General features: G+C 34.0%; 1 protein-coding gene across 1 annotated transcript; it reads right to left on the reverse strand.

Annotated features, from left to right (window-relative positions):
* Window positions 1-13,114: 13,114 nt before the first annotated feature.
* LOC107599137 (peptidyl-prolyl cis-trans isomerase-like 2) lies at window positions 13,115-54,110 on the reverse strand. The gene is made up of 20 exons (XM_016290641.1): window positions 53,929-54,110; window positions 53,527-53,576; window positions 52,623-52,668; window positions 52,101-52,163; window positions 51,564-51,615; window positions 45,826-45,877; window positions 45,591-45,682; window positions 44,757-44,846; window positions 41,624-41,699; window positions 38,739-38,899; window positions 36,549-36,624; window positions 35,567-35,673; window positions 28,783-28,872; window positions 28,546-28,579; window positions 20,609-20,726; window positions 20,086-20,142; window positions 16,390-16,462; window positions 15,998-16,060; window positions 15,754-15,896; window positions 13,115-13,562 (listed from the first exon to the last, which is right to left on the reverse strand). Exons 1-20 carry the CDS (start codon window positions 53,958-53,960, stop codon window positions 13,463-13,465), a joined length of 1,575 nt encoding a protein of 524 aa, XP_016146127.1. The 5' UTR covers window positions 53,961-54,110; the 3' UTR covers window positions 13,115-13,462.
* Window positions 54,111-58,803: the final 4,693 nt, after the last annotated feature.

A 58,803-nucleotide genomic window follows, 5' to 3' on the forward strand; every position in this document is an offset into this window, starting at 1 on the left:
TGGTTGTGCCTCTTTTTCTTCCACACTTTTTCCTTCCACTCAACTTTGTTAACATGCTTGGATACAGCACTCTGTGAACAGCCAGCTTCTTTGAATGTTTGTGGCTTACCCTCCTTGTGAAGGGTGTCAATGATTGTCTTCTGGACAACTGTCAGATCAGCAGTCTTCCCCATGATTGTGTAGCCTAGTGAACCAAACTGAGAGACCATTTTGAAGGCTCAGGAAACCTTTGCAGGTGTTTTGAGTTGATTAGCTGATTGGCATGTCACCATATTCTAATTTGTTGAGATAGTGAATTGGTGGGTTTTTGTTAAATGTGAGCCAAAATCATCACAATTAAAAGAACCAAAGACTTAAACTACTTCAGTCTGTGTGCATTGAATTTATTTAATATATACGAGTTTCACAATTTGAGTTGAATTACTGAAATAAATGAACTTTTCCACGACATTCTAATTTATTGAGATGCACCTGTAAATAATAATAATAATAAAAACACAAGAATTTACATTTTGTGTTCCAAAGAAGAAAGAAAGTCCTACAGGTTTAAATTATCATGAGGGTGAGTAAATGACTAAATTTGTGGTTGAACTGATTCTGTAGTTTTACTTACATTTCTTTATTCAGTCTCTCACTCTTCATATTTTGAACTAATCAGTCTCATCAGAGTCTTGTTAATCTTCTGTATCTGCCCTTTTTATCCCCCTCAGTCTGTTGTTTTGCTGTTTCTGATTTAAAGCTATTTGCTTTTGAAAAATGTTTGAAGGCTTTTTGCCATTTTATTGATAGCAAAGCTGGAGAGATAACCGGAAATGATGAGGAACCGAAATTGGGACACAAGTGGTCAGGCGCGTGCACACTTCAAAGGGTGCTTGAGCACCTTCCCTTTTTCTTCCTGGAGAGAAAAATCTTTTTTGTGGGGAGTTTTTAAAAAAAATTTTTTTTTAATGAATATATGTATATATGCGTGCCTGTGTGTTTCTGTTTACGCACAGCTCTCCCCGTCAAACAAATAAAAAATCCAAATATCAGGTCGGGTCGGGAAATGTTGAGACTCTGTCAAGTTCCGATGCCTTTCTCCCCTCCGCGCAGCACAGCAGTGTAGCACACATTGATCGGCACATGCGCATCACAAACACACAGAGAGCCGCAGAAGTGAAGCCCTCCCTCCTTTTCCAGTTGTGTTTGTCTTGGTGTGGAGGTGAGTGGTGATGAACAAAAGATTAAGCTACCTGTGCCTCGAATTTACAGCTAATTATCCTAAAGGCAAAAGGCAAATATAGTTAATTTCTCTTGCTAACATTCATGACTCATAAGAGCTACCATGTAAGTTAGCTAAAGTTTAGCTAAGGCAATAGGAAGTCTAACGTTAGTAGGTTAGACCAGTGCGCGTTCTTTCACTGCATGATTCAGTTTATTAAAATGCATTTAGAATGATCACAAAATTCATGGTATGGGGGCAGAAATGTATATATTTATATAATTTCATATAGTTAATCAGTATCACGCGAAGACTGACGTTTCTTCCACCAAAAAGCAGCGTGATTACAAATGTGATATTGATTTTATACAGCAGTTCAATAAACAAGAATTTAATATTAAGACACTTACGTTTTAGACACAATATTGATTGTTTTTGCTCTATTTCGCCAACATTTATAATTCCAATTTGTGTCTCAACATGACCGTGTTTTGTAAACAGTGTATAAATGCATCTAAATGCCTCTTCAGATGCAGCTTCTGTGTTTCCTCTGCATTGCAAAGATGAATTTTGTCAATACTGATTTCATTTGCTTGGTAACAGCCCAAATGACTTATTATTCTAATTGACTGATTAAATTTAATAATTTGACTGAAAAGATGATGCACACTATTAGAAAAAAGGGCTCTATAAAGGTAAAAATGCCCATAAAAGGTAAAAAAATCCATTTAAACTTATTGGAAAAGATTCATTTCTATCACTGCTATGAACTGATTACCACACAGAATATGCAGAATATCAAAAACTTTAGGAGTCAGCTGTCCACGGTAGTCCTTAAGATATCAGCACAATAACACACTCAGCAAAATATCTAATTATCGTTACCAATAAAATCTCATATTTTTTGTCAGTATCGCACGCCCCTAATATATTTAACGTTTTGTTTAAAAAAATACTTAAATAAATATGAGAAGTGCCCTTTTTTTCCCACTTGAGCCCCTGCCCCTCAAAATGTCTGTGCACGTCATTGCAAGAGATAGAGATTTGAAACCTGCATCCCTCAAATGAGCACCACGACTCAATATGTCTACAATCACAAAACCACTAAGTCATGGCTCAAACTTAATGCTTGTTTTAAACATTGCAACTGAGTCATTCTCTTTTATTGTTTTCAAAAAAGGTACCCAAAATGTACAGTGTACTATGTGTTTTTGGACTTGCTGCCATTGTATTACCATAGTTTTTTGGAGAGTAGGCTACATGTTAAGTAATTGTAGTTATATTTCAAACTATAATTGCATGTATTTTTGATCAAATAAATGTGGCCTTGGTGGGACTTCTTTCAAAGACATTAAAATAATCTTGCCAACTCGAAATTTAGGAATGGTGGTGTTTATCAAATTACTATGATAATATCATTTGATATCATTACTGTACTATGGTACCAGCACATTACTTGTTTTCCCTCAGCTATGTTCTATATGCTCATCACCCCCTCAGATTCAGAAAGAAAACACTCGTACGCTCACACACACTCCACCCCCGTTTGCTTCAGTGTCAGAACAGAGGCCCATGATCCAGTCAAGCCAAGCTACTGGCGTCAGTCCAACACACACACACACACACACACACACACACCGCCTGAGCCCTCACTGCATTAGCTGAGAGAGCAAGAGGGAGAGAGAGAGAAAAAATGAAAGGGAGGAATAAAAACACGAGTAGCTAAACACCAACTCCCTCCGCAGATCTGCATCATATGAAGTCAGGCTGGTGTCTCAATGCTGCATTAGTGATCCATTAGAAGTCGCTGCCTCTGGGGTCAGCTCTAATGCTAAATTTAGCCGAGTGTTTATTTCAGGAGCGGCATGTGGTCTGCACACATAAAGAGTCTTACTGTCGGGAGACTGGTCTCCACTGTAGCAGTAAAGAAAACATATCGTTTGGCTGTCCGACTGAGACCCTTCCACTGATTGTGTAGATATACTGTCATACAGAGGAAACACAGTCCCAGAGGGCCTCAGGGGGAATCTCAAATCCAGCTGCAGGTCTTTTGGGCCCTCAATCATGTCCACACTGTTTGTTTGGAGAAGATATTTAAAAAAAAGAAACAAAAATAAGAATAAATTAGTAAAACTGTATAATAAGGATTCATTTGTGAGCTACATCAACGTGAACTAACGATAAAAAATCAATCTTAAAGGGTTAGTTCACCCAAAAATTAAAACTCTGTCATTAATTACTCACCCTCATGTCGTTCCAAACCCGTAAGACCCCCGTTCATCTTCGGAACACAAATTAAGATATTTTTGATGAAATCTGAGAGCTCTCTGACCCTCCCATAGACAGCAACATAACTGAAATGTTCCCAGAACGTCCAGAAACATAGTATAAAGACATCGGTAAAACAGTCCATGATGTGACATCAGTTGCTCAACTTCAATTTTGTGAAGCTACGAGAATACTTTTTGTGCGCAAAGAAAACAAAAATAACATAATTTATTCAACAATTCTTCTCCCCAAGTTAACGTCATTTTGGAGAGTAGCACGACACATGTGCAACTAAATCAGTGATAATATTCAACGTAATCAATAATATTATTATGTTATGATTTCTGCACAAGAGACATTTCTTATTATTATAAATGTTAAAAACAGTTGTACTGTCGAATATTTTTGTAGAAACTGATACATTTTTTATTTCCTTTATTACAATTAAAAGTATGAAATTCTTTAAAAAAAAAAAAAAAAAAACGAACTCACCCTAAACCTTATGTATATAATAAAACTGAAACTATCACACAAAAAAAACACTGACTACAATAGTTAATTTAATGACTAAAATTTATATTTTACCCAATATTTGTGCACATTTATTTTAGTAATTTACTTTAATTGAATAGAAATACACTGCTGTTCAAGTTTGGGATTGATTTTTTAAAAACGTCTTTAAAAGAGGTCTTTTATGCTTTTCAGACTGCGTTTACTTAATCAAAAATACAGTAATACTATGAAATATTATTACAAGTTTACATAGATTTTAAAATGTAATTTCTTTTTTGATGGACAAGCTACATTTTCTTCAGTTGTCTTCAGTGTCACATGATACTTCAGAAATCATTCTGGCTGCAATTATTTGATTTAAACAATACAGTAAAAACGGTTATAATATGAAATATTATATAATACCACAACATGGAATATTATATCATATGAAATATTATTACAGTAATAATGTTAAATAATATTATTATGCTGATTTACTGCTCAAGGGACATTTCTCTTTATTATAAATGTTGAAAACAGTTGTGCTACCAAATATTTTTGTGAAAAAAGTGATGCATTTTTAATTTCATTTATTACTATTAAAAGTATTGAATTCTTTAAAAAAATCTTACGGAACTGTACAAAAATAAAAAGTGTTCAAAAAAACATTAAAATAGTTCAGTCAATGACTAAAATGTATATGTTACCCAGTATTTGTGCACATTTTTAATGTTTTTTTTAAGTTAGTATATATCTTCAGTAATTGCTGTAGTGATTAGTCACTAGAAGGCATTCTTACTTCTGGTTGCCTTAGTGATGTTTATGAACATTTGTCATTTCGTGTTAACATCCAAATGTCGCTAAAAAAGAATTCTGGAGGTAAAAAGATCAAGAGGATATGAGGAATCTCTCGCTGCCAGTTTATTACTACAAGGCAACATATTTGCTTCTGTTTTTCTATATTTTCATCTCTAGATAGACTTTTTGAGAAACCTAAAACCAGAGCGATGACGCAGGACAAACCCACCTCTGCTGGTAATACGCAAAACTCAAGTGCATGGAATGCATTGACCCCAGATCCTCTCCTGGGTCTCTGTACAAAGCAAAAGCTGTGTACTGGCAGTGTCTGATTTATATGGAGGGAGAGACACGTAAACGGGCTGGAAAGCAGGCAGACAGATAGTGACAGCACCAGGGGTGACTCATCCCTTCAGAAGGATAATAACAGCTGAAGGAGGGGACACAAGACCAGCGGCCAATACTCTCAGTTCTTTGGAACAGGATGTTCTATGGCTTTCCATTATTCCAAAGTCCAGTATCCGACTCATTTAACCTCATTACAACGTCACACATGCGTGCTGGTGAATATGAGCCTGTGACAGAGCTAAACGCATTGGTGATGGTGACTCTGGATTAACAGATAGGATCATGAGAAGGTGCTAAGAAGTGAGCCACGAGTCACAGAGAGCACTAAAAGAGCACAGCTGTTATCCTGTTACAGACAACATTAAAGAGACAACGTTCCATGTGTATTTGCTTGCTTGGCTTGATTTTATGAGATTTGGTGCACTAGGCCAGATAAAGAAATTTTGATTTGGTGAGCAAAGAAAAACATTTCAAGTCCAACCTAGCGTATATCCTTAATAAACCAATCAACATTGAACTTGACAGGAATTGGTCATGCATTGTCATTGTATGAAGAAGAGCAGACTTTGACTTTGGTTTCGTGTCATGAGTTTGTAGCAATATAAAGGAATAGGTGAATTATGATTTGTTTTAAATTAATGAACTATGACTTAATTAGACTGATCAAATTTTTATACACACTACTTTTCAAAAGTCTGGGGTCAATACGATTTTTTTTCAAGTATGCATTAAATTAATTAAACAGCATCAGTAAAGACATTAATAATGTTACAAAATATTTTTTATTACTAGTAAATGCTTTTATTTTGACCTTTCTATTAATAAAAAAATAAATAAAAAAATAAAAGCATGGTTTTAAATATAAAGCAACACAAATGTTGCTTTATTTATTTTCAATGTTGATAATTATAAGAAATTTTAGCTGCTGAAAATTAATTTTTGAAATCACAAAAATAAATTACATTTTAAAATATATTATACAAAATGTATTTTAAATGTAATCATTTTTCATAATATTACTGTTTTCACTGTATATTTGCTCAAATAAATGCAGCTTTGGTGAGCATAAGAGATATAAATACATAATTTCTGCCAATGTTTATGGTGATTTATGTACACAAATCATGCAACTCAATTTTTAAAGATACAAAGATTTTATTTACAGTATCTCACAGACGCGAGTACGCCCCTCACATTTTTGTAAATATTTTATTATATCTTTTCATGAGATACTGTATTTATAAAAAAAAATTTTTTAAATCCACTTGGCTCAAAATGGGACACAAAGTGGACTAATGCTTAACTATATTTGACCAATTTATATATTTTTAAACTGAATCATACAGAGAAAGAGGGGCATTTTTTTTTAGTTGCTATTAAAAGTTACAATTTCAGTGCTACTTAGAATGCTGACTGTTTTCTCAAACCAAACAGTTTTCCTCAAAACTCAAGCCTCCAAGTTTTGAGATCAACTAACACATGCAGAGTCAGAGTCAGAGTCTGGAGCTGTCACACGGACAGGTGTGATTTATCAGGACACCTATTTCAGTCATGTCTGTTAAGAAAGAAAGATATTTATGCTGAAAGAAAATGCTTACAGCAGCTACTGTATAAGAAATTGAAGTATTAAAGTATTACCACCGTATACAGCATTTTCAGTGTTAGTCTGGAGATGCTATGATTGTTAAATGACAGGATTATATCGGCGAGAGACACAATATATACACATTTTGTGCCTCAGGCATTTTTTACAGCTGACACCAAAAATGCCAGCTGAGGCTCGCCTCACCCCTCTGTATTTAATAAAACTTCTGAATCATATTCACCCGGTCAGACACACTAGCTGTGTCTCAGTGTGTGTTATATTACATTTGGTTAGTCGATGACAGCCCAAGACAGTAGGTTTTATGACATTGAGCTTCATTTTCAGTTTGGTGTTCTTTACTGGCATGACATTTGTATGGCCAAAGCAGTGCAAAAATAAGTAATATGTAGCATAAAATAAAATAACGGTAGTGCAAATTCACAAAAAAAAACATTAACAAATAAAAGTAACTGTATTCATTTTATTTTAAAAAATAAAACAACATGAAATGTACAAATATAAAATACAAAACAAAAAATAAATGAAAAATGAAACATTTCTAAAATAAAGTGAGAAACACTACAATACATTAAAATGCTACTACTACAAAATGAAGTAATTACAAAATGAGAAATAAACATTCATAAAATAAAAAGTAATACATTCTACAATAAATTAAAATACTATTTTAAGTAAATTAATGAAATAAAATAAAACAGAATATTAAAATAATTATAAAAATAAAAATAACCTTTAATCTTTAACAAAAACAATAACTTGAAATACTGTAAAATAAACCAACTAAAATACAAAAATAGAATGAAATAATATAAAAATGAAATAAAATAGCATAAGCAAAAATGGAAAATAAAATGAAAGTACATTAAAATAATCAAATAAAAATTATGAAACAAAAATCTAAATAAAACGAAAAACTTATAAAGTAAAAATGTACAATAAAATAAATACTGCAAAGTAAAAAAAAAAAAAAAGTATTATTCAAATGATTAATTCTTAAAATAAAATGAATTAGATCAATAAAAAATACTAAAATAAATATGTAAATTTAAATTAAATGAAAATAAAAATGAAAATAAAGTGTGTTCACTCTGCACGTCTCTCTCACTGGTGTCATAATGATACCAACTTCCCAAACAAGAAATCTGAGCTCAAATACAAGATGACCTATCAGCTCTCTTTCAGACTTGTGTGCACTTCCAAACACATGTAATCTGGTGCAGTGCTGATGGTCGGGCACTGGTGGGGTGGCACGGGGCCAGACGGGGCTGGAAAGTTCCCAACTGTCAGCAGCTGCTCCCACCATTGTCACCTAGTCTGTCAGCAAAACAGCCTGAGAGAGGTGTATACAAACACACACACACACACACACACACACACACACAACCTCTTTCTCAGACACACATTAGTAACAGCTGATCATTTTTAATTGATCCAAAGAGTGCATATCTGCAATAATGATTCAGACCCACTGATCTAATGAAGTGATGCCATCATCAGCATGCTGACACAGACACTCTCATTGGCTCATCCACACATCATGATGCAGGAGCAGAAAGGCTTAGCCCACCACTAAAATAAAAATGATGTCATCATTTACTCAGCCTTATGTCTTTTAAAAGGAGATTGTGCTGGCTGCTCTTCTTCAAACAATGAAAATGAATGGGGTAGGTGCTGTTGAACTCCAAAATGACCAAAAAGCAATATAAAATGATGTAATGTGCTATATATTGCAGTCGTAAAATTTAAATAATTAAGATTCTGTAAATGTTTTGACAAGTCTCATGCTCACGATGTCTGAATTATTAGACCGGAAATACAGTAAAAACAGTAATATTGTGAAATATTATTACAATTTAAAATAACTATTTTAAAATGTAATATATTGCTGTGATGCAAAGCTGAATTTTCAGCATCATTACTCCAGTCTTCAGTGTCACACGATCCTTCAGAAATCCTTCGAATATGCTGATATGCTGCTGAAGAAACATTTATTATTATTATCAATGTTAGTAACTGTTTTGCTGCTTAATATTTTAGTTAGACTGCTATTCAAAAGTTTAGGGTAAAAAAAAGGAAATTAATACTTTTCTTTAGCAAGGACATGTTGATCGATCAAAAGTGACAGTAAGGCATTTATAATGTTACAAAAGCTTTCTATTTCAAATAAATGCTGTTCTTTTGAACTTTCTATTCATCCTGAAAAAAACAACAACAGCAAGTCAGAATATCAGAATGATTTCTGAAGGATCATGTGACACTGAAGACTGGAGTGATGATGCTGACAATTCAGCTTTGCATTTTAAAATGTACTCAAATAGTTAAGTTATTATTTAATTTAAGTTATATATTTTATTTGATAATACAGTAGTCAACATTTGAAGTGGATCAAAACCTTTCATCAAAGTTCACCAAAATGCGTTCTTGTTTTAGGACAACTTTGATGAACTTTTTTGATCCACTTCAAATGTCGACTATGTATTTCACAACATTTAACTGCATTTTTGATCATATAAATGCAGCTTTGGTGAGCATAAGGGACATTTTAAAAACATTGAAAAATTGTCATTATTTGATTGATTTGGACTAGTAGTGTATATCAAGTCATCTGAAGTCTTTGTAACAGCCCACAACACTTGCCATACAGCAGAATCTGCACTTAAAGCAGCACTATGTAACTTTTGCCGCTCTAGCGGTTAATAAACAGAAATCTGAAAAAGTAACTCGGATATTCTCTTGTAAATTAAAAAGTAATGCATTACTTTACTAGTTACTTGAAAAAAGTAATCTGATTACTCGCGTACCCCCAACACTGATTATAAGTGTACCGTAGTGATTCGGAATAAGAGAAAAACGCGGGTTGGAAGATGAATTCATGATGTACGCGCTCATTATATACATTTGGCAAATTTTGAACACAGAAAAAGTTACATAGTGCTGCTTTAACATGTCAATTCATCTAGACTGTATGCTTCCAAACTTTAAGGAACCCGCTCAGGCCCTAAATAAGAGAAATCTTTTGTCTAAAAGCCAAAGTCAAGTCACACGCTGTCCATCCTCACAGTTTAAACATAATCCAAAGAGACTCTGGCATTCAGACATCAAAGAAATGGCTCAAACGTGAAATTTTCCAGGATTCTCTGTAAGGAACAGATGGCTGCTGCTTTACTGAAAGCTGTTTCAAAGGGTCTTTTAAGAATGTACACACGATAATAGAAATTTGACACTCTTATAAATGCAACGCAATTATATAATGCTGAGATAATGTTATCTTCATCCTTTTTAAGATTAATGTTTTATTACTGCAAAGAATCTCATGTCTGAGAAACTCAAGCTGTGACAGATTCGAAAACTATGGCTTAAAGATGAATTCATGAGTTCCAATTTGAAGTGTTTTGATCTTAAACTAGATTAAGAACCAGTTTCAACCATCACAGGCACTATAATATTATTATAATGCTTTATACAAAAACACCAACAATGAATTATGTGTAAGAATATGTTATCTTGTTGTTACGGAGTATATCTGTCATATATATATATTTGTACTTTATCCACCAAATATTGATCTGTGTCATTCAATCCAAAACCTTATTTTGTTATGCAGAAAAAAAATAATGGACAACACTAAAAATGCAACTAATAACATCTTTCTATAGGCCATAAGATATTTCTACACAAACACATTGGGGTCAATCTTAAAGAAACACTTCTTGATTATTACGCCGGAATGAGAGTATAGTTCCTAGCCATATCGGCCTAGAAAATCGCAACTTTTCATTTTCCGTCAGTCTTAGTACACGCTGTAACTACAGAAGAGTCAAGTTTTAAATAGGAAAAATATCGAAACTCTTTGGTCATTTTTGAGCGAGATGCTAACGGTCTAATCAGATTCAATGATCTATGCTAAGCTACAGCTAAAAGTGCTACAGCCAGACCCGGAGATTGGCTGAATGGATTCGAAAACGGTCAAACTCAACTGTTGAACTCTAGGGGAGTTGGAAAATGAGCCTATTTTCAAAAGTAGTGGAGTGTTCCTTTAAGAAAAGAAACATGCTGAAATCGTTTATTACAATTCTTCTTCATCTGAATTTTATGGCAACATCTGTGCTAAGTTAAACAGCTATTTTTGTTCACTGATCAACTTTAATCAAACATAGTCTTATAGTAAATTGAGAAAATATGAGCCATATGGCAAGTAATGTACCAAAATGTGAGCAAGGCAAATCCTCGAGATTGCACAAATATTATATTTTTTTTATATTATATAATTGTATTTGTTCATAAATAACAAAATTATGGTTTGTTTCTTGTGTTCAGAAGAATAATAAAAAAGATTAAGAATGATATATCTATATATATTTAAATTAAATAGTAAAAACAATTTTATATATAATGTGACCCTGGACCACAAAAACAGTCATAAGGGTCAATTTTTTGAAATTGAGATTTATACAAAATCTGAATAAATAGGCTTTCCATTGATGTATGGTTTGTTAGGATAGGACAATATTTGGCTGAGATACAACTATTTGAAAATCTGGAATCTGAGGGTGCAAAAAAATCGAAATATTGAGAAAATCGCCTTTAAAGTTGTCCAAATGAAGTTCTTAGCGATGCATATTACTAATCAAAAATTAAGTTTTAATATATTTACAGTAGGAAATTTACAAAATATCTTCATGGAACATGATCTTTACTTAATATCCCAATGATTTTTGCCATAAAAGAAAAATCGATAATTTTGACACATACAATGTATTTTTGGCTATTGCTACAAATATCCCCCAGCAACTTAAGACTGCTTTTGTGCTCCAGGGTCACATATATGTATAAATCAAATAGGAAAAATATTTCATTATTACAACAAGCATACCACAGAGGGTTAATGTTAAATATTTACTATTAAATAAATATTTTAAATGACTAATTTCGTACAAACCTACACAGAAATAGTTTGTGGGAAAATGAGAATGCTAATAGCATTTATGAGGAACATGTGGAGGACAGAACAGCGCATTATTTGAACATGAATCTGTTGGAGCATTCGGTAAACAGTAACAGATTTCTGTGTGCTGCACTGGCATCGACTTTCCTCCTGCAGTCTGACACGAAAGAGACGAGCCTGACTGATGGACTGCAGAGACGCTGTAAACCCACCATCTGTGCCATCAGAGACGGACTGAGAAAATGAGTCCCTGATCACTGCTAAACGCACAAGAGCGGGTCACGCGGGTCTTCAGTGCCACATGATCCTTCAGAAATCATTCTAATATGCTGATTTACTGCTCAAGTAACATTCATTGTCACTGCTGAGAACAGTTGTGCTGCTTAGTGTTTTTGTGGAAACTGATACATTTATGCATCGTGTTCTTTGAATAGAGTTTTAAAAAAATATTTTTTTATTACATTATAAAAGTCTGTGTGTCATTGCTACATAAAATAATTTCTTTGTCAGAAAAAAAAACCTTGCTGACCCTAAACATTTGAATCGGTGTATGGGTAATTTTTCATCCAGGATTAATAAAATAGATTATGTTTTCCAAGAAAAAGAAACCTTTTTTTTTTGCATCATATCGTTTTTATGACAAATTAAGCACTTTTTTCCCCACACAAATTCACATGAATTTAATGGATCTGGACATTTACTTATTTATTTTTAGCAGTTATTCTCAAGAGTGTGAGTATCATTATTAATAAAGTCATTTTTATAAAAACATGACTGACATGATATTACAAAACGAAATTTTTTTTTAATTAAAATAGTTTCTATGAGCTTCACCTGACAGGCTTCGTGAGATTTGTCTTCATAATTGGCCCCCGGGGTCATATGAAAGACGCTTGGGTCACAGCAGCAAAAAATAATATATATATATATATTTTTTTATTTTTTTTAAAAACACTACACAGTCCCACTCAAGCAAGCACAGGAAACTCCCCTCCAGAAAAAAAGACCCACAAAACCACAGATACAACTTCCACAAGAGGACAAATGCTGTATTGTGTGAACTACGAAGACTACAGAGACTTTCCATGCACCATTCTGCAAGTTGTGGGATGAACGGGACGTCCCATTGGAGGATGCCTGATACTGTAGCTAAAAGCACAATGCCACGATACCTGCACACAATGACAAAACACTAGATGAAGAAGAGCAAGAGACTCAGTAATGCCACTGCTTCAGAGAGAACATTTTGAGGTCAATGGTAAATTTAGATTGATAGATCATGCAGAATTATGAGATATAAACTCAGATCTTTAAAGTCAGAACTGTGAAATATAAACTTGCAATTACCTTTATTTTTTATTCTGTGGCACAAACAAAAAAAAGTGTCAAACTCAGAATTGTTAGATGTAAATACAGAATTGCCAGAAACAGTCTGAATTACCTTTTTTTTTTTTTTTTTTTAAATCTGTGGCGGAAACGGGCTTTCATATCATACAATTAACACAAATAAAAACACTGCAACATGAACAAGCCGAACTTTTAGCAAAATGCATTTATTAACGCATACATTAAATCATTTAATATTCAAAAAATAACTGATTATTTACAGGGCTCAATGTAAAGAAAGACTTGACTTAACTACATGTGAACTAAACAATCCCTGCCACATTATTATTTAGAAATACAAATCAAAACCGGGTCCATAAAAGGGAAAAACCAAGAGGTCTGCGCCGAGTACGATCAGTCCAATATCTCAATTTAGCCACGATCAGTCTTTGTGAGGAGGGACGGTGCCGTGCTTCTACCAGGAACTGAAGTCTCCTAAACCTGTTCTGCCTTTGGGTTTCTTGGCAGGAGCTTCACTAGTGGAGGGTTTGTCACCATCTGGGTGGGAATGTTTCCTGATGAAGGAGAGTGAATAAGACATTAAAGTTAATTAGGTTTGTGTAATTGATTCAGTAGTGATTATGTGAGTCCAGTCTCAGCAGTTTGTCTGGCACGTTTCAGAGCACAGTGTTTTGTGAATCTGTCACAGCGTAAATGCAAGGCTTTGCAAAAAGGCTGTTACTAAATGAAACCCCAGCAAATCTGGAACTTCAATGTAATGAATGCTGTTACTCATCATTTCACATTCAATTCAGTTTAGCCAATGACAATGGACGTCATTTACATACAGAGCTATTAAAGGTACAGTAGCCTGTTTAAATCTAAGGTTCTTAAAAAGGGTGAAAATAAAATTCGACACTTTCAGTAGTAATTACGGTAACACTTTACTTGAAGGGGTGTGCATAAGACTGACATGGCACCTTCATAATCATGAAATGACACCTACATAATCATGCCATGACACGTCATGAATATGAAGGAGGTTTTATGCATGTTTATGACAACTGTCATTAAGTGTCATTCGCTCAGTTATGTAATTTTTAATGCAAAGATGACATTGTTTGAGATGTCTTTGTTATGGGCTATGGTTAGGGGTAGGGGTAGGGTTAGGTCAAATAATGAATTACTCTTTTGTAGTATCTTTAAAACAGTGTTAAACTACAATAAAATAAATGTCATACAATATTTTTAAAAAGTATATAAAAATACAAATGTAGAAACAATAAAGTATAACTTAACTGAAAGAAGAAATACCTAAAATACAAAAAGTATACAAATATTAAAGGTGGGGTAAGCGATTTCTGGTAGCCAATGTTGACATTTGAAATCACCAAAACAAACACACCCCTACCCCAAAAGGGTCTCGCCCCTATTTTGATAGCTCCGCCCCACACATACGTACGCAACCCAGGCAACGATTAGTTCTGTGAAACAAAGCAAAACCAATGTTACACCGTGTCTACACCGAAACGCAAGTGGCACGGCGCGACAAAATACTATAGAACTCATTATAATCAGTGATGCTGTCTACACCATAGATATATATACACAAATCTATGGTCTACACTGCGTGCGGCGCGGCACGACACGACAAATCCCTGACAGAAAACTGCTGCTACATTCTATTCATGACGTATTGACACAAATTTCAAATGATTTTCATTGCTATTTGGCCCGAATCAGTTTTCTAAAACGTTTTTGAAAAATTGCTTGCCCCACCTTTAAAAACCGAAAAACATGGCAGATTGATCTCATTTCCATGTATTTGCATTTATTAAACATTTTAAAACAAACAAAAAAAATTATCCTTTTATAATTTTCTCATTTTCTAAATTCCTCTTATAGAATCTTAACTGGGTATATGGGTCATTTTTCATTCAAAATTAATAAAATAAATAACATTATATTTAGCAAGAAAAAGAAACCTACTTTTTTTTTGCATCATGTTTTTTTTTAGAAAAATTAAGAAATTTTTTCCACAAAAATTCACATGAATTTAATGAATTTGTTTATTTCAGTTATTTTCAATGGTATCATTATTAATACAGTTATTTTATGTAAACATGATTAATTGACAAGACATTAATTGACGATGTAATTCTTTGAATTTTTTTGAGCTCATTTAATTATCTGAACCCCATGTTTGTGTAAGTAATAAGCAGTAAGTGAAAATGAATAACATTTTTATTATGAAGAGCATATTTTTCATAATACTTGCATGCAGCATGTGAAAAATGGCGCTGTTCTCATCAGGTAGCAGTGCGTGTGTGTGTGTAGCAGGTGTTCACATTACTGTGTGTATGTTTATGTCTGTTTAACAGTCAGTTGTGTGTGTGTGTGAGAAGCAGTGGGGTTGTGAGGGATAATTAGAATGATCTCCTGCCGTTCTCAGTAAACACTGCTGATATCCTGAGTCCTGCTGTGGCGTGGGACGAACCCCTCACTAGTGACGACACCCACAAACACACTCATTTACCATCAGAGCAGCTTTATATAATAAAATAATGATCCTGCCATTATGAGATTTATCTATCTATCTATCTATTACAAAGACAGAATACAAAGTTCCTCATGTTAGAGTCTAAATCAATTCTGGTTGAATCATTTATTTTGCTGTGATGCTGTAGATCTGCAAGATCTGTGATTTTACACTGCTGTCATATTCAACAGCTGTGCATCATCACGGATGTGTGTGTGAGAACTCACGTGGCAGTCATGTTGATGTATTTGCCCACTCCTGGTCTAAAGGTTTTAGGCTTGTCCTCTGTTTTTGCCTTGTTGACTGAAGCAGAGGTTTGTGCTCTCTCTTCCTCCTGTTTCTGTGCTTCCATCTCTCGCTCGGCTGCAATCTACACACACACACACACACACACACAGTGTCACATCAACGGCATGGCATGAAAACACAACTAATACGATGTTGACTATGTACATGCACACAAATGCTGACCTGTGCATCGGCTTCTTCATACGGGTCCACAAATACTGTAGTGCTCAGCAGCTTTATCTCAGACTGACGATGTGAAAGAGAAACAGAGAGTCTGAGAAAACACTCTTTTCAAGTCTTGAAAAGGAACTGAAGTGACGTGTCAAAAACTCTGCAGCCCCAAGCAAAATATTTTACATGAAGGAGATAAAAATGGTTGAAATTCTGCGGTTTTCAATTGGACTATTTTCTTTTTTGGCATTGTGGGATTTGACAGCAGGTGGAAAAATATAAACAAACAGGAGGTACCGTGAGTCAACAAAGCACAGCCCTACACTGCTGCTGACATGTGCTTGTGCAACCGAATTGTACATTTTCTGATGCTACACTTATAGGGAAATAAGTGGCTTCAGCACCTTGGGTTTGTCTGTCTTCGGATCACTTTCAACATTCTCCATCGCTGTGAGGGTCTCTAAACCACCAACCACTCTAAAAGAGAGCAAGTGAGGGACAGAATCCTATTAAAATCCTGCTGCACAGAGTAAATTAAGTATTATTCAGTGCCAAGTGGTGATAATCTCTCTAATGAGACTGGATCAATCTCTCTCACTGTAGCCAACAATCTTCTACTTTTCTTAAAGGAACAACATTTCCAAATATGAACAATTCTGCGATTGATTTATCCTTATCTTGAGCTGTTATGCTACAAGAAGGGCAAAAAGGGACCAAAGAAGTATAATCCATAAAATAAAATACATGTTATATTTTAGGCCTTCTGAAAACAGGTTTTAACAGGGTTGTTATTGTTAACTAAAACGATTAAAAATTATTTTCAGCGAGTAAAAAATTAAATGAAATTATAAAATAAAAAATATTAAAAAAGAAAAATCGTTTGACTAAAAACCTAAAACTTGCATGAAAATAAATGTTGGCTTGGCAATGTAACTTCAATAAATAAGCTTAAGTTGAAGTACTAAAATTAGTCAAACTAAAACTGAAATAATAAAGTAAAGCTAAATAAAAATAAATTAAAAAGACAAGCACATAAAATTACAAAAACTCAAACTAAAATGAAAACTGAAAATCGAATTCAAATTATTAATAAATACTACATACTAAAATAATACATATGAACAATAAAATAAAACTCAAATTAAACCAGGTTACAGTAAATAAATGAATATGGCTTCAGAAGATTTGGAAAATTGTGCATCTATGATCATTTCTTGGTGATTAATTAATTTCTTTATTTTTTGGAGCTTGACAGGCCAATTTTTCAACTTTCTTTAACAACCTAATATGCAGCTGCAAAGTTTAAACAAGTTATTACTCCGTACCAAGATGTGATATCTGTAATGAGAGAAGCTTGAACTCAGTCGTACATTTTTTTTTTAACTTGGGAGGACAGCAAGCAAATCTATAACATGCAAATGACCAATAAAATGATGCCCCATTTGTCTTGTTTGTTGCGTTGGATCTAAATGTACACATGCTGTGTCCTTTCTCTCTTTGTACAGCTGTTCCTACTAAACAGGAGCCTCAGGTTTCTAAGTGCCCCATAGGCTGAGGGCCGAGGTGTGTGTGTGTGTGTGTGTGTGTCCGTTCTCACCGCACGTGCTCAGTAAGTACACACAGACTGAGGGGTGCATGTGAGTGTGCACAGGAGTTTGGTTCATGCTTATGCTGACAAGCCTCTGAATTCCACAGCTAGAGTCCAAGGATTTCAACTCAATGCCAAATGGGCAAGACTTTCCCTCAGAGTGAAATGTGTGCGTGTGTGCTGGAATGTTCTGATTCAACAGAAGACATGCTTTTCCCCAGGAAGGGTTTCACACAGAGAATGCTGACCAAATGAGAAATAGACCACTTAACCTTCACTGGAATCCACCATAATAAACAATCTCTACACAAATACACAAAACATGCATACATTTTAAGATAAACATACACAACTATACAAATGTTTGAGGACTAATGATTTAAATTTTTTTTTAAATGAACATTTTTATTCAGCAAGGGTGCATTAAAATGATCAAAAGTGACAGCAAAGACATTTATATTAAAAAAAGATTTCTATTTCAAATAAATATTATTCTTTTTGAACTTTATAATTATCGAAAAATCTTGAAAATAAAAAATCACAAATATATTAAGCAGCACAACTGATTTCAACAATGATGATAATAATAATAAATTCTTATTTCTTGAGCAAATTAGCATGTAAAAATTAGCATGTTAAAAGTTATTTCTGAAGGATCATGACAGTGAAGACTGGAGTAATAGCTGCTGAAAATTCAGCTTTACCATCAAAGGAATAAATCGCATTTTTAAATATATTCATACAAAAAAACAGTTATTTTAAATTTGAATAATATTTCACAATATTACTGTTTTACTGCATTTTTAATCAGATAAATTCAGCTTTGGTGTGTAGCGTCTGGAACACTCCAACACACAATATATATTTTGTTAGCTAGATTTCACAAATACTTTGTAACACCCCAGGACGCCGAACAAGACCCTGGTTTCATGGTAACCCGACACATTTACAACCTTGTGGAATGCGAGCCGGCTCTCATTCTGCTTTCTCCAGAAACAAGGGGTACAAATGCACACGAGAAATGGACTGTTCTACTAATTAATTCATAGGAAAACCTTCTTTGAATGAACACCCATTTTCTTCAGGCCAGTGTGTATATTATTGCTGTGTTGTATTTAATCTGTTGTATTATAGACTATTTTTATCCGTGCTTACGATAAACCACACATTCATATAAGTAACTATTTCATGTCTAGTATCTATGAATTCGCCTTCTTATGATCGAAACAAGTGTGTATATTATATGCTGATACCTATGCAACATATTGATGTTCTAAGAATCGGTACTAATTTGTGCCTCAACACTCCAGCGAATTACATATGCAAAATACCATGCTTACAGACAAAGACTCATAAAAATCCTCAGTATTTCCAACCTCCCGCTTGGGATTTCAGCCTTCCTCATTGGACGAACCCATCTTGAGAGGCGTGAATCTCTGCAGGCTTTAAAAGGCCACACTCCATGTGACCCGCCCATGTCGGTGGTTCAGGGAGATGCTAAGATGAAGATGTGAGAAACGCTCCAGGATACCAAAGCTCGTGCCAGGCTCCGGCCTAGTCCTTTTCATTCATCAAGTGATTCTGACTCAAACTAGCTCTTTCTCATCAACCAACTTCAGCAAGATCTTGGGGCCTTAAGATTGCATCAGGAATCTTTTTCAGACATACGCAAGTATCAAACTTAGTCGATTTAATTGATGCATTAAGTATCAGTTACACCTTTTTACAAGGTTTGTTTGAACTAAGAATCTGACGTTTTCCCTCAGGTTTTAGATCTGCTGAATATGCAAAATGGTTCCATAAATGTCATTCCTTATGTCTCTTTCTTTAGTGCTAAACTTTAACCCTTTCCTATACCAACTGTATGTGTGTGTGTGTGTATGTTTATGTTAGACCGGCTTAATGTGTTTGTGTAGTATGTTAGACTAGTTTAAGTTTTTATGTAGTTAATAAAACCTTACTTGTATCACACTTGGCGTGTTCATTGTTTACTCATAACCGGAGTCAATAATCATGCAGATTTACGTTACAAACTTATAGAGTTGTACAGTAAGAAAGTTATTTCCTTTAACCAGGAAATTAACGTTCTTAGAATTGACAAGACGGTTGACCCTGAGTGGTCAGCTAAATATCTACAGTGGATCTAAAATATTAATAATTAATCATAATTAGTTATGGTTAATTATTCATATTTCCCCATGAGCTGATTCGCTACAGTGAGTATAAAATATTTTCTAAAGCATTAAAAGATTTTTAATCGGTAGTGTAGAGATTCACAATTGATATCACTGTCAGTTATTTTCCTTTATTTTGTACGAGAAACTGCATGTTAGACTAAAAGGTTGAAAAAAAAAATACAGCTAAGTTTACCAACACTTTGAAGAGTATATGTATTTTTAAAAGAGGGGTCATAAAATGTTTTTTTCTTTTTTTAATTTAGTACTGCCTTGATGAAGCTATTTGACTGTGAATGTCCTGTTACTGAGACAAATCAATCCATAAATAAAATTACCTTCCAAACACAGTGTGTTTCCTGTCCAGGTATGTGCATGAGCGAAATGTTATAAAGCTGAAAGTAAACAGAAAAGAAACATTTTAGTAAGGGCAATTTCATACTTTCATGAGCTCAACATCAGTGCTTACACAGGCAACAAAAAATAGTGTTGAAGTTTCAGTTTAGGCTTTGTTTCCTCTCATTTGTTATCGCTGGTTACAGAGGGTTAAAGAAGTACAAGAAAGACAAGACCAGCCAGAATTCAGTATGCAAAATATCAGAATGACATCACAGGTGCTGGTTAGATTTAAAATGCAGAAATTTCTAGTGATGTCAAAGGTCAATATTTTAAACGGAATCTTACATTTCTGTTAAAGAGGTTTATAAAAACCCAAAGCAGACATCAGGTTAAAGTTTGTTAAGAGGCTCGGACTGAATTAGTTGCAGAAGTTTAATACTTTCAGAGGTTTAAAACAAACTCTAAACAGAGCGTTTGATTGGAATCCAGTCACTGTAATGAGCAGATGAAACATTTACTCACAACTGGGATTTATTTGTGTTGGGTCCTGAGTTAGCCATGCTCAGAATACCACGACCCGTGTGAGACAGATTGGGCCTGAACTCGTCCTTGAACGGCTTCCCCCAGTAAGACTCTCCTCCTAATACACACAACAACAGAGAGAGGAACAGGAGGGGGGAGATATGGATATTAAACACAATGGGGAGCATGTGTATGAGATTAAGAGTAACACATCATGACACTTGGCCAATAACAACCCTGCTGTATGCAGCATCACATCTGCAGTCTGGTATAATTACAGCAGAAGAACAAAAGCAGTGATCCGGCACAAAAACGAAAACATAATTACATTTACTCCAACAGAAACACATCCGTTTAATTATAAAGTGTAATTTTCCCTCAAGTCTCTTACTCAATGTCTTTGGGATTTTTTCTGCTCATTTAATCATAAATCTGATCACTTAAAAAGTAGCACACTTCTTAAAAATGCCACACAGTTTGAGGATAATATCATGTCCATAGCACAAATGATGGTGGGACAATTTACATACTGCAGTTCAATAGGTTTGCTTGTGCAAATCTCAAATACTAAGAGTCAGCAATATGCTTCATTTAAAAACAAACATAGCAATCAATAAACTGTGGCAATCTAAAAATCACACAAACAACATTCGCAAAAATGTTGGTGTCTGTAAGATTTTATTTTATTTTTTTAAAGAAATTATAATTTTATTCAGCAAGGATGCTGAAAAATTGATTAAAAAAAACGACAGTAAATACATAAAAAAATATTACAAAAGATTTCTATTTTTAAATGAATGCTGTTTTTTTTACTTCCTATTCACAAAAGAAAAAAATGTATCACCTTTTCTACAGATATTTTACATTTGTTAATAATAATAAATATTTCATGGGCACCAAATCAGCACATTAGAATGATTTCTGAAGACTAAAGACTTGAGTAATGAGGCTGGAAATTCAGCTTTGCATCATAAATGACATTTTTAAATATAATAAAATAAAAAACAGTTATGTTAAAATATAATATTATTTGACCATATTGCTGTTTTCACTGTATTTTTGATCAAATAAATGCAGCCTTGGTAAGCTAAGAGTCTCCTTTCAAAAACATTTAAAACATTTTTTTACACTGAAATATTAAAGCAGTTCAACTGAACTTGACCCAGATTGTCTTTTTGAATCACTTCAAATCATTTATAGAATTACTAACCCAGTGCCACACGCACAGGCACCATGTGTCGTCTTCTGCCACCATAAACAAACACCTCATGCCAAAGGCCTCCAAATCAGGTACACTAATTAACGCTTCATCACGCTCAATCAAAAGCTCTGCTGGATGCAGCTCTCAGCGAGCGATCACACGTGTGATCTGACGCAGAGACTGACATGAGACTGCGCTCGAATGCAAGATTAGGAACATTTTTCCACAACTCAGATGGTGTTCTGAGACACCTGCACCGACTGAATTCACAGTCATGCGAGTTTGAAAACGATGAGCAGTAGCATATAATTCTAGCTGTAGCGGAGCAGAAAGGAGTTTAACGTCCAGCAGCTGGTGTCATTGTGGAGCGATAGCTTTACAGCACACCAATCTGCCTTTGAAAACTCGCACACCCTCATAAACATTCCCCAGGTGACATTTCTGCATTATTTATGACCTTGCTGACATTTCCTACCCCATGCCACTGACTTGATTAAAAAGGATGAGAACAAAAAGATGAAAATCAACCGGACAGAATACCAAGGCTGCCAAGATTTAAAAAACAATTGTAAGAAAAATTTGTTTGTTTCAAAAAATTTAACAATTTTGAGCACTTAATAGACTACTTAATAGAAATATTAAAATCCAAAGTTAGATGGTTAAATCCAAGCATCTGTGGAGTGCTGTGCATTGGATCCTCTGCAGTGAATGGGTGCCGTCAAAAAAATAATCCCGAAATGGAAGATGTTACGAATTTTCAGATCCATAAAAACATTTTCTCCAGTGAAAAAGTCCATTGTTTAGAACTATTTTGTTTTCACTTGCAAACTGTTCTCTCCTGATTAAGAAAAGGTGAATTTTCACTGGAGAAAGCAATGTTATGGACTTACTTTAGCAGGGAGAAACAATTAAAAGTTAAAACGTCCTAATGAAGGATAGTTTTTTTACAAACATGCAGCTTTTCACTTCACAAAATGATTAACTGATGGTCTGGAGTGGCATGGATTACTTTTGGATTATTGTGATGTTTTTATCAGCTGTTTGGACTCTCATTCTGACGGCACCCATTCACTGCAGAGGATCCATTGGTGAGCAAGTGATGAAATGGTAAATTTCTAATTATTTGGAGACAGAGATGAATAGCAATAATTATGCCACATTTAAATTTTAACATTAAATTTAACATTAGTGTTACTTAAAAAAAAAAAAATGCAATACACAAATCATCAATAAACCATACATAAAAAAAACGCAGCTAGAAATATGCAATTATGTTTAATCTGATTAACCGGCAATTCATGTAAAAACCCAATCATATGATTACCATAACTTTAACAAATCAACAACAATTAAACACTTTGCAAATAGATCAGAGTTGGTGACTACTACAAAACTAACTGGAACTCAGGTTTTCTTTTCCTTTTTTCCTTTATGTATACAGACTATTATATGCTCATTCATGTGTGGGTATATCTAAAAATGTCTGTGCATGTCAGCGTGAGTTGTGATGTTTTCTGCAGCACTGATAGCGAACCGCTGTGTATGAAGCCTTCATTTAATTTTGTAGATGAATCCTGCAGAATCATAATCACTGCACATTCATTCACAGCCTAACAGCGGGCCATTATTACAGAAAGCTGCGTCTCTTCAAAGGAACATTGTGTGATTTGTCACACTCATGACTTCTTGTTGCAGCATCCAAAACACATTTTGATAATTTGGTTAATATTATCTATTTTTCAACTAAATGGAGGAAAACAGGACGGCTGAACACATGATCAAAGCCTTCAAAATAATAATAATAAATAAGCCAAGTTATTATAGTTGGTAGTTCACAGAAAAATGTCTGTCAACGTTTACTCACCCTCAAAGTTTCAAACCTGTTTCTGAACCACAAATTTTAATCAAGTACTGCTTGTTCCTCTGCAATTACAATGTTTTTGGGAAAGTCATATGAACAGACCCAAATTCAAGTTGTTATTCATTGCATTCAGGTGACACTCAGGTTTTGTGAACTGGATCCAGTGTTATTTTAGTACAAATTAAATTACTATTACAGTTTTTTATTATTTTGAATTAGATTTGATTTTTATACTTTTTGTTTTCATTTTAACTAGCAAGTTGTAATGCCTTGTTATTTTTGTATTACAGAGAAAATTCAATAAAAATAATTTAAAAAAACTAGCAAGTTGTAGTAATTTTGTTGTGTGATTTTGTAATTTTTTTTAAAACAATATGTCTATATAAAGTTTTAGTTTAGTTCATTTTAGTTATATTTGTACTTCAACTTAAACTAAATGAAAATGAGAAATGTTGCTCTGGTAACTAGATGAAAAAAGAAATTTAAGTTACTTTTATATTTAATTTCATTTCAGTTAATGTCCATTTTATTTCAAGTAATTTTTTTTAAATAATAACAGATTCATTGAGAAGATCCGACTGAAAAAAAAAAGATTAATTCCCAAATTGCTAGGATGAATTTTAAGTGAATGACTTGAAAATCTGTTTATCACATGATTGCAATCATATTACTTTTTTTTTTATTGTCAGTATGAAGCTTAACAGCCCCAGTCCATATTAACTTCCAATAAATTAAAAAAGTTGCCATATTATTTTAAAAATTCTCCTTCTGTGTTCTATAGATGAAAGTAAGTCAGAAATTACAAGAGTAAATGATGACAAAATAATGATTTTCATTTTTGTGTGAATTATTCCTCTAAATAAAAGGCATGTGCCTTTAATTACACTACTGTACAATTATAATTAAGACAATTGATTTGTATAATTGTTGCCATTCTGACAGATAATCACATGCATATGCAAATGCATCACTGAGGATTGAGGACACTGCAAACTCTTCCCTAACACACGTGAACAGTCATTTACACTGTCCCACTCGAGTGACTAAAAGCACACATTTGATACAAAATCTCACCCTCTTATTTGCATCTATTTTAGGTCAAATGCAATAGCAAACCTCGCTTCAATGTGCATGGTAATATACGCGTGAGAATGACTGGAAGATAGAAGTTGCTTCAGACCTTCAAGTCTAATACTAAACCCTTTAAAATGCACTCTCTGTTCATGACAAATCTTTCAGTCTACTTCCTTCTCCTCTTGCTTTCAGTCCTTCTTTTTACACAAAGGTCTCAGGTGAGGCTGGTGCAGTTATGGGATTGAATTTTAGATACATGGAAATAGAGTGCACTAACTCCTTACCCTTTCTGTTTCTCAGTTAGACCTGCACCTTTTAACACTCATGACCACAGGAAAACATCCCTCGCAAATGTGCGTCAAAAAAGCCATTCAGTCTGATGTTCTGACAAAAGCTGAGGTCATATTGTCTGGACAGCTCAGGAAAGTCTGAGAAAGTAATATCAAGCTCATCTGACCAACTGAATATGAAAAAGAATTTGTTAGAGCATTTGTTTTTAATCAAATGCTAAACGTCCTGTAATTGCTTTCATTCGAAAAACCTTGGTAATTTTAAGGAGAATCACAAAAATGTGCATGAGTCATCCAACTGACTTAGACTTGTAACTAAAACCATGTATTCAATATATTTTGCACCTCGGTGAGGGTAGATGCCATATTTAATTTGATGTGATTGAAAACAAGGCTCTACTTGCACTTTCATGGAAAAAGATCACGTTAAATATCACTATTGCTCACAGTTTTCCAAACAAAATTTGAAGAGAGCAACCAAGGAGGACCATGTTGTAAAGTACCTCACTGCGGTGGTACAACAAAAAGCACATTTTTGTGCATATGATGTGAATATTAGGACACGAGTGAAGTACAAAGCGTTGTTCACAAAATAAATAATTGGTTAGCAGCCAAATGCCACATTGCGACCATGGAAACATTTGGATTCATGCCGAATGAGAGAGGTAAGAGAGCACATACATTTGAATCAAGCCGTACATGGCTTTGTGTTCTGTTGTGTGGTCATCAAACTGTTAAGAGAAAGCATTGTTAGCCTAACTTTTTTTCTTTCAGTAAATGTCAGTCTACACAACAAGTGATTTGTTGACAAATTAGACATTACTGACATTATCTCTTCCATCTACACTTAACACTAACACTCTCTTTTCTATTTCTATATACTTTTTATATACTGTATTTATATACAAAAAAACTTGACCGTCTAACACTAACATTCGCTCTTATTTTTTCTATTCTATCCATTTGTTTTTGGGCTTTTTTATTATAAAAATTAAAAACAAAACTCACACTAGCTCTCTCTATCTCCTTTTTATTCTTTGTATTTAATATATATATATAAATTTGCTACGTGTACGTGTTAGACAAAGTAAAGCATGGGGAAGGGGAAAGATGAAAGATATTGTAGCCACAAATTACAAATTCAATTCCATGACATATTTGTTTACTCGTTTTAGTTCAATCATGGCTAATTTGTACTAATTCATTCCTTAGTTTTAAATTAACAAGGGAACAAATTCATGAAACATGGCCACAAATTATGGGAACATTGGAACAAATGAACAAGTTGAAAAAATTAGGGATGCACCGAATGTTCGGCAACCGAAATTCGGCCCGAAAATAGCAAATAAGCAAAAAGACAGAATAAATTGTACCGAACAATGATATGACGCGATCAAATAGCAACCAGCGTAGAGTGAGAGGTGCGCACTCTTTATAATGCAACAAACATTTAAAACTGTAAGAGAAAAATGCAAAAATCATTACAAGCACCGACAGCGAAAGACTGTTTAGGACTGCATCGCATGTCTTCGATGAGAAGAGGAAGGGGTGATTGTTGCTGGTTTACTGTATGATGATTGAAATCGCGAAATGGCCTTAAACAATTAGTAAATAAACTGCAGAACGTTACGTTTTCTAAAACATGCACGAATTGCATGTATTCTGACAGCTCTGCAAGAACTTGCCGCAGATCTACTTGTTAACCAGGGTTCAAAGTCCAAAGCGCAAGGAGAATCTGCACTGAACCAGTGTTACTCGTCAGTTGCTCAGTCGCATTTTTATGAATTTTTACAATGCATGTGACAATGTGATACTTGTGATGTATTCATAATGAGACTCATTTATAAATCTGCTGTTGTCAACAAAAAGAAGCGCTGAGATCTTCCTGCTCGTTTCCGCCAAAATAAAAGCTGAGAAGCAAGAACTCCATCAACATTTATAAATGTTAGTATTGTAATTTTACTGTTGTTCTGTAAAATAAAAATAAAAATAAGACAATAATAATGATACTAATCATTACAACAGCTCTGTTAATACATTTATTATAACATTCACACATAGTGTTCAAATTAGAATCTGTAATATTTTCTAATGTTTTAAAAGAAGTCTCTTCTCAGCATGGCTGCTTTTAATTTTACAGTAAAAAATACATGCCTGATTCAAGAAGGGGGTCTGATAGCCAAAAAATATTATTTTACCAACTTATTAATTTTAAGTTAAATTGTGCTTTGTTGCTATAATGTCTGCTAAAATGTAAAAAATGTTCAGTGTTAAATAATTTTAAATTGTTGTTTTGAAATAGATTTTTTTTCTTTGAAAAGCAAGACAAAACAGTAAAAAGCACATTTTGGCTATTTAATTTATGCAAAGGTGAAAAAAATTGGCAAAATACATGGGGAAAAAAACTCGGAAAAACCATGTTCGGTATTCGGCCCAGTGTTTCCTTTTGTTCGGTTTCGGCTTCAGCCAAGAATTTTCATTTCGGTGCATCCCTAATTGTAATTTTACTGTTGTTCTGTAAAATAAAAATAAAAATAAGACAATAATAATGATACTAATCATTACAACAGCTCTGTTAATACATTTATTATAACATTCACACATAGTGTTCAAATTAGAATCTGTAATATTTTCTAATGTTTTAAAAGAAGTCTCTTCTCAGCATGGCTGCTTTTAATTTTACAGTAAAAAATACATGCCTGATTCAAGAAGGGGGTCTGATAGCCAAAAAATATTATTTTACCAACTTATTAATTTTAAGTTAAATTGTGCTTTGTTGCTATAATGTCTGCTAAAATGTAAAAAATGTTCAGTGTTAAATAATTTTAAATTGTTGTTTTGAAATAGATTTTTTTTCTTTGAAAAGCAAGACAAAACAGTAAAAAGCACATTTTGGCTATTTAATTTATGCAAAGGTGAAAAAAATTGGCAAAATACATGGGGAAAAAAACTCGGAAAAACCATGTTCGGTATTCGGCCCAGTGTTTCCTTTTGTTCGGTTTCGGCTTCAGCCAAGAATTTTCATTTCGGTGCATCCCTAGAAAAAAAATCTATTTTTCCACGTCATGTGCAGGTCTCTGTAGTACACACTGCATTTTACATGCACCGGTAATTCAGTTCCACTTTCCCCGAGTGTCAATTACTTTGGAATTTTGGGAGAAAACATGAAGATAAGAGACAAGAGATGGGTTCTGTCCTGCTTGTGTCACACAGCCCTCTCAAAGCTCAGAGTGGGATATATGAGAAAACATTCAATTTTGTGGGGAAATATACTTAAACTAGACTTAGATACTAAAGTTCTATTACTTTTCATGTTCAAGGACTTTATATTGTTTTGATTTTAATGCACTTTTAAAGTCTAAATGACCTTAAAAGCATAATTTGTACACTGTAAATATATTGCATATATGTATACATTGTGCAAATAATCATCACCGTCAGTCCAAGTTGTAACCGTTATACATCAGTGATCAAAATGATAAATGATTCAGAACAAATGTAAGAAGATTACCTGTACCAGTCCCTGTAGGGTCTCCTCCTTGAATCTGAAAATAACAAATAACATAAATATGCCACATATTTTCCAAGATAAAAAAGAGAAGGTAATTCTATGGCTTTAAATGGCCAAATCATGGAAAGTGTCAAGCCTGACCAAAAAATGTAAATTAAAATAAAAATCTAATATCTAAACTACTTCACTTACAACAATATAATGAATAAAATGTAATTTTATGAAAAATTAGCTTACCATGAAATTTCTAATAGAGCGGTGGAATATTGTGCCATCATAATATCCTTTCTTACACAGTTTAATAAAGTTTTCTCCAGCCTTGGGGACCTGCAAGGAATAAAACAAATATCAGTCTTAATGTCAAGAAATGTGATTTATAAAAACTGTTTGTCATTATGATGACACTTGCATAGCAGCCAGCTAGGGACAGAACGATTACCGGTTTCACGATAAAATGTGCTGACGGTTAGTATTATCGTTTAAAATGTAATTATCATCAAAACAGTATTTGATTATCGCGCTTTTGAAAACTCGCGGTAAATCCTGTCCAGCCAGCATCAGTCTGACGCAGAAGCAGCATGCAGTGTTGTTGTTGTTTTATTGCATGAGACGAAATGACGGAAGGCAGTGACAGCGCTCGGGAGATTTTTCAGCCATCTAAGAGGACCAAATCGGTGGTCTGGTCGTATTTTAGCTTTTACAAGAGTCCTGAAGGCAATTTAATCAAGCACGGTCACCCTGTCTGCTTATCTTGCAAGAAGAAAGTCGCTGCAAAAGGGGGAAACGCATCAAATTTGCTCCGTCATCTTCGTGACCACCACCCACTGTTATATAGCGAATGCAAGGTAACTTTTACCTCAATACCAAAACTAACTGGGCAAATAATTGGACAAAAATTTTTAGATTCAATATTTCGTTATCTCGCTTGTTTAACGCAAAGCTTCCACGAAGAAAAGTTCGCAGCAAGTGGCTTTGAGCCAAGACGAACGAACGGTCAAACTATAAGGTTGACATTTAAGGGATAATGTATTGTATATTCATAGTTAACTAGTATGAATACTAAATTCCTCTGCTTTCATTTTCAATACAATCAAAAACTGAGACGCAAGACGGTAAGCTGCAGTTGAATGAAACGAGAGAGCACGTTTGCGCCTCTGCGGTGATACAAGAGACATGCGGCGAATTCTAAACAGAAGTGAGCATCCCTATGCCCTACTCCCTTCGAAGGGCAGAGCCCTTGAAGTGTGTTCTTTGAAGGTTGCAGGGCATTACTGTCTCGTAGAAGCGTTTGGAACTCCCTCGGCGAAGGGAATGACTGACCAAATGTTACCTTGACAGCGCTGCGCGTGCGTGCAGCATTCAGTACTCCATCAGTTGTTGCAAATAAATATTTATTATAATTTTTTTGTTCAAATATTGTCTAATTGTGTCTTATTTACTATTAAACTTTTTCAAACTAAACTTGTTTACACTACGTCTTAAATCATATTTCTATCACTGACGAAAAATATGTTGTCTTACATTAAAATAGACAAATTTAATTAGCCTGTTCTATTTATGTTTGTATGTGAACTCGAAATCAACCCCAACTTTGCTTTAAAAAGCATCACAAGATCTCCTAACCGAAGATCACATGATCACTAACGGAAATCACATTGTGTGTGTATATGTATATATATTTATTTTAGTGTGTGTGTGTGTGTGTATATATATATATATATATATATATATATTTATTTATTTTAGTGTGCGTGTATATTTATGTAGTCATAAAACAGTAAAAACAAATAAATTAGAAATGACAAAAAATAAGAGGAAAAAACTATTTAGGATCATTAGGATATTTTATTTTCATTGTGACAAAAAAAAAGTCATTACTACAATGCAAGAAAAATAAAGATAAATTATTATTTTATTATTAAACATATAAAAGTATTTATACATCATGGAAGAATTTACTCCACTAAATGCAGGATGATTATTATAGTACAGACAATGAGCTTAACTATGAAAATAATGTCACAACGCAAAAAATCTTAATGATCCTTTTTTTTGCTTAAGATATTGGAGGTGAAATACATGCTATTTCTTGATGAGATTCAACCAAAGGGAATTTAAGCCCGTCTCCAATTAAAGGACTGCAAAGCATTCACATTAATGAAACTGCAGCTTGCATCTTTTAATCATTCATGAATATTACAGCAACGGTGTCCACTATAACTTCAAATGATTACTTAATTATTTTACTTAACAAATACACAAGCCCTTCTCTCAAAGCCCTTGTGTGCTACCAAAAGGACCGTCTGTGGGCTATAAAGGTCAATAAACAATTAGGTTTGTAATACATCTGGCAGCTTTGAATGTATGAGTCTGCTAGTTCATTCAGGAAGTGAAAGGCTAGTTTATGTAAGATATAATTTTTTTAAAAAACAAAGCAAACAAAGCACTGAAAGTTAAAGCAGTTGCTTCCTCTCCCTCTCTGTAAATGTTTGTGTGTTCGTTTCTATGACGATCAGACATCCCTCTCTTCAAAAAAACCTCTGCGAGCCAATAAACTGATGTTGTGTTTAGGAAAGACTGTGTGCCTTACTGGGAGATGCAGAAGCAAATTCCACATTAAACTTTTATAAGTCACCCCGAGAGGAGGTCAAGCATGTCAGAACTTAAACAAAAAAACATTCAGATTTCAATGTCACACACTCATGCATGAAAAGCACACAAAACACCTACAAAAATAAAGTTGTCAAGTAAGATCTCAATCATCTGCTCCATCTAGACCTGACAGTGTTACATAACTGTCCACAATGACATTCCAATCTAGATGCCATCATGTGCTGCAAACTGTAAATCCTGGACAAGACGAAATTTTTTTAGAAGACTATTTTAGGAGAATTAAATAATTTAGGAGTTTTTGCATTTACCTCATTTTCAAAATAATTAAGCAATTTTCCCCCAAAATTCTCATAACTACAATGCTAAAAAGTCTATTTTCATTATAGTAACGTGAAATAAATATAGAAATTGTTTTTATTTATTAACAATTATACATTTTTATTATTACATTGAATAAATAAATACATAAAAAACATTACCTAGCCTTTATAAGCATTTTACAATTTAAGTACTGTCTGTTTCATTTTAAAGTCATAGTAATTACTGTATTTCTAACTATATTACTGTAAAATGTTTTGCTTAGTTGTTATGAAAAGCAAAACACACTAAATAGGCTTCATTTTATTTTGGCAAAATATAATTCTATTTTGTCCTACAGTGAGATATGAACATGATCTTGACATTTTTCTTGTCCTTTCATAAGATTTACCCTTACAGTAAAAAAAAAAAGCTATTACTATGTAAACACTGCACCACAAAAAGAATCATCACAAATGCAGGCAAACCACAGGAGGGAGGGAGTGGAGGAAAGGAGAGGGGAAAAAAGGCAGAGGGTAATTTTCTTATCAATGTGACCTCTCCTCTTTATCCTGATTTGACAACACACAGCCAATGAAAAGACACAAAAATAGCACCTAGTTACTAGGACTATGAAGAGCATGAAATACTGTTTCTGTGTCCATTAGGCAGTGTTTACCTTCCCAAGTCACACTGACACCCCACCCCCCCACCCCACACACGTACGCGCACACGCGCACACACGCACTACTAGAGGATGCATTTTATAGCCGTCTCTGCAAACGTGAAACAGGACAAAATACTTCGGCTTTCACAATATGTTCCCTAAGCTTTAATTCTAAAATTCAATGAATTTTCTAACCAAATGAAGTCTTTTATCCTGTGGCCTTGTAAAGGGCGTCTGCTGCTTTTGTGCACTGCATCAATTAAAGACTGAGCCAAGTTGTTCATGAAAGTGACAAAATAGTGCTAAAACACAACAAATGATATGGAATCTTATGCATGTGATTAAAAAGTCAGTAAAGACAAAGCTCACCAATTTCCCTGCACTGTGTTAAAGTGAAACACTAAATGATAGATATAAAGGGATTTATGTGCAGCTTTGACCCAGGAGTGAGAGCCTGGCACACGCTCTCACATAAATAAGAACAGGGACCCTGCATCTGCTCAGCTGAGAAGAGAGAACTATGGGTAAGTTTTACTGCCAGCGCAAGGCCAGAACGAACAATTTTTCAGAGGAAGTGTTTTATGGCAGGGATGATTTTACAAGCTCAGTGGGATACAGAGCACATCAAGGAAAAGAAATGAGAAGAGAGAAAACACATTAGAAAAAAAACACAAAGAGAAAGAATCTGACATTAACAGCAAAAACTAACAGGCAACTATAACAGAGCAGAGTAAGAAAAACACGACGACGTAAAAACAAGAAATAAAGAAAATAGAGTGAGTCAATCAATGTAGGTCAGCAGTTGCAGTGTGTCAGTGAGATTGAGCACTCTGAACACAGGAATTATACATTATGCACAGACAAGACACCCTTTTAGGCCACTCCTCTCTCACACACACACACACACACACACACACACACACACAGAGAGAGCAAGGACATTAAACATACACACCTCTACCACGTCTCTGCTCACTCCAGAAATATCTGAGCAGGTCTGTGTTTTTATAAGCTAGTGTGAATTGGAATTGAATTGTATATGTACCGTATGTGAATTCACTGCTTTGACCAACAGAAAGCTGCTTTGTTTGAAAGTGACCTCTGTGTGAGAAGTGCTTTTTGCATAACTACAATATTGACAATGAGCAATGGACATTTTTTGCAGGATTTCTGCTAATTTGATCATACCTTTAAACCACAATTAAAAATGTATTTACAAAATTTAACTACATAAAATATCAAACAAGTACCATTTATTTTAAAGAAATATAGCACAAGCACACTTTTCAAACAAACAAATTTGTTAGATTTTAAAATATGAAATAAACAAATTACCATTCAAACATAAGAGTCGATGTTAATAGTTTTTAATGTTAAAGCGTCTTCTGCTTACCAAGGCTAGATTTATTTGATCAAAATATAGTAAAAACAGTAATAAAAGTCAGTAAAGACAAAGCTCACCAATTTCCCTGCACTGTGTTAAAGTGAAACACTAAATGATAGATATAAAGGGATTTATGTGCAGCTTTGACCCAGGAGTGAGAGCCTGGCACACGCTCTCACATAAATAAGAACAGGGACCCTGTATCTGCTCAGCTGAGAAGAGAGAACTATGGGTAAGTTTTACTGCCAGCGCAAGGCCAGAACGAACACAATTTTTCCGAGGAAGTGTTTTATGGCAGGGATGATTTTACAAGCTCAGTGGGATACAGAGCACATCAAGGAAAAGAAATGAGAAGAGAGAAAACACAGAAAAAAAACACAAAGAGAAAGAATCTGACATTAACAGCAAAAACTAACAGGCAACTATAACAGAGCAGAGTAAGAAAAACACGACGACGTAAAAACAAGAAATAAAGAAAATAGAGTGAGTCAATCAATGTAGGTCAGCAGTTGCAGTGTGTCAGTGAGATTGAGCACTCTGAACACAGGAATTATACATTATGCACAGACAAGACACCCTTTTAGGCCACTCCTCTCTCACACACACACACACACACACAGAGAGAGCAAGGACATTAAACATACACACCTCTACCACGTCTCTGCTCACTCCAGAAATATCTGAGCAGGTCTGTGTTTTTATAAGCTAGTGTGAATTGGAATTGAATTGTATATGTACCGTATGTGAATTCACTGCTTTGACCAACAGAAAGCTGCTTTGTTTGAAAGTGACCTCTGTGTGAGAAGTGCTTTTTGCATAACTACAATATTGACAATGAGCAATGGACATTTTTTGCAGGATTTCTGCTAATTTGATCATACCTTTAAACCACAATTAAAAATGTATTTACAAAATTTAACTACATAAAATATCAAACAAGTACCATTTATTTTAAAGAAATATAGCACAAGCACACTTTTCAAACAAACAAATTTGTTAGATTTTAAAATATGAAATAAACAAATTACCATTCAAACATAAGAGTCGATGTTAATAGTTTTTAATGTTAAAGCGTCTTCTGCTTACCAAGGCTAGATTTATTTGATCAAAATATAGTAAAAACAGTAATATTGTGAAATATTATTTAAATTTAAAATAATGATTTTCTACTTAAATATATTTTAAAATGTAATTTATTCCTGTGATGGCAAATCTGAATTTTTTTTAGCTGTCATTACTCAAATCATACCGATTTGCTGCTACCATTCCTTATTAATAACATTTATGCCACTTAATATTTTTGTGGAAACTGTGATGCATTATTTCAGGATTCTTTGATGAATAGAAAGCTCAAAAGAACAGCATTGACTTAAAATAGAAATCTTTTGTAACATTATAAATGCTTTTACTGTCACTTTTGATCAATTTAATGCATCCTTGGTGAGTATTAATGTCTGTAAAACAATCTTACTAATCCCAAACATAAATAAATGAAAATATCTACCAGTCGTCAAACTTTGTGAAACATGTTTACTGTTGATATATTATTAATCTGCTTGAACACCTATGTAAACTTGATTTCATATATCCAAAAACATGACCTTAAGACCAGCTGGTTAAAAAATTTTGAGTCACTTTTGAGAAAAGCTCTATGTTTTGTATCTAATGCAATGAAAGCATGACTTAAGTGTCCAAATATGGACCACAGTCAGATCTGGCCTTGACAGTGAAACATGTTTACTGTTGATATATTATTAATCTGCTTGAACACCTATGTAAACTTGATTTCATATATCCAAAAACATGACCTTAAGACCAGCTGGTTAAAAAATTGAGTCACTTTTGAGAAAAGCTCTATGTTTTGTATCTAATGCAATTAAAGCATGACTTAAGTGTCCAAATATGGACCACAGTCAGATCTGGCCTTGACACTGTGACAGCAAACAAGGTGTCAAACAGAGCCAGAAAAATCACATTTAGATAATGAGCCCACATGATGACAAGAAATGTTACACAAAACAGAATAGAACAACTGAGGTTTGTGCTAGTGTTCACGTTACCTTATCACAGTGCAACTCCACATTCAGGTCTCCTTTGTTTGTTTGCAGGCGGACATAGCCTTTCTTCTTAACATACTGGTAGCGAACGGCATCGTCGGAAATAGCATCTGAAAACACAAAATAAATATTTTCATTCTTTACATTTATGAATGACTGCTGTGGACAGTATTGACAACATTTTTGTATCATAACAGACTCGTACTAGTCTGAAAGAGAATGAACAGATATGAGAGACCGATTTGACAGCTGCCAGATGGTTTCCTGAGGTATACTGAAGCCAGATTCACTCTAAATGAGAATAAAATATGAACCAGCTCTAATACTTGCCAGGAGTTTCAGGTACTGCAATGATGCAATGTTATGAAATGCATGCAACTTCTTCCCAGCATAAACAAAAAGGGAAATGGTGTAATTTGTTGTGTGCATCAGCAGTCATGGTGACATTTACATATGCACATTTGGCAGATGCATTAACCCAAAGCAACTAAGTGCATTCAAGATATGTAGGCAGTAAAGGAATGGTTTACCCAAAAATGCTAATTTGCTTAAAATGTACTCGCCTTAAAACGTCTTAATGATTGATTTGTTTCTTACAAACAAGCAGCTTTTGACTTCACAAGATGTTAACTGATGGACTGGAGATTACAGTGATGTTTTTATCAGCTGTTCGGACTTTCATTCTGACGGCACCCATTCACTGCAGAGGATGCATTGGTGAGCAAGTGACGTAATGCTAAATTTCTCCAAATCTACATCTTGGATGGCCTAAGCGTGTGTAAATATTCAGCAAATATTCCGTTTTGGGTGAACTCTTCCTTCAATTAAGCCAATCAGAATCGGTAGTGTGCTCAAATATGAGAGTAACTTAGAGAAGTCTGATGCATATTTCACACAAAAGTGGCAAGAGCTGACTAAAACTGTCAGTTGACTGATTTGTTTGGTATGAGTAAGCAGGGAACCATTTCATTTAGAACTCCATTACCTGCTTCATGGGTGGTGGCTGGAGCCATAGCTGTAGATGTGAAGGAGGCAGACACTCTTCCAGTGGAATAGTGAGCCTGGAGGAAGAGAGACAGACACGGTTTACAGATAAGACTCTCCAGATAAGACAAAATAAGCTCGAACACCCACATCTAAAACAACTAAATGATCTTCACATGCATGCCATCACTCAAACACCCCCTAACGTGTCTATCACACTTAATAATAGTGTTTGATCACCCATTCATTGTGAAGACAAACAGATAGGTGGATAGGTTTTATTGATTCCTGTGGGACAATTCAGGTGTGTTTGGATGTGTCTGTGTGCAGATGTTTCTTCTCAACAGATCTGTGTTCCAAGCTGACTTGCTGATCTTAAACAAATAGTGAACGAAACAGGCTTTTATTTACCATTTGAATTAATCTAAAGTAATAAACTAAACAACCATTCAAAGGTTCAGGGCCGGTAAGAATATTTCATGTTTCTTTTTCTCTTATGCTCAACATGTCTCTTATGCTTGTATTTGAATTTGATTATTATTTATTTTGAATACATAAGTCAAATTAAGGTATTTCTTTCTGTAACATAAATAATACACAATGTGCAATGTATTTTTGTCAACTTAAAATTAGAATTTAAATCTATCACTATTAAAAATGGTTATTTAATTATTTATTTTGCTTAAATGTTGGGCTTAAAATGGACATAGTTATCATTGGGATATTATAGTTATCTTAGTATGGTGTAGAAATAGCAAAGCTAATTCAGTAGGAGAGTGGGCCTGGAAGCCAGTCTATTTCAGCGTCAGAATGCCAATCCAGCACAACTAGGGCTGAAATAGACTGGCATTCATGCTAAAAGTCGAGGCAATTCAATGCCTGCACTGTGAATAGGCTGAGCAAGCAAAGCTAATATAGCTGAAAGCACGGGGGCAGACACACTTCATCCTGGGCTAAAAGAAGACTTGAGACACGGCCAGAGATGCACTTAAAACCATTGCAGAGTAGGTACGGAAAAAAAAAACTCTCATGGTTTAGATACCAGGTATCTATCTGGAGTCGTTTCCCAGGAAGTGAGTGATTGGTGTTAATTTTAGATCATTAAAACAAAAATGCTAAAAAATTTACGTGACTTTCAGAAGAAATTGTGATTCTTGCTGTGAGTGTATGTGGTCAATTGAGGACCCTGCGAGGCGTTTTCTTCTGCTCCAGTTGCTGTGTGATGGTGGTAGAGTCGAGAGGCAAATCACCTCATAATGCACAGACACTTCGACATACAGACACAGCAAGATACTTCACTGTGACCCAAACAGCACTGAACAGAACTGCTTTATCTGGCCTCAAACACCTGGCAGGAGACCCCATTAGCACCCATTATTACACTACTGAAGCTCTGAGGTTTGTAAGGCTTTTAATGTTTTTTATGTCTTACACTCACAAAGGATCCATTTCTGTGATCAAAAATAGAGTAAAAATAGGTGTACTTTAAAATATTATTACAATTTAAAATATATCTTTTCTAATTTCATATAGTTTAGAACTGAATTTATTTCTGTGATAGCAAAGCTGAATTTTTAGCATCATTACAGTCTTCTATCATTCTAATATACTGATTTGCAGCTCAAGAAACATTTCTTATGATTGTTAATGTTGAAAACGGTTGTGCTGCTTAATATTTTTGTGGAAACAATGTTTTTTTATGATTCTTAGAAAATACAACGTTCAAAAAGAACAGCATTTTTAAATAGAAATCTTCTGTAACAAATATCTTTACTGTCATTTTTGATCAATTTAATACATCCTTGCTGACTACAAGTATTAATCAAGATTTCCTGAACCAAAAACAGCTATAATTTACATTAAATTCAGTTTTGGTTATGTCCACCTTTTAGAATTAAACGTGTTGTTTTTGCTACTGTTAAGACTTCTATATACAAGTTAGTTTTGATATGAGTGGATAACATTTTCATTTTGTTCTGTATGATAAATCATTTTGATACTGTGGAGTCACCATTTGACATCCAATTTCAAATCTAGATTGTGAAGCACAACCAGTTCAAAAAAGTATTTAAGTCTGTGTTTCTCATGATATATAACCACTTCAAAACGACGACAGACAGAAAAGAGAAATGAATCAATGAAGACTCTGCCACATACCACAGCTAGAAAGGCAATATCTTAAAACACTCACAGCATTGAGCTTGTCTGTTTTTTTGGCTTCTGGCTCTTTCATAGTGGAGGCCAACAGCTCATCTCCTTTATAGTCTCTGTAGAGCTCTGCTAGCGTTTCTCGTGTCTCCAGGTTTGTGCTTTTCAGATGGTATGATGGGTCCTGCTTGGCTTTCTCCTCATCTGTAGGGGAGAAAAATGGAGCTCATAAATGTGACATCTTCACAATATAATACAACAGTCACAAAAACTTGGTTACCTTGCATATGACGTATATGTTAAAATGCTGTTATTTTGAATTTTCTATTCCATTTACATTTAGTCATTTGGCAGACGCTTTTCTCCAAAGCGACAAATGAGGACAATAGAAGCAATCAAAACCAACAAAAGAGCAATAAGTAATTTCTCAAAAATAAAAAAAATCATGGTTTCCACAAACATATTAAGCAGCACAACCACTTTCAACACTGATAATAAGAAAAGTTGAGCAGCAAATCAGCATATTAGAATGATTTATGAAGGACCATGTGACACTTAAAGGGGTGGTTCACCGTTTTTTTTCTAGGCTTGATTGTGTTTATGGAGTGCAGTCTAACACGTGTTAATGCTTCGTTTTTTTTTAAAAACACATTATTTACCTTTATTCCACACCGCTCTGTCCCTTCTCTGAGAAAAGCGCTGATCATTTCCTTCTTTTATGAAGCCCCTCCCTCAGAAATAGGCGATGGGCTCTGATTGGTTAGCTAGCCCAATTTGTTGTGATTGGCTAAACCGCCTCTAGTGCGCGTCTGAGCGTCCCGCCCCTCACCTCAGTGGCATGTGCTCTGGTTGTATTGTAAACAACGGCGTCGTTAATATCACTTATCAGTTTGAGCCCGATTGAGAAGCAGAGGATATTATTGAAGAGGATCATACAGAACTTGTGCAAGCATGGCTTTTAATGGTAGGCCTATGTTTTTTGTTTGTTGTTGTCTCAGTTTTAGATACGCTGTTATTTGCAAATGCTACTGCTTATGTTAGATTTTAATATACGGTTTTATCCAGATTAAAGCTTTAATACAGTACAGCAACTGCACCCTCAGACCTTGCCCACCCATGTTCAGACCTTCTTCCACTGAATTCACAACATTTGGCAAACACACTTCTTTCATTAATTCATTATGCACTGTGAGTCCTCAGCGGACTGTGTAGAGCTCTACTTCGTTAACCAGTTAATTTCCTAAAATCATCACAGATGGGCTAATGCGAGTAATATGGCTACATAATAAAATGTAAGGAATGGAGACCGTAATGTGAAAATAGCACACCTGAGCCTGGAGCTAAATGATCCAACTCACAGGTAAAGTGTAATTGACTGACAGGCAGGGCATGATGGGAAAATAGGAGCCAAAAGCCTTGTAGTCAGAGCTTACATTAGTAAGTAAAGTTTATTTATATAGCACATTTATCTCAGCAAAGCTGGCCAAAGTGCTGAACAGAAACAAACTGTCTTCTAACGATTACATTCAATCCATACTACCAAATAAATTTAATAAACAATTAAATTAAATTGTTCCTAGAAAAATACATTACTACTAAAGTCCAATTGATGAATCACTCTTTTAGAATCTGTCTTCTAACGATTACATTCAATCCATACTACCAAATAAATTTAATAAACAATTAAAAAATTAAATTGTTCCTAGAAAAATACATTACTACTAAAGTCCAATTGATGAATCACTCTTTTAGAACTTTTTTTTAACGATTTTTGCAATCTGTTGCATTGTGCAACACAGTGTGCTCTGTTGTAAACCACACATTAGTGTTAATTTTAGTATTATTTATTTACTAATAAAACTATTACAGTATATAGTATTTTATAATTGTTTTAGAATATTTTAGAATTAGCTTTATTTATTGTAATATATTAATTTAGTTTTTAAGTTGTTAAAACCATTTTAACATTTAATTAATTTAAGTTTAAGTAATTTTGTTATGTACTTTTGTAATTTTTTATTAGTGTTAGTTTTTACATATTTTTATTCGGCTTTCATTTATTTTATTTCAGTTTTAGTGTTAGTCATTTTAGCACTTCAGTGTATTTACTTTCAATTAGATCTCAAGTCAACAGTTCAAATTTTCATTTAGGTTTTTCATTTAATAATTATATTTTATTTCAGATTTATTTAAATTAACACAAATTATTTTTCATAATTGTAGTTAACAATAAGACACTGCTGCACACAAAATGTACACATACTGTAATCACATTTTAAGTAAGAGTAGTATGCTCTTCCCAAAATAGCGAGACCTTTGCTGAAACGAACTGAACTCTTTGTCCTGCACTGAAAACACTGAACTCACCAGGGTCGAGGACTTTCATATTGTTTTTCACATGGAAGAAGTTGGAGACATTGAATTTATCCAGATTTGTGGGATCCTGTGATATAAAAGGACAAAATGAGATGCTATATGACAACCCCAGATTTGCTGACTGTTTTTAAGTTGTTAAAACCATTTTAACATTTAATTAATTTAAGTTTAAGTAATTTTGTTATGTACTTTTGTCATTTTTTATTAGTGTTAGTTTTTACATATTTTTATTCGGCTTTCATTTATTTTATTTCAGTTTTAGTGTTAGTCATTTTAGCACTTCAGTGTATTTACTTTCAATTAGATCTCAAGTCAACAGTTCAAATTTTCATTTAGGTTTTTCATTTAATAATTATATTTTATTTCAGATTTATTTAAATTAACACAAATTATTTTTCATAATTGTAGTTAACAATAAGACACTGCTGCACACAAAATGTACACATACTGTAATCACATTTTAAGTAAGAGTAGTATGCTCTTCCCAAAATAGCGAGACCTTTGCTGAAACGAACTGAACTCTTTGTCCTGCACTGAAAACACTGAACTCACCAGGGTCGAGGACTTTCATATTGTTTTTCACATGGAAGAAGTTGGAGACATTGAATTTATCCAGATTTGTGGGATCCTGTGATATAAAAGGACAAAATGAGATGCTATATGACAACCCCAGATTTGCTGACAAACTCTGTAGGGATCATTATGTAAAAACAAATCAAATATGTGACCCTGGAGCACAAAACCAGTCTTAAGTTGCTGGGGTATATTTGTAGCAATAGCCAAAAATACATTGTATGGGTTAAAATTATTGATTTTTCTTTTATGCCAAAAATCATTAGGATATTAATTAAAGATCATGTTCCATGAAGATATTTTGTAAATTTCCTACTGTAAATATATTAAAACTTAATTTTTGATTATTAATCTGCATTGCTAAGAACTTCATTTGGACAACTTTAAAGGCGATTTTCTCAATATTTAGATTTTTTTTTGCACCCTCAGATTCCAGATTTTCAAATAGTTGTATCTCAGCCAAATATTGTCCTATCATAACAAACCATGCATCAATGGAAAGCCTATTTATTCAGCTTCCCAATTTCGAAAAATTGACCCTTATGACTAGTTTTGTGGTCCAGGGTCTCATATGTACTCATCACAGGACTGTTATAAAACAGCTCATATCATATTTTTCCTAAATAGAAAGACAAGAAAACACTCTCTAATGAATTTGTTTTGGCAGAGTTTTATCAGTTTGAGGGCTCGCCTCCTGCAATACACTCACACGCAAACAAAAGAGTTCAGGACCTTCTCATCTCTCGCTCTCTCTCTCCTCCACACTTTGAGTGACCCACCGTAGTATCCGTTCCAAATAAATCAGACAGTGAAACTGTACCACAGCCCGTTTCAGTCCTGCTATTTCAGCTAAACTCCCACTCAACCAGCTCTCTTTTCAAACATTCCCCCATCAATCCTTTTAAAACTCCCCCAGCTTTCCCACCCAACATGGCACCCAGAATAACCTTGGTGTGAGTCTGGACTCTGGAAACCCTGCCGCCCGTCACCTCCCCGACTTGCCCTTCCTCGAGCTCCAGGGATAGACACTCTGAGCCATACGGCCTAATCTCACCCGAAAATAACTCCAAGTCCATTTCTATTTCTCCAAGCACCCCCCATAACTCCCATCAACTCTCTCCCTGACCCAAAATAAACCATGCCAGGACAGCATGGCTTTGCTTGCTTTCTATGAATAAGGACACTGCAGGTCACATGCACACACACACAGAAAGCACTGATTCAGCTTACAGTGTCTTTCACACATACCCACGTTTCCTTGTCTGAAGGAAGACATACCATAGGCTTCTGTACTTACATAAAGGCTGTCATATTATACATTTAACAACAGATTCTGTATTCCCATATTATTGCATAAAAATGCACAGGAAATGCAAACATACCTCAACACTACCCTTCAAAAGTTTAGGGTCTATAAGATATTTTAAATGTTTTTTTTTTAGGCTCACCAAAGTGCAATTAAATAAAAATACAGGAAAAAGAGCAATAATGTGTAATATTATTGCAATTTCAATATATTTGAAATGCAATTCATTCCTGATGGCAAAACTGGATTTTCATCAGTCAGTCATCACTCTTCAGTGTCACATGATCCTCCAGAAATCATTCAGATATGCTGATTTGATGCTCAAGAAACATTTGTGAATAAAACAGCTGAAAACTTGTGCTGCTTAATATTTTTGTGTCAATTGTGATCATTTTTTTCAGGATTCTTTGATTTGATTTGTTTGAAATTTAAAACATTACACATTTTATAAGATTTTTTTATAAGAACATTTTTTGAACAGTAGTGTACATGACCTACTACACAGATCCAAGTGCCATGCATAGATTTGTATATAGAAATTTGACCCTGGTTACATAAGATCTTTTATTACTCAGATGGATTTACAGCGAGGCTTAACACAACTTTAGACAGTCGCCACATGCTGCTGTACTGTTTAATCCCATCGATTCATAAACACGCTGCTGTGTTTGATTCATAAACTGTGCAGTTCCTCAACGAGTGATTCCCAATGTGAAGGTTTTAAAGGTATCTTCAAGGATGAAGCTCTGTGGTGGATGGCATGCTGTCGATTACCACAGACAACAACTTAGCCTTGATTTTTATTTTCATATAATGACGGACTTGTTTGCAGTTATATACGTTTCAATGCACAGTTGTGCAAGTTTGTATTATTTTTGTTAAAGGGTTTATATTAACTTTACCTTACCAAAACGTTATTTCAGCTTTAAATCCCTCCAAACATCCATTAGTGTTCAGATGCTAGAAGCTACAAGTGAATTTTTCTGTCTAGTTTTTGGTATCCTTGTTACCAGGTTTACAGGCTTTATGGGGACATTAGTCATGAAAAGGGTTTCAAATATTAATTTAAAGATACAAATCATATGTTAACAATGTGGCTCTTTTGAAACAGTGAGCATTTTAACATTTATCCTGATGAAATGACTGTGGGATCAGTGTTGTAATAGTTAACTAAAACAGATACTATTAAAAATTGTTTGTGGTGACTAAAATAAAATAAAATAAAACAAAAAAAAAACACACAAAAAAAAAAACTTTAAGTGCAATTAAAAATGTTGATTTGGCAACTAACTGAAATAAGTATAAGTATTAAATTATTTTTAAAATATGTTTAAAAACTATATAAATATATAAAAAAACAAATGACTAAAGCTCATACAATTTAAATTAAAATGAAAACTGAAAATATAAATTCTAATTCAAAATATGAATAAATGCTATAAAAAGCTGAAAAGATATTTATTATTGTGGCATGCAAATGACTGATCCCCCTCTGACTGTCAGTCAATCATCAGAATCAGCCTGACTGACTGTCTGTCTCTCTCTCTCGACAGCTGTAATCACTGTGAACAGACATTAAACCTGCCATTTCATAACACTCTAATCACACAAAAAGTACAGGTTTTGATACACAACAACCATATACAAACTTCAAACTAACTGGCCAACTGTTGTCTGAAACCTGCTGCTTGATTCTAACTTCTTGTGTACAGAAAACCTGTATGAAATCACAGCCATGCTGACATAACAGCACCCTCACTTAATCATACTCAACAGTCATAAACGCACACTGTCTGTGCCTGTCACCTGTAGTGTGATGAGATCCTGGCGAGTGAATGGTTCATCTGTCAACAGGTCTTTATAACTCTTTGTCTTGATGTTGAGCTGTTCCACCGCCTAAACAACACACACATCCACAGAATATTGACTATTCATGTTCACGTCAGTTTAAAGAAGGTTAACACATCAATAATAAATTATTGACGTCAGCATGATATTAAAGGGGGCATGAACAACCGGATTTTTCTTGCTCTTTAGTGTAGCGTAGACCTACATTTTCCACCATGCATGGAAATTGAACAGCAAAAATGTATAATTCAAAAATCATTATATGTATCCAGAAGGCTTGCAATATAGTGCATGAGTCATATGGACTACTATTATGGTTCAATTTTAGAGTTCAACCTTCAACCGTTTTCTTTGAATAGAAAATAGCAACATAAACTTAAAATATATATATATGCCTTTGTGCTCCATGGAAGAAGACAAAAATCCAACAGGAGGGTGGATAAATTCATTTAAATGTATAAATAAAATAGATATATATATTTTACATTTAATTAATGAATTTATATTTTATTTATGCAACTAAATATACTTTTATAAATATTTTTTTTTATCATATTTTTTTATAAGTACTTTTAATAAATGAACATTTATATTTTTGGGGTACTACTACTTTAGTAACAAATACAGAATGTTTATTTTTAAACATAAAATGGGTATTTAAAAAAAAAAAAAAGTAATGAAAAACTGAATTATCACAAGAAACCTTGAATAACGTTATGTGGCCTTCAGGGAGAAAAAAAATGGTCCCACATAAGAAGGCCCTTGAAACATTTGGGATGTAGTGTGTTTTACCTCATAAGAGAAAACATTTCCTGTGACTTTGTTAGCAACGATGTGGGAGTTGTTTGTGAACACTGTGTAGAGCACAGGACAGTGGTACTTCCCTAAAGTACAGGACAGAAAGACAGAATATGCACTGTAGAGGACTTCAATCCATTTGTCAATCTCTTGTCATTAGCACATATAGTTGTTGACGCAGGCCAGGTAAGAGGATCACGAGCACACACGCACACACAAACATATTTACCTTCATTGTTTTTGCTGATGTTAAGCTTGATGAGGTATTTAGCCTCAAGCTTCTACAGAAAGAGAGAGAAACAGGAAGTTAAGGAGATAGTGACTATACCTGTCAGACTTTGGCTTTCTGACACACCTTCATTTCAAATATAATGTTAATGTCTGATTGTGTTTAATTATTTAGCATGCATTTGCTGATTCATACTGCACATGTTTGGACACTATCTGAATAGCACTCATTTTAAACACCATCATGCAACGCTGTGGCTAGAATGGGTTTAATCATATTAACAAGTAAATTCCTGTCTCTAATGACACTTAGATGAGATGAGCAAAGAAAGATTTATATGATTGCCTAAAGTGCTACTTAGTGCTGGCCGGTTTACTTTTTAACATAGTAAAACTGTGACTCATAAATAACAATTATTATATAATTATATTACATTATTATATAATAATAACAACAACAATAATAATATTTAAAGGTATGTACACTATTGTTCAAAAATGCAGGGACAGTTTGAAATCATGCTTTCATTGAAAACACAATATATTGACCAAAAGTGACAGCTAAAACATTTATAATATTTCAAATAAAAATTGTTCCTTTGAATTTTCTATTCATCAAGGAATCCTAAAAATGTAGCATAGTTTTTTTCACAAAAACATTAAGCAGCACAATTGTTTTCAACATTGATGATAGTTATTTCATAACATTTTTTAAATAAGTTTATATAATAGATTTATAGTAGTAATATTACTACAATAGTACAGTAATATTATATATTATTACTGTATTTTTGATTAAATAATTGCAGCTATAGAAAACATAAGTGACTTCTTTAAAAAATAAAAACTTTTAAACAGTAGTAGTGTAATTTTTTCCAATGCTAACATAGATTATTATTCAGGTCAATTTTGAGTAAAGCATTCATTGTTGAGACATTGTTGGTTTTAAAGGGGTGTTACAAGCTCTTGGTGCATAAAGAAGATCTGTAAAGTTGCAAAGACTAAAGTCTCAAATCCAAAGAGATATTCTTTATAAAAGTTAAGAGTCAACCACACCTACCTAAAACAGCTCGTTCTAACACGCCCCCACATGTCTATGTCACGATGTGGGAAGATTTGCATAACGCCGCCCAAATGTTCACGCAAAAAAAGAAGGGGTAACTTTAATTCTTGCTGTAGTATTGTTGCCGCCACTGCCACGTTGTGAAGACGCTGTGTGTTTCGTTGTGAAAGCTAAACTACTTTGTTGGGTCTTCCAAAAGAGGACACTAGAAATCAGTGGTTAAGTTGTATTTACAGCACAGTGTAGAGTAGGCTTGTTGTTTGTGGTTTCTCCGATCACAAATGCAGACGTGGTTTTATGTTTACGCAGCGCGATATGCAACGCAACGCGTAAAAAGACAGTACAAGTCATTATAATCAGTAATTATGTCTCCACTGGATGCAACAAATGCCTCATTTGTAATGGGTTTCATTGGTTTTGTCTCGTCCTGCTGGGAGACGGCATCACAGTATGTTAAGAGGCGTAACATTTCCGTCACACGCTTGAGGCATTCGGCCAATCACAACGCACTGGATAGCTGGCCAATCAGCGTATACCTCACTTTTTCAGACCGATGAGCTTTGTAAAAATCGACGCGTTTCAGAAAGGCGGGGCATAGAGGAGAAACAATAATGTACATTATATGGAAAATAATGTGTTTTTTTAACCTTAAACTGCATAAACACATTGCATTACACCAAATACACAAAACAAATGTTCTTTTTAGCAACGTCATATGACCCCTTTTTAAAGGATTCCCTGCATAACACATTTAAACTGACCATGCTGTGATTCAGTGACACACTGATTCAGACTGTATTATACAGCTCTTCATCTCCCAGGTGGACATCTGACTGCTAGACTCTGCCTCAGACTACAGACCACCTGATGGGTACTGAACATAAAAATGGCAGGAACTACTCAAAATCACAAGCTGCAGTCTGACAGGCTGAATGGATTTTATCCATTAGAATTTGACTGGTCAAGTGGCTTGATAGTATTGGCTAATATTGTTTTTTGATAAATGATGATGAATATCATGCATTCATGAATTTTGCACAGTAAAAGGTCTTTATTAGGAAAATAAATTAAATTGTGAAGTGACTTCATGTCCTTAAGAATGCTTAGCTATGCATCTACTGAAAGAAAACTGTGCTGCGTTCAACTGATGCACTGCATCCTTATATTTTTTTTTTTTTTTTTTTTTTTTTTTTTATATACAAAATCAATGTTGATGAAGAGCTAATTATCATCTATATAATAAAATTTAAATTTAAATAAAAAAAAGGGCTGCACAATAATATTGATGGCACTTAGTGTGATTATCAAATTAATGGTTGTGATTAAATTAAATAACGGTTAGTCAAATTAAGGCATAAATATCAGTACTGTACGCATAAAATACAAATTATTATAATTAACTTCAAATAATAACAATACATTTGTTAGATAAAAACTTTGATGCTTTTTGACACCACTGCGAATATAATGTGACACTACCACAACTAAAAAGAAGTTCAACTTAATTCCAGCTACAAAGTCAAAATTAAACACTTACTAAAAAGGTTGACATTGTGAATTTACTTGCATGTCACGTGACCATTAACAGACATCAGAGAACTGTGAACATGCGAATATGTCATTAAATTACTGAAATATTAATTTAACATATCTATTAACATATAAGGTGTACTTCAAGAAAATATTTTCTACTGGGCTGACAAAAAAAGTTTGGGAATGCCTGTGATATAAAAGTGAACGTGCCTTGCCTAACAAACACATACTGACACTTCAAAAATGCAATAAATAAGAGTAACACATCATAACACATATCTTTTAACGCAAATTTGTAAAGCAGAACACATTAAAGCATGATGTCTGCACATGAGAACAAGTCGTGGCATGTCGAAAGGATCTCTTAAAAGTCACTCTAAAACACACACACACAAACAAACACACACAGCCTGTGTTTCTCAATAGCCCTAGTCAACTCCAGCACTTACTTTCCTCCTCTCCATCTAGTGAGACAAATCAATCATGAATACTTCAGATAACACAATCACACTGTGTGTACTAACACACACACACACAGTGGCATGTCCAGACATGCGCTCACTCAGACGCACAGCTATGTAGATGCAAAGATGCATTACAGATGACAGCCATGTGCCTTGATAGACACTGAATATGAATTTTAAAGCGAGTAAATACAGGATGCCCTACATCACGCTCTCTGTAAACATTCACACAACTTCTGCTGATGCCAGTGCTAACCGATTATGCATGCAGCGTGCACACAGAGATCCTATAACTCCTATTCCATAAATTAAGAGTTCAGTGACGTGTGTCCAGTGAACTGGTTATGCAGCAATTTACACCCACATCCCCTCCTGGCACAGTGAACGCTATTAGCCACCGTCAGCGGCCCTGTGAAATATCTTCATTATTGTCTCAATAATGATTTCTAGATGAGTACAGTAATAAGAGTATTTACCCTCTAAGCAACGCATTAAGCTTGACTATGCTCCAAAACATAAAATGAAACTCTCAGAGCAAAAAATACCTACTGTTTGGCAGCATGTAATGAAATTAAGATTATGAAAGTCTTTCAGTTATCTTAACATTTTATTGGCACTTTCATCATATTTATTTTCCTCTTTAATTTTTATTGGTTTTTAATGACATTTTGTACTTTTTACTGTTAATTTTATTTCTTACACATCGGTTATGATTATTTTTAAATGATTTTGGGTACAATAGAGCATTTTCCCTCACATTAAGCTGGACTATAAAACACAATTAAACTCTCAAAGCAGAAAATATCTACCGTTTAGCAAATATGTAATGAAATTATGATTATGAAAGGCTTTGGGTTATCTTAACATTTGATTTGCATTTTTTTTTTACCAAAGTATATTGGGCTTTGAATGTTTTTTTAGAGCGTTCCTGTGTGGTTGCTAGGTGTGCTAGGTGCTAGATGGTAATATAATTCTAGCATTAAATATATGATACTGTAGCATTTAAAATGTAATTATATTTTTAATATTAATTTCAGTTAGCTTTTATTTTAGAATGTATATCATATGTGATTTTCATAATTTAAATGTACATGCTTGTTATTTTCATTAGCTTTTGATATTTATATTTAAATTTAATATTTATATTTTATTTTAATTATTAAAAAAAAAAACTGGTTACTGGCCCAGGGTAAAAAACAAACAAACAAAAAAACTCATACCTAATTCAATGTAAGTCTATGGGATTTTTTGGCATTCCATAAATTAAGAGTTCAGTGACGTGCGTCCAGTGAACTGGTTATGCAGCAATTTACACCCACATCCACTCCTGGCACAGTGAACGCTATTAGCCACCGTCAGCGGCCCTGTGAAATATCTTCATTATTGTCTCAATAATGATTTCTAGATGAGTACAGTAATAAGAGTATTTACCCTCTAAGCAACGCATTAAGCTTGACTACTCTCCAAAACATAAAATGAAACTCTCAGAGCAAAAAATACCTACTGTTTGGCAGCATGTAATGAAATTAAGATTATGAAAGTCTTTCAGTTATCTTAACATTTTATTGGCACTTTCATCATATTTATTTTCCTCTTTTATTTTTATTGGTTTTTAATGACATTTTGTACTTTTTACTGTTAATTTTATTTCTTACACATCTGTTATGATTATTTTTAAATTATTTTGGGTACAATAGAGCATTTTCCCTCACATTAAGCTGGACTATAAAACACAATTAAACTCTCAAAGCAGAAAATATCTACCGTTTAGCAAATATGTAATGAAATTATGATTATGAAAGGCTTTGGGTTATCTTAACATTTGATTTGCATTTTTTTTTTACCAAAGTATATTGGGCTTTGAATGTTTTTTTAGAGCGTTCCTGTGTGGTTGCTAGGTGTGCTAGGTGCTAGATGGTAATATAATTCTAGCATTAAATATATGATACTGTAGCATTTAAAATGTAATTATATTTTTAATATTAATTTCAGTTAGCTTTTATTTTAGAATGTATATCATATGTGATTTTCATAATTTAAATGTACATGCTTGTTATTTTCATTAGCTTTTGATATTTATATTTAAATTTAATATTTATATTTTATTTTAATTATTAAAAAAAAAAACTGGTTACTGGCCCAGGGTAAAAAACAAACAAACAAAAAAACTCATACCTAATTCAATGTAAGTCTATGGGATTTTTTGGCCCAGTTTATTATCTGAAAGATAAAAATCATAAGTCTAATTGCATAAAGAAGCTCTCACATATCTCTACTCAATATGTCACATGACTTAAGGTCCATATCACAAACAAGATACAATTTTATTACTTGGGGTAAGAGGTTTACTAACCCTAAATACAAGTTTACCTTAGTAAACAGCACTAAATATGATTAATTTTATAAAACCCCCTGTGCTCTTTAAATCACGTGTACAAGAGATTTATAGCTTTGGATACTCTAGGATGCACAGACAAGCACCTGGAGTTGATGATATTGCATTTTACTTTGTGTCATCAGTCAAGCACCTGGGCTTCCCCTCAAATGGAGTCTGACTCCCTCTAGTGGTTGAATCCATGCAGGATTTTGATCAGAAAAAGCTTTCACCTCTAATGATTTGAAAGTGTATTGGTCAGTGTCAAATAAATAAAATATTATAAACAGGAATAACTGAAATACCTCTCCAGTTATGGGGTTGGTACCAAACTTCTTAATCCAAGGCACTATGCTCCTAGAGAGAAAACAAACTTTAATCTTTTTTTTGCATCAACACAGTAAAAAACGTACTATTGTAAAATATCGCACTTTAAAATAACTTTTCTATTTTAATATAAATTATACATTTTCAGCATCATTCCTCCAGTCTTCAGTGTCACATGATCCTTCAGAGAAATCATTCTAATGTTGAAATCAGTTGGACTGTTTAATATTTTTGTGGATTTTTGTGAATATTATTTTTTTTTCTCGATTTTCTTGAATAGAATGTCAATAGAATCCATTTTCGGATAAAAATGTAAATGATTTTACTGTCACTTTTGATCAATTTAATGCATCCTTGCTGAATAAAAGTATTAATTTCACCCCCCTAAACTTTTCAAGGGTAGTGTATATGTAATAATAAATACGAGCTACTATAAATAAGTGTATTAAATCATGAATACAAATAACAGCTTCACAAATTACTCATTTTGATGTTGGTGAGAGTAATATACTCACATTAGATCAAAAACCACCCCATCCACCGTGCACATGGGATACTCAAAGGGCTGAAGAGACAAACTATGCAAGAGATAAGAGATTAACATAAAAAAATCATACATATAGTATGACACTAAAGCTGCTGCGTGTCATTTCTGAGCCAGTTTTCAGAACAGTCTCCCCCATCTTCCACTGAAATGACAGAAAGACGGTCCAGCCCTAAACTCACATGATTTTTTGAGACACATCAGACCCCTCCAACACACAGAGCAATGTTTTAAAATTAGCCAAATCTACAAATGTCTTACTAATAATCGTCTCTGCACATTACACTAGAATAGAAGAAAAGTATTTTAACATTCGGGGGAAAAACTGACACACAGCAGCTTTAACTCACATAAAACCAATGAAATTCGAGCATCGCTTGAAACACTGATCAACAGTTATGAAAGCAGAATCTATTGTGCTAGACCTAAATTACTGACCAGAAGAAACACAAAGGACTTTTTTTAATCAAACACGAAAGACGTGAAAACTCACCTGCAGTGATCAAAGGGCAGACGTCTGAAATTGGCTTGTGGGATTTCTATAAACATGATGACAAAAGGCTTATTTTACTCATCCCAGCGGCTTTCGGAGGAAAAAGCACCAGCAATATCAAACAAAAAGTGCACAAAATAAAACTATATGCAGTGCAATCAAACAAACAACAAAGCGAGTGACAGGAAAACCAACAGCATTGCATACACTACTGTGCAGTTAGTTTTTTTTAAATGCTGTTGAAAGAAATATTGTGAACTATTATTAGGGTTTCAAATATCGGTGTTCTATTTTAATATATTGTAAAATGCTATTTATTCCTGTGATGCAAAGCTGAATTTTCAGCATCCAGTGTCACATGATCCTTCAGAAATCATCCTAATATTTCTTAGAAAGCTCAAAAGAGCATTTACTTGAAATATAATTTTTTTGTAACATTATAAATTGCTTTACTATCACGTTGGATCAATTTAATGCATCTTTGCTGAATAAAAGTGCAAATAATAATAAAAAAATGTAATTAAATGAATAGAATTTTGAATGGTAGTGTACATACCAAGGACCTGATTTATTTATTCATTCATTCAGGCCCGAAAAAAATCACAATTTTAACATTTTCCTGATACTGGGGAAACCCTGAAATGTCAGGTTTTACCATCTTTAATGTGAATATTTTCCCCTCACGTTACACGACAACACTTTACTTTCTAATATATACATACTGCAGTAAGACATGCTGCATCTAAACTGCAAATGTAAAATAATCTCTGAATAGAGTGTTTGTTTGATTTGCTCATATTGTAAAATGTATCCCACAATGTTTTGTTTACAGTTAACTGTTTTCAACAATTGTTTTCTTACTACAAACAGATCAGTACATCCAGACTAGTTTAAGTAACGTTACCTGATTTCTTCCCTCCATAAAACTGAGTGTATTCTGCACATGTGATGTACCTGAAACAGACAGATATAACGAATATTATTATACGGTAATTATTGAAGAATCAGAATTAAACAATAGGAAATGCGTAGCAGTTCACTACTTAATACTAAAACATAACTAACGTTACAAAAAAATACTGCAGTTGTTGCAATTAACGTTAGAAAGATGATATCCCTTTAAGACAGACAAACACGTTATAAACCACAGATTACACACAACACGATATCACTGCAATAAAGAATATACTGATGTTGTTTTCAGTGAAATCATCAAATATAACTGTATAAGACTCTATAGTTAACGTACTGTTGAGATTTTAAAAAATGTCATATTCTACTCGCGTTATGTTTAATTTCAACTCACATCTTATCTTTTTGATGCTGTCTTTTCCCCATTTTTGTGGACCAAGAAGTTGTAGCAAATAAAAGAATAAAACAAGTTTATAAATGCCTAAACAACCAACACAAATCCTCCGACTGTTTAAATCACACTTCCGGCCAGCGTTCAGTGCGACTGTAAAATGTGTTCGGCGTCTTCTTCGTCTTCTTTAAATTTCATTGGCGGTTGGCAAACCAACTGAAAGGTGCATTTACCGCCACCTACTGGACTAGAGTGTCGGCAGTACTTTGAAAAAAAGGACAAGGAGAGAAAAAAAAAAATTATACATACATATATATATATATATATATATATACATACATACATGTGTGTTCGGCGTGAAACAGAAGAACGTTTTTATTTTCCTTTTTCGATACGGAATATTTAGATAACTAAAAATCTCAAAACATAATGAATGAAGCCCATGTTAAGCTGAAGAAAGTCTTGGGGCTGCATTATAGCTATAATATGTATAATTTATTGATATGAATCAAATCTATCTATCTATCTATCTATCTATCATCTATCTATCTATCTATCATCTATCTATCTATCTATCTATCATCTATCTATCAATCTATCTATCTATCTATCTATCTATCTATCTATCTTTCTATCTATCTATCTATCTATCTATCTATCTATCTATCTATCTATCTATCTATCTATCTATCTATCTATCTATCTATCTATCATCTATCTATCTATCATCTATCTATCTATCTATCTGTCTGAGCTTTATAAATAACATGTGTTGATCAACCATGTGAAATATTATTGTGCCAGTTGTCTTTGCTCATTCATTGAGTTGAATGAAATACTAAAATAACCAAAACATACCCCCTCCCCCCCAAAAAAACACATTTTAAAAAGTAATAATAAAATAAAAATGACAAGAACACACAACAAAAATACTAAAACTTTGACAAAAATAAAAAACAACAACAACATAAAACTAAAAACTTTTAAAAAATATTAATAAAAACTATAGACCTATTTATCAATGATACTACAATTACACTGACGTTAGCGTATTGTCACATCACATAACCACACATAAAATAAGTTCTTTCCCTTAGGATGGTTCTTCTTCTAGGCTTAGTGACAAGTATAGATCACATATTGAAATGCATTTATGAAGTGGTCATCTTCTGCTGAAACGTTCTTGTTTAAGGCATATATGGAGAAAGGTCCGTGTGCATTATCAAACAGCACAACTGCAAGAAGGTTTTCTGCAAGAGTCTAACCTGGGTCAATCCTATTCATAATGCACTTCAGCTTTATTCTTGTGAGAAGAGAATGTGTGTATGTTCACATGCAATATACACCAAAATCAGTTGTGTTTATTCATTTATCCATTCTCACGTGACAACCGTGAAACATGAACAAGACACGTGTGTGTTACATAAAGTTTTTATTTAGTCATCTTTCATGAATTTCATTGCTGCTCAGTGGCCTCTTCCACAGGCAGCCCAACACGTCCTCACATTTCAGCTTAAAAGCACCTCTCCACTCAACATTCTAGCCAGAGTTATTTACTGTATCATTCATGTGATGATAACAGTAAAGCTCAAGTTCAGAATGAGTCTAAACCAGTTCAAGAAATTATTATTGCTATTGCCATTGGCACCAACAATAAGAGCTTCAAAGACTGAAGTCATTCAACAGTAGTTGATTCATTCTGATGATTGATTCAAGCAGCCACACACTGCGTACATGTAATACATAGCGGTGACTTACAGTACATTTCTGAACACAAAACTAACATGTTAAAGATGTGACTGTCACCACTGATTTGGGTACGATTCATTTAAATATGAAAATGTTTTATTCAGTCATGTCTTTTAATTTTTTTTATTTCTTTCTGACACAGAAAAACTGGTTTTAGGTCGGTTGTATATAAGTCTATGGAAACTTATTTCCACCACAGAATTAAAAAAAAAAAGACTTTTTTCTTAGAATTTTTTTAAGAATTGCAATTTATTTCACAATTCAGAACTTTTATCTTGCAATTCAGGCATTCTTCTTCCACAAGTCAGACTTTTCTTCTCCAAATTACGAGTTTATATTTTGCAATTCAGAATTTAATAAATTTTCTTCCACAATTCAAACTTAATTTCTCAGAATTGCGAGTATACACTCTTAAAAATAAAGGTTCTTCGAGCGATGCCATAGAAGAATCATTTTTGGTTCCACAAAGAACCATTCAGTCAAAGGTTCTTTAAAGAACCATCTCTTTCTTACCTTTTTGTAATCTGAAGAACCTTCTTTCGCCACAAAGAACCTTTTGTGAAACAGAAAGGTTCTTCAGATGTTAAAGGTTCTTTATGGAACCATTTAGACAAAAAGGTTCTTCTATGGCATCGTGAAGCACCTTTATTTTTAAGAGTGTATATCTCCCAATTTAGAGTTTGTATCTTGCAATTCAGACACTTTTTTTCACAGGCAAGGCATTGCAAGATAAAAACAGTGAATTGTGATATAAATTCCAATTCTGAAGAAAAAAAATCTTTATAACTTTTATAAAATAAAATAAAAAGTTGCATTTTTTTTTTATTTTATAAAATAAAATGTTATAACTTCTGAGAAGAAAAGTCAGAATTTTAAGATAAAATGTCACAATTACATTTGTGTTTTTTTTATGTCTATTTATTCAACAGGCAGAAATAAGCCTGTTAAAAACAACAAAGAGTTATATCGAGATATAGTTTATATCTCGCATTTCTGTGAAAAAAAAAGTCTGAATTGTGAGATATAAATTTGCAATTCTGATGAGAAAAAGTCTGAATTGTGAGATATAAATTTGCAATTCTGATGAGAAAAAGTCTGAATTGTGGAAGAACAAATCTGAGAAAAATGTCTGACTTGTGAGACATAAATTCAGAATTGCGATGAAAAAAAGGTGGAATTGCACTCTTAAAAATAAAGGTGCTTCACGATGCCATAGAAGAACCTTTTTGTCTAAATGGTTCCATAAAGAACCTTTAACATCTGAAGAACCTTTCTGTTTCACAAAAGGTTCTTTGTGGCGAAAGAAGGTTCTTCAGATTACAAAAAGGTAAGAAAGAGATGGTTCTTTAAAGAACCTTTGACTGAATGGTTCTTTGTGGAACCAAAAATGGTTCTTCTACGGCATCGCTTGAAGAACCTTTTGAAGCACCTTTATTTTTAAGAGTGTGTGAGATAAAAGTCACAATGAGATTTTAATCTTTTATTATGTGGCGGAAACAAGCTCCTATAAAGTCAGTGCTGATCTTTCACCTAAGCAAAACATTTCTTCTGAGCTACCAGTGAAGGATCTCTCTTATGCGACCCCACAGTCTTGTTATCCACAGGTTGACGCCCATATCGCTGAGATACTGAAGCTCTGGCGTGAGCATCTTCCTGCAGAGCTTTCGATGCGCTTTGTCGACATTCTTTTTCAGATTGTATCCCATAATCGACTTCTCACCGATGGGTTGCCACGGCTGCATGGACGTCTCCAAGATGCTTCCTGCATCGACAGCGAGGCCTCCTTCAATGCAAATGGAAGCCATTTCTGCGTTTCTGCTCTGCAGCTCTGCGACATCTCTCGCCATGCGCTCACGGCCGTAAGCGTCCACTTTATGCCAGAAGGTGGCGTTGAAATACCGGTAAAGCTTCCAATCGATGGCGTTCCACTCCAGCGCTTTGGCCCTGAGCTCTGGAGTCAGTTTAGAAACAGTTGAACCTTTCCGGGTATTGAGTTTGAAGAAAAGCAAGTCCTCCATGTCCCAGCAGAGGACGTCCTTGAGCAGGATGAGCGACTCTTCGAAATACTCCACAAGCATGACCAAATGGAAGCGCTTGGCGATTGCGTGAATGGCCTCGTCCACTTTTGGGTCATCTGGATGTAAGTTATTATCCTGTCCAAAGTCAAAGAAAAGCAAGTTTTTGAGATAGAACGAGTTGAATCCCTCTGGGTCGTAGTAGAGCTTCGGATCCTTCAGGATATTTTATTTTATTTTTTTACATTTCATAATATTACTAAATGAATGCAAAACAACTATTTTGTACTGAATTTAACGAAATCACAACATATTCATAACATAATCAATCATAACAAAGCAATGTTTCAGGATAGAATGACAGAAGAATTAAGGAGAAATTATCTTAATAATTGTCATGAAAATAACATCACAATGCAGACCTGGATTATTTTCTTTATGAATATGAAGATAAATTATTTTTGTTTTATTTTGATTTTAGGATTAAATATTTCCTGGCTATTTCTTCATGAAATTCACACCAAAATGCTGCTCTAATCCACTGAAACTTTGACTTGGTTGCAGAAATAAACGGAATAAACTGCTTTCTGTTGTAGTGTACATTATTCTTGTTCAAAATGCATTAAGGAACTCACTCTTGCAGGCCAAACTGGACCTCTGGGGCCGACAGGCAGTACAAAAGAATCATGCAGGTGGTCAGGAGCGCACCCAGGATCAGTCCCTTACAGATGGACCTCCATTGCCTGACTGGCTTTTTTTTTTTATACCTTGTATAACAGAAATCTGTCACAAAGGACCGAAATGGACACTGGAGAACATTCAGAGCTAAATAATTCAGCTTGCCACCCTAAACCAGGAAAATCTGACTCCATTCAGTACTCGGAAAATTCACAATGAGGAATCCAATGCAACCTGAAACCCTCATTTTTTCATTGCAACCTTCGTTCTCTGTGGATTTCAAAATCTGTACAACTCAAGTTGTTCAAATTTCCAAATTTATAAGTACATCCATTAAAAAAAGTTAGCTACAGGTTTTTATTTTAGGGAAAATTCACAGTGTTTTGCCACATGTCCAATGGATTTTTAAAAAAAAAAAAATATATATATATATATA

This window comes from Sinocyclocheilus grahami, unplaced genomic scaffold (assembly GCF_001515645.1).
Source record: "Sinocyclocheilus grahami isolate Dianchi unplaced genomic scaffold, SAMN03320097.WGS_v1.1 scaffold261.1, whole genome shotgun sequence".
In the NCBI taxonomy this organism is placed as follows: domain Eukaryota; kingdom Metazoa; phylum Chordata; class Actinopteri; order Cypriniformes; family Cyprinidae; genus Sinocyclocheilus; species Sinocyclocheilus grahami.

Excerpts from the sequence above, each read along its gene's own strand:
- LOC107599137 (XM_016290641.1), bottom strand. The coding sequence starts at position 53,960 with ATGGGGAAAAGACAGCATCAAAAAGATAAGAT. Across the intron at positions 28,580-28,782 it reads GCTCTATTAGAAATTTCATG|ATTCAAGGAGGAGACCCTAC; the intron begins GTAAGCTAATTT and ends TGTTATTTTCAG. Across the intron at positions 15,897-15,997 it reads ATGAAGAAGCCGATGCACAG|ATTGCAGCCGAGCGAGAGAT; the intron begins GTCAGCATTTGT and ends GTGTGTGTGTAG.